At 43.3% G+C, this 72,089-nt stretch overlaps 1 protein-coding gene across 3 annotated transcripts; it reads right to left on the bottom strand.

The window, feature by feature from the left end:
- Positions 1–22,311: 22,311 nt before the first annotated feature.
- Positions 22,312–67,335, bottom strand: TMEM154 (transmembrane protein 154). 3 transcript variants are annotated; one of them, XM_082605542.1, is made up of 7 exons: positions 66,994–67,334; positions 44,721–44,978; positions 44,592–44,630; positions 38,805–38,832; positions 37,553–37,638; positions 35,651–35,711; positions 22,312–24,701 (listed from the first exon to the last, which is right to left on the bottom strand). In XM_082605542.1, the coding sequence occupies exons 1-7, from the start codon at positions 67,079–67,081 to the stop codon at positions 24,686–24,688; spliced, it is 576 nt and encodes a 191-aa protein (XP_082461668.1). In that variant the 5' UTR covers positions 67,082–67,334; the 3' UTR covers positions 22,312–24,685. The 3 variants fall into 3 exon arrangements, with proteins under 3 accessions (XP_082461668.1, XP_082461669.1, XP_082461670.1); XM_082605543.1 differs by lacking the exon at positions 35,651–35,711 and having other exon boundaries at positions 66,994–67,335; XM_082605544.1 differs by lacking the exons at positions 22,312–24,701; positions 35,651–35,711 and adding an exon at positions 35,741–36,083 and having other exon boundaries at positions 66,994–67,335.
- Positions 67,336–72,089: the final 4,754 nt, after the last annotated feature.

The raw sequence follows: 72,089 nt of genomic DNA, 5'->3' as shown, positions 1-72,089 counted from the left end.
TACAGTCCTGGCCACAGCCTTAGGAGACTTATTGCCATATTTTACAACAGACGTAAATTCTGTGTTTCCAAATAAAACTCAAATCCAGTATATGCCCAATGAAAATAAATTAATTTTAGTGAGGATCTCACAGTGTTTATGGATTCTGCATGTGTCATTTGGGAGTTTTATGCTATTTTACCTTGAGTGTTGATATTGAATTGATGAAGTGTTTTTTTTTAAGATAGGAAAGAAAAGACCATAAATATAACTATATTTCCCAGCCTTTTATATTCGACAAGAATTACTAATGCTAACACAAAACTATGTAAAGTAGCAAAGAGTAGATCATGAGAGTTGGGAAATGTCAGGGATAAAGGGGGAAGGTGGGGAAAACATAGCTACAATACAGGTGTCTGTATCTTACCTCCAAGTCATGATGCTTTAGAGACTCGTGCATTTGTCATCATATTGGAAGTAATTCAAGGCCAGAGTCTGTGACTGTTGTCTTCTTTATACTGTCCTGCAACACTAAGCTCAACCTCGTGGAAACACTCAAAATATGTTGCCCGATGAATGCAAGAGGGAGTTGAGGTGAAGGTGAAATAGTGGGAGAGGAGATATGTGAAGGTGAGAAAGGAAAACGAAATCAAGGTGTGGAGGAAGGCTTTATAGGATTGGTGTGTTTGGAAGGGGATCGGTGCCACAGAGGAGAGTGGCATGGTGTGGCAGGCAGGCCACAATGAGTCCAAGGAAGCAGAGATGCTAGTAGGACAGATGCGGAGAACTGGAGTGATGGAATTAAAGCTGGGGCACATGAGAAGCTACCTACCCAGCTTTGCATTGAAAGCATCTCAGGTGGCTGGCTGGCTGGCTGGCTGTTCTCATTTCATTCATTCATGTTTTATTTATTCACCAATTCATTCAATGATTCCAAAAAAGATTTGTTGCTTTCTAATAATACCGATAATAGTGACTACCAGTTATGGACTGCCTACTGTGCGCCATTCCCCCTTCACACAGCAGAGGAGCTGGGGCTCAGAGAAGCTGGGTGACTAGCCCGAGGTCACACAGCTGGGATTCAAATCCAAGCCTGCTCCCTGCCAGCTCTCCTCTGCGTCACTATAAAGTTGTTTAAAGTGAGCCCTTATTCAGGCAGGTTCAGGTGCAGCTGCTACGACCTCTTCCCGCTGACCCTTCCCTCACTTCCTCCAGGGGCTCTGGCTCTGCCCAGGTCTGCCTCCTACTTGCTGTGTGATGTTGGCCAAGTCCCTTCGTCTCTAGGGGCCGTCTCTTCATCAGCAAAATGCGGGGACTGACTAGGTGATTCCCCAACTTCCTTGTTGCTCTAGCATTCCACGCGTCTGTTACTGGACACTCATGCCTCTCAGCTGGGCGAACATTTATGAAACCTCACATTCCTCTCATGACCTCCACGGGCTCCTCTAGGCTGTTGCTTTGTGTGGCAGAATCAGCCCTCACCCACCTGATACACATTATTCTTAGTAGAAGCATCCTTGACTTTCTTCAACGTAGCAGTGTGAGCATCTCAAAGGCTACATTCCCAGCTTTACTTAAAGCAAGAGGCACCTCTTGCCTGAGCTTTGGCCGATGAGATGGCAGTGGATCGGGCTTTCAGGGGAGTCCATTTCACCTCCGTCTTCTTCCTCCCTGCTGCCAGAAAGACAGCTTTGATGACTGGAGCCCCAGCAGCCACCTGGGGACAAAGGCAACTCTGAGGATTGAATGGTGGCACAGAAAAGAGAGGGAGAGTGTGGGCTCAGGGGACCATGACCCACCAGACCAGCCCTGGACTTCCTACCTCCAGACTTCTTTTAGGGGAGAGAAAAATAAGCCTTTACAAATTTAAGTCTCCGTCTTTAGATTTTTTTTGCTATATGCAGGCAAACTAACTCACAGATATACCTACAGACTCTTCATTCTTTCTCTCTTTCCCTCTAGCTGTAATATTACCCTTAAGTTGTAGTGTTAAATTTGCTACATCCTGCCGGACAAATTCATGACCTGCTGGCCCCTCCAAATCAACATGTACAATGCCGGATTCATAATCATCCCTGGAAACTTTTTCTCCTGTTCCCTTTTGCGGTAAATGGCAGGGCCACTTCTTCTGTCACTAGTGTTCAAAAGCCTCCATGCCTCTTAGTCAGTTATCAAATCCTGTAGTTTCTCCACTCATTGATCTAATGTTTTGAGGGCATATTATCTCAAGAGATGCTTGGCACTGGGGTACGGTGGTAAGCCAGACAGATATTAATCTATTCTCGTCAAATCAAGGGCAAACATTTATCTGTTCTCATGACACTTATAATCAAGGCAGGCATTAGTTGGAAAAAAAACACACAAACAAGCAAGTGTTACACACACAAGAAAAGGTGCTGAGGACACACAGTGAGGGTCAGGGAAGGCTTCGACTGAGCTGAAACCCAGAGGATGAGTGGGACCTTGGGTATGGGGGCCCAAGGAAGAAAGGGCAGAGGACAGTCCACGAGCTGAAAGAAGGCTGTTTGGCTGAAGCACTAGGAGCCTTGAGGGATCCAAGAGGCAAAGGCAGGCTGCAGGCACATCAAGGCCTTTGAGCTTCATGCTAAGATCAGCAGGAAGCCATTTGCAGGGTTTTAAGTGGCAAAGAGACGGTGGGCAGTGACCTGACCATATCTGCGGTGTCACTCCTAGTTCTTTCCTCCTCTTTTCTTAATTCCATCCGCTGTCACTCTCGTTCCCTACTGCCTGCTTCTCTTCCTGAAGCTCACCCTCCACGGACTGAGCATCATTATCCCAAATCCCAGGGCTGATTATTTTGCCCCCATTCTCAAAAGTCTTCACGAGCTCCTCGTTTCCTGCCAAGTGAAATCCAACTTGAACTGTGCAGCCTTTGTCGCCGGCCGGTCTCCCTCCCACCCCTGTGTGCTCCAGCCCCACCGCACCTCGCTGTGCCCCCGTCTCCCCGCCCTTCCCCCTGCTCTTCCCTGGGAACTGCAATGTCATTTTCTTTCTTTCTTTTGTTTTGTTTTTTGTGGTACGCGGGCCTCTCACTGTTGTGGCCTCTCCCGTTGTGGAGCACAGGCTCCGGACGCGCAGGCTCAGCGGCCATGGCTCACGGGCCCAGCCGCTCCGCGGCATGTGGGATCTTCCCGGACCGGGGCACGAACCCGTGCCCCCTGCATCGGCAGGCGGACTCTCAACCACTGTGCCACCAGGGAAGCCCCTCTTTCTATTTTTTTTTTGAACTTCTTTTATTAATTGATTCTGCCAGCATTTATTAAACACCCATTGTGTCTAAGTTGTTACATATTCCAAAGGCTACCTGTATGATAATGTATGAGATGTATAATAATACACTGAAGATGCAAAAAGTACTTTTAAACAAAAATGAAAAATAATTTGATAAATAGAAATGAGGACTTTACTAGGACATTTTAAAAATTATGGAATTAGCATAGATATTATTGCCTGATAGGTAAAATTGTGTGATGTTAATTTAGCAAGTTAGTAGTCATAAATTCGAAGTCATAGTTTGCTATATGTTGATTAAAATGTTAGAGTATAGACATAATCTTGGCACTGCCCTGTAATAAATAAATGTATCCTGTGGAGATTCAATATCTCGTGTGTAAATATTATTCGATCTATATTTAATGTATCCAAAACTTACGATAGATTTTCATATTCACTGCTATTACTTTTTTAATAAACTTTTTTTTTTTAGTTTGGACTAAACTTCAATTTCCAGAAAAGTTGCAAAGATGGTACAAAGAGCTTCCACATGTACTTCATGTAGTGGTATTACCATAACCATGATGCATTTGTCAAACCAAGAAATTATCATCGACTGCAATGGCATTTTCTTGAATGACCATCTGTAGAAACCTTCTGTCCTTCAAGACTCTGCCCCAAGTCAACTCTTTCCCTGAGGTGTTGCCAGCTTTCCCATCCCAAAGCCATCTTTGCTCCTGTGTCTCTGAGCTCTGTACCAGCTCCTCACCAGGAACTTGTCACTCTCTGCCTTTGGGCACAAGCCTTATCGTCCAAAACACCTTGATGGGAGGATCCTAACTTCCATTCTGCACCCAACAGGTCTCACTGTGCCCCACTGAGAGCAAGGGGCTCAGCAAATGGCAACTGAAGGAACAGATGAATGAAACTCAAATAAGCATGCAAACAGCATCCAGGGTCACACTTTGCAAACTTTCTCTGAAGTCAATAAAAATGGCACATCTTCACGGTGACCCTGGTGAGATGCAGGCTGATTTCAGAAACAGATGATCTGGGTTCAAATCCCAGCTCTACCACATACTACCTGTATGACCATGAGCAAGTTACCTCACCTCTCCGTGCCTCAGTTGCCTCATCTGTAAAATGGGGGTAATAATATACCTATCTGGTGAGGTAAGTGAGTTAACTCACATGGACACTTAGGAAAGTGCCTATTACAGAGGAATTACTCAATAAAATCTTCATCATCGCCCTGTCATGCTGACCTAGAAGGACTTTCCCTTTGTGAGAAATGCCTTCTGTGACCCAGTGACCTACAAATGGCACCTGGGGCCAGAGCCCTGGGCAGCACGCCTCCCCACAAGCTGTTCATTGGGGGAGCCTCCCAGCAACTCTATAACTTGACGAAATGAACCTGGCAGGTCTTTCATCTTGTTTCATAGATTTCTGGTTTGTGCTGTTTCAGCCTGTGGACTGAACCCTGAAAGGCAGAGACCATAAGAGCACCAGCCAGTACTATACAATCGTTAACACACACCAGGCACTCACTGTTCAGAGCATCCACCAAAAAAAATCTCATGAGGCAACTAGGACACAGAGAGGTCAGGTGACCTGTCCAGGGGCACACAGCCAGCGTTTCAACCCAGGCCATCTGGCTCCAGGGGCTCTGGGCTTTACCAGGCTCCTCCACCTCCCCTCTGCGTCTCTAACACCTGGAGCATAATAGGCACGCAATACATGTTTGCTGAATGAAGGAATCCCAGTGGAAGGGAAGCCTTCCAGTATTTTCTCTATACAGGATTTCTGACTGGCTTCCTCTCTCACTGACCCTTTTTTTAAACTCTCCAATAGCAGCTGGAGAGTGAGCCTGCCCTTTTCAGGAAACCCTGCTCCGTTGCTCGAGGGAGTCACCCGCGATCGCCCCACCAAGGTCCACCCCCAGCCCTCCTCTCACTTCCTCTTTCTTAGAAAGAGGATTTTAACTGGAATTTATTTTCAATAACTTTTTACTCTATCAAAATTGTGTGTATTCATTGTGGAAACTTTGGCTGCTGCAAAAGTGCATGAGAAAGAGAGTTTTAAATGGAGAATATTTTTGCTCTTTATTCAAAATCTTCTTCAATGTTAAATGATCCTTAGGGCAAGAAAATGAAAAGAACCCTAGTGATTAGATATTATGCATTATGGGGAGGGAACATCTTTCCTGGTCTGCCTTAGTCTTGTTTAGCTTCTCAGGGTCCTGACGATCGCCTTAGCCTCCCCTGCTCCTGTCCTGAACAGTGACTTCATCCACAGGGTCTATACAGAGTTCCAGAAACTGCCTTGCTTCTCCTATAGTCTCCAAGGAGAAAGAGGCAAACTGCCTGGCTTACAGGGGAGCATGTAGAAAAATCTATATATTCTGCCTTATGAGGCAAGTTTTTGAAGGCCTCTTACCGTTTTCTTTTTTTCAGTATCCTTTTTCCTACCTACAAAAAATGGTCCTGGTCATGTACACCTAAACCTAGTCAGCTTTGCAACTAAGTTTCAAAAGACATTTATGCTGCAAGAATATCAGACCTAAAATTAGGATTTTTCTATGTTTTGGTTCCTAATAGTTCTGCCTTGGTTAATGAAAACTTACCCATTCTGTTCTTTTTTTAAAAACGTATACTACAAAGGTAATAGATATTTACTGCAGAACATTTAGAAAATACTTCAAATGCACAAAGAAGGATGTGAAACGCAGCGGTAACTCCACCATCCTGAGGACCTGGATGGTTCTGGGGCTCTGACTCTCTGCATGGGTAAATGAGTGGAATGGGAAAGAGAAGCATACCTAGTAGTGAATAACTGTGCACTTGGCTGGGCCCGAGTGCCCTTCATCTGGTTGCCAGGCTCTGATTCCCCTTGGAAACTGCTTCCCCCACATCCTCTTCTCCTCCACCAACCAACTAACCAACCAACCAACTAGTCAACCACCCACCTACCCACCCACTCATCCAACCAAGCAACCAGTGCATGCACACACATGCACAGACTTCAGCCTGTGGCAAGAGGAAGAAATGTCCATCGCAGTCAGTCCCAATCCCCATTTTCACGGGGTTAGACATAAAACCCAGATGGTCTAATCTACTTCCTTCTGGGGGACTTTTCTTAATTTGATGCAAGGAAAGAGGTTCCCTTCTACTCTGATGGACAAGATGGAAAGATGAGCTCCCTGGAGCTTCTAGCTGCAATCGTTAGAGCCCTGTGGAGAAAGCTGGTCTCAGAATGAAGGATAGAGAGAAAACTGGAAGCCTCGTTGTGTTGCAGTCCCCGGGCGGGCATCCCTCGTTACAGACACTCCTGGTACTGGCTCTCTTCCTGCCTTTCCCCAGTTTGGGTCCAGGAGTCCCTAAGTTTCTTGGTCTGGGCCAGTTTGAGTGGGACATTTTCTTACTGGAAACAAGAGTCTTGTTTAAACAAACACACCAACATCTAAGAAAAAAGAATTAGGAGAAGTATGTTTATTAAGGGTAATTTTTTTGTTTATTCAAAGGAAAGCATTGGGCCTTGCCCTCTCCACACCTCATGTCACCGCTCTGGATCTGGCCAGAGACGTAGGTGGCCTGCCCTCTCCCTCAGGTGGCCCTGTGAGCTCTGACAGGAGTCGGGTATGTGCCCTGTGCTGTGGGGACACTAGTCCTAGCCCAGGGCCTGCTGTCCATGCTGTCTCCCTGGAGCTGGGGTTCCTCACCTGACAGGGACGGTGTGCAACTCTGGCGAAGAGAGAGCATTGGCTCTTCGGTGTCTTTCCCGCCCTCCCACCATTAGGCCAGGCTGACCACCACTCCCTGTGCGTCCAGGGGCCAACAGAGGCAGGCTGTGGACATCTCGGCTCCACTGTGGAATCACCCAGAGCCCCTCATCCCACTCCCATCCCTTTCTAGCCCGCTTCTAACTCCTGCCTCTAATCTGTGTCCCAGGCTTTGACTCCTCTCCTGCCCTTTTTTTTTTTTTCCGCCCCCGGTACGCCGGCCTCTCACTGTTGTGGCCTCTCCCGTTGCGGAGCACAGGCTCCGGACGCGCAGGCTCGGCGGCCATGGCTCACGGGCCCAGGCGCTCCGCGGCATGTGGGATCTTCCCGGACCGGGGCACGAACCCGTGTCCCCTGCATCGGCAGGCGGACTCTCAACCACTGCGCCACAAGAGAAGCCCTCTCCTGCCCTTTTTTGATCTTCACAACTAATCCTGGTTTCTCCTGTTTAACCAGAGAACTCCCTGAGAATTTTTTCTCACATTCTCCCCCAACCCCCAGCCCACTAAGTTCTCCTTGCTCACTTCCCAGCCCCACTGAGAACACAAATCCTGACATTCATCCATGTGGCTGCTTCCTCAGGTATATCTATCCCAGCTCCCTGAAGATGGAAGTTGGGTAGTATAAGCACAGATGAAGGATGGAGGTCCATCTGGAATGAACAGGGGCGGGGATACATTCACACCAGGTAAAAAGTCATCAGTCACCACTTGGAACGAGATGGAGACATTTCTGTCCAGATTCATGGAAGTGTGAAATGAATGGGTCTCCTAGTTTACTCTCTCGCCCCGCCAGCTGGCTCGGCTGCCTTCACCGACATCCGGCGCTGGCTAGAGAACATCTCGGCAAGAATGTATAGCACCTCTTATCTAGTTAACCTGTCTTCCTGCCCAGAGAAGAAATAACCCATATCTTGTGCTTGTATCATCACCTTAAATAGATTATTTACTCTTTGATTAATAAAACCTGTATTTCTTTTCTCCGTGGACCCTCCAGAGGGCAAAGAAGAGAAGCCCAGAGCTGAGGCGGAGAGAATTGTGGGGAGGATCTTAATGATCTGCTGGGCTCCTTCCCCAGGGTTCCTTCCGCCTCCAAATAGGGCCCACTTTATCTCCTCCAGCTCCACTTGCTTGTTAGTTCAATTATGATTGTTCTCTGCCTCCTTCCAGAATAGATTTAAGGTAGCTAAAAATAAAACACACATACAGTAGGACAATTTCAAATAAAGATAAAAAGTGATATCAGAATCCACTAGATGGAAGGTGAGAAAAAAACACAAACTGGGAAACTTGGAGAGAAAATAGTGATGGAAATTGAGTAATTCTTTGGGTTCTGCTCTCTCTGCTGATAAAGACTGACTAGGTACCAGAGTAAGGGCAGTACAGTGAGTCTTAGCTCAGTAAGTGATTGGATTTTCCATGATTATTGAGCATCTACTAGTGCGAAACACTGTTTGGGATACACTTGCCTGAGACTTTTCAACTCCTATCCTCAAGGTGTTCACAACAAATCCGGTCCCGTCATAACCTTATGTACTGAGAATAGTCATAAATTTCTATGTGTCTGACCCACCCACAATCTGTTCTGTGCCACAGCTCATGCCTCATGAAGTGGGTGAAACCAGTTCTACCACCTACCAAAAATTATTGGACCAGGGATGTATGTCTAAGCCAAAGACAGCCATAGGCGCACTGGCTTCAAGAGACGTCATATGTTCCCGAGGACACCTGATGTGAGACTACCTAACATATTTCCTCTGTAATGCTTAGGGCTACACCAATTTGGGCAGATCGTATTTTCCAAAGATGCCTACAGCATATCTCTTAGCTCACTTGTCTTCTCACAATGTGGCCTTGACAACCCTCCCACTGAGGGGTAGAGTGTATGTCCTCTCCCCCTTGAACTCTTTATTGTCTCAAATAACAGAGTATGGCAGAAGTGATGGGATGTGACTTCTGAGTCCAGCTTATAAAAATGCCATGTACTTCCACTTTGGTCTCTAGGGAGACTAGCTCTTGGACTAGCTCAGCTACCATGCTGTGTGGAAGCCCAAGAAATCCATGGAGAGGCCCCTACCATGGGAACCAAGGCCCCTGGCCCACAGACCTGGCTGAGCTCCAATACAACAGCTGGCACCAATTTGCCAGCCATGTGACTGAGCCATCCGAGAGTGGATACCCCAGCCCCAGCTGATGCCATGCGGAACAGAGATGAGCCATTCCTACTGAGCATCACCCAAGTTGCAGACGCATTAGCGAAATTAATGAATGTTGTTATTTTAAGCTACTAAGTTTTGAGCTGGTTTGCTCAGCAGCAACAGATCGCCAAAGCACCAATCCAATCAAATTTTCTCTCTTGGGCAGTATGAATGAATTCAGAGGTGGGCCCCTTGAACTCAGGCTGAATCCCAAACAGTGCTGCTTTTCCTCTTCTACACAAGTCTTATGTATACCTTAGGCTTGGTTATTCTTCTTTTTTATTTATTTATTTATTTATTTATTTATTTACTTATTTACTTATTTGGTTGCGCCGGGTCTTAGTTGCGGCAGGTAGGCTCCTTAGTTGCAGCTCATGGTTCCATAGTTGCAGCACGTGGGCTCCTTAGTTGCGGCATTGGAATTCTTAGTTGTGGCATGCATGTGGGATCTACTTCCCTGAACAGGGCTCGAGCACAGGCCCCCTGCATTGGGAGTGTGGAGTCTTAACCACTGCGCCACCAGGGAAGTCCCGATGCTTGGCTATTCTGAAAGCCAGGATGACTGTGACTGTGAAAGAGGTGATATTTCAGGCTATTTTAAATTCTTTCAAATTCTAACATCAACACCCATTCTTAAATTTATTTCATTTGTTAATTTTTGGCTGCACTGGGTCTTCTTTGCTGCGCACGGGCTTTCTCTAGTTGCGGCGAGTAGGGGCTACTTTTTGTTGCAGTGCGCGGGCTTCTCATTGTGGTGGCTTCTGTTGTTGTGGAGCACGGGCTATAGGCGTGCGGGCTTCAGTAGTTGTGGCACATGGGCTCAGAAGTTGTGGATCACGGGCTTAGTTGCTCTGCGAAATGTGGGATCTTCCTGGACTAGGGCTTGAACCTGTGTCCCGGGCATTGGCAGGCAGATTCTTAACCACTCCGCCACCAGGGAAGCCCCCAACATCCGTTCTTGAGATTATCTGGGCATGCCTCTCCATTGCAACCTTCAAGACTATACCTGCTATCCTGCTGATCTCAGCTTCAGCAAGTGAGAACTTTATTTTTTTTCCCAGGTGACCAAACCCTTACCAGTACCTGGGTCCAGAAACTAGGCTTTTTCCTTTTCACCCCTATTCTAAGACCTGGCCCTTTTTTCTCAGCATGATACACCATTTCTACTGTCTCCAGGGTCCCACCTTTACTGCCATGCTGCAGCTTCTGTTATTTATCTCAGGCAGTGCCCACCTTCAGGCCTCCTTGACAATGATTAACACCTTCTGAAACATTTTCCTATTGCTTATAATGGGGGGAGGCGGTGTCAAACAGTGGTCTAAAGAATGTGCTTTGCAGTTGGGGAGGCCTGAAAAGTATACTGTGAGCATTAAAATGAGATGACATATTAAGTGTTTATCACCTATGGCCAGGATTGCTACTCCATCAAATGCCCAATATTCTGTCACTGCTTTGTGAAACAGATCCCTCACTGTTGGGTGTGATAGGTTCCAACCATAGAGACTACAGTTCCCTGCTACCTTCCAGATGGGTTGGCCAACGAGATGCAGGCCGAGTTGTTTCATTGGGCTGGTGGGGGAAAGTGGCTGACCTAGTTTGGAGCCTCACCCTCGCCCTGGTTCCCTCACTCCCTTTCTTGTGAATATCATGCTGGAGCTGGGGCAACCATCTTCGATCACATGGTGACCCCGTGGATGGAAGCTCAGCACTGATGGACATGGGGGAGAGTCAGCAGAAGCCCAGGTCCCAGATGACCACGGAGTTACCATACCAGCTTACCTCTTTACTCCTTCATGTGTGAGACAAAAACCACCTTGTCAAAAACAATTTTATTAGAGGCTGAACTTAATCCATATCTGATACACATAATAAATGCTAGTCGAAATTATTGTTCTCTCTAAGCATCATTTCCCTAACTCTGTGAAACTGTGGAAACTGTGTGCTCTTTGGGGCCAAGATATCTCCAGGCAGATCGGTCCCATCACTTCAGTTGCTCGGTCATTCCAGTTAAAATAAGAAGGAAATCCACACTGCAGCAGACTCTAGAGGCCTATCGATGCCATAACTGACCAGGTTTACTTTATTTATTTATTTATTTAAACAGTTGGTACTGTTAAAAAAAAAAATATATATATATATATATATATTTTTTTTTTTTTTTTAATTTGGCTGCACCGGGTCTTAGTTGCAGCATGCAGGATCTTTGTTGCCACATGCGGGATCTTTAGTTGCGGCATGTGAACACTTAGTTGTGGCATGCGGGATCTAGTTCCTTGACCAGGGATCGAACCCGGGCCCTGTGCATTGGGAGTGTTGCGTCTTAGCCACTGGACCACCAGAGAAGTCCCTGACTACTTTTACTTTAATTGGGACCATGAGGAGGAATCTTTCTGCTCATCATTTGTCAAGGTACTGACTAGTTTTTGTGACCTGCAAGAATGCATCCCCATTCAAAGAAGTCTTCGTGTTTTCTACGTCATGAACCTGCCAGTCGGCCTTGCTGTAACTGTTACAATGTCAAGGTGTGGAAAATGAGATTAGAATTAAAGGCATGAAGAAAAGTGAGTAATCAGGAATAAGAGAAGGTTTTATCTCTAAGATTTTTCCATTTTTACTAAAAATATTTTTTAAAATTACATTCCCATAGACAATGAAAATTTTAGGGCTTCCCTGGTGGCGCAGTGGTTAAGAGTCCGCCTTCCGATGCAGGGGACATGGGTTCGTGCCCCGGTCCGGGAAGATCCCACATGCCGCGGAGCGGCTGGGCCCATGGGCCATGGCAGCTGAGCCTGCGTGTCCGGAGCCTGTGCTCCGCAACGGGAGAGGCCACAGCAGTGAGAGACCCGTGTACCACAAAAAACAATAAAAAAAATTTTATTCCTCAACTTAAAAACACTTTGTAAGAAAGAAAAAGACAAGAATGGGTAATAATACCTTTTCGATATGCAGATAATCCAATTAATTTTTTGTCTCGACAATTTTGCATAAAGCAGGTTCAATTCTATGAGAATTTTTTGCATTGATGTTGCTTCATTTATTTTAAAGATGTATATGGATCAAAAGAGTACAACTATGAAGGTAACAATCCTTTTAAATAGTCATGGAAGTTAAGTTAAAAGGATTTTCCTTTAGAAAGATGCATAATTCACCTCTTTATACTAAGTCATCAACATTTTAGTAAACAAATATCTTATTTTCAAATAAACATTTATTCTAAATATTGCTATACCTTAATTACCTACATATTAATTACCTACATATTAACATAGAAGGTATTCTTTCCTCCTATCTTGTAGAGCTTTTTCAATTAAATTTAGAAATGCTTTTCAGTCTATCACTGCTGAATGAGCAATTTGGCATATAAACATATACCAAAAACCATGCAGCTGAGAATAGAATAATCTATACATATATATATATATATATTTATACATGTATACCTGACATTTATGAAGCCATAAGTCATAAAGAAAAATATTATTATATATATCATTCTCAGCATGCAAGGTAGGAGAAAAAAACCTGAAACCTTCAATCACTCTTAAAATTTTGATAGTTTTGCATATCAGTTGCAATCAGCAGCAATGGGACCATTTCTTGTATGAGGCTTACAAGGTAGAATTTATACGTTGGTGGGACAAAAGCCAAGTGATAAATATGACATCTGATGATCTTACTGACCTCCTGAGGAAATACTTTACATTGCTTGTTAAATGAGAGCATCTAACACAGTATTTTTTTACATTAATCTCACTTTTAACTTTAAAAGCAAGATATACACATACTAAATTATTGCTGATCTATCAGATTGTTGTTTTTTTTTTTTTCCCAGTACAAGGGCCTCTCACTGTTGTGGCCTCTCCCACTGTGGAGCACAGGCTCAGTGGCCATGGCTCACAGGCCCAGCCGCTCTGCAGCATGTGGAATCTTCCTGGACCGGGGCACGAACCTGTGTCCCCTGCATCGGCAGGCGGACTCTCAACCACTGCACCACCAGGGAAGCCCAGATTGTTTTTTAATTGGTTGAATCACTACAATTCTTGTTCTTTCTGAAAGCTGACATTTATTAAACATGCAGTTTCCCCATGTTCCTTATGTTATTTATAATTTCACGGGTTTCACCTAAGTCAGACTAATACAGTGATTAATCTCAACTGATCTTTTTTTTTTTTAACATCTTTGTTGGAGTATAATTGCTTTACAATGTTGTGTTAGTTTCTGCTGTATAAAAAAGTGAATCAGCTATACGTATACATATATCACCATATCTCCTCCCTCTTGCGTCTCCATCCCACCCTCCCTCTCCCACCCCTTTAGGTAGTCACAAAGCAGCAAGCTGATCTCCCTGTGCTATGCGGCTGCTTCCCCCTAGCTCTCTATTTTATATTTGGTAGTATATATAAGTCCATGCCACTCTCTCACTTCGTCACACCTTATGCTTCCCCCTCCCCGTGTCCTCAAGCCCATTCTCCACATCTGCATCTTTATTCCTGTCCTGCCCCTATGTTCTTCAGAACCACTGGTTTTTTTTTTTTTTTTGGTTCCATATACATGTGTTAGCGTACAGCATTTATTTTTCTCTTTCTGACTTAATTCATTCTGTATGACAGTCTCTAGGTCCATCCACCTCACTACAAATAACTCAGTTTTGTTACTTTTTATGGCTGTAATATATTATATATATATATATATTATATATATATATATATACAATGCTCCATTTATATATGTGCCACATCTTCTTTATCCATTCATCTGTCAATGGATACTTAGGTTGTTTCCATGTCCTGGCTATTGTAAATAGAGCTGCAATGAACATTGTGGTACATGACTCTTTGAATTATGGTTTTCTCAGGGTATATGCCCAGTAGTGGGATTGCTGGGTCATATGGTAGTTCTACTTTTAGTTTTTTCAGGAACCTCCATATTTTTCTCCATAGTGGCTGTATCAATTTACATTCCCACCAACAGTGCAAGAGGGTTCCCTTTTCTCCACACCCTCTCCAGCATTTATTGTTTGTAGATTTTTTGATGATGGCCATTCTGACTGGTGTGAGGTGATACCTCACTGTAGTTTTGATTTGCATTTCTCTAATGATTAGTGATGTTGAGCATCCTTTCAAGCGTTTGTTGGCAATCTGTATACCTTCTTTGGAGAAATGTCTATTTAGGTCTTCTGCCCATTTTTGGATTGGGTTGTTTTTTTGATATTGAGTTGCATGAGTTGCTTGTATGTTTTGAGATTAATCCTTTGTCAGTTGCTTCATTTGTAAATGTTTTCTCCCATTCTGAGGGTTGTCTTTTCTCTTGTTTATGGTTTCCTTTGCTGTGTAAAAGCTTTGAAGCTTCATTAGGTCCCATTTCTTTATTTTTGTTTTTACTTCCATTTCTCTACGAGGTGGGTCAAAAAGGATCTTGCTGTGATTTATGTCATAGAGTATTCTGCCTATGTTTTCCTCTAAGATGTTACAGTGTCTGGTCTTACATTTAGGTCTTTAATCCATTTTGAGTTTATTTTTGTGTTTGGTGTTAGGGAGTGTTCTAATTTCATTCTTTTACATGTAGCTGTCCAGTTTTCCTAGCACCACTTATTGAAGAGGCTGTCCTTTCTCCACTGTACATTCCTGCCTCCTTTATCAAAAATAAGGTGACCATATTTGCGTGGGTATATCTCTGGGCTTTCTATCCTGTTCCATTGATCTATATTTCTGTTTTTGTGCCAGTACCATACTGTCTTGATTACTGTAGCTTTGTAGTATAGTCTAAAGTCAGGGATCGTGATTCCTCCAGCTCTGTTTTTCTTTCTCAAGATTGCTTTGGCTCTTTGGGGTCTTCTGTGTTTCCATACAAAATGTGAAATTTTTTGTTCTACTTATGTGAAAAATGCCATTGGTAGTTTGATAGGGATGGCATTGAATCTGTAGATTACTTTGGGTAGCATAGTCATTTTCACAATGTTGATTCCTCCAATCCAAGAACATGGTATATCTCTCCATCTGTTGGTATCATCTTTAATTTCTTTCATCAGTGTCTTATAATTTTCTGCATACAGGTCTTTTGTCTCCTTAGGTAGGTTTATTCCTAGGTATTTTATTCTTTTTGTTGCAATGGTAAATGGGGGTGTTTCCTTAAATTCTCTTTCAGATTTTTCATCATTAGTGTATAAGAATGCAAGAGATTTCTGTGCATTAATTTTGTACCCTGCTACTTTACCAAATTCATTGATTAGCTCTAGTAGTTTTCTGGTTACATCTTTAGGATTCTCTATGTATAGTATCATGTCATCTGCAAATTGTGACAGCTTTATTTCTTCTTTTCTGATTTGTATTCCTTTTATTTATTTTTCTTCTCTTATTGTTGTGTGTAAAATTTCCAAAACTGTGTTGAATAATAGTGGTGAGAGTGGACAACCTTGTCTTGTTCCTGATCTTAGTGGAAATGGTTTCAGTTTTTCACCATTGAGGACGATGTTGGCCGTGGGTTTGTCATATATGTCCTTTATTATGTTGAGGAAAGTTCCCTCTTTGCCTACTTTCTGGTGGGTTTTTTTTAATCATAAGTGGGTGTTGAATTTTGTCAAAAGCTTTTCCTGCATCTATGGAGATGGTCATATGTTTTTACTCCTTCAATCTGTTAATATAGTTTATCACATTGATTGATTTGCATATATTAAAGAATCCTTGCATTCCTGGGATAAACCCCACTTGATCATGGTGTATGACCCTTTAAATGTGCTTTTGGATTTTGTTTGCTAGTATTTTGTTGAGGATTTTTGCATCAATGTTCATCAGTGATATTGGCCTGTAGTTTTCTTTCTTTGTGACATCTTTGTCTAGTTTTGGTATCCGGGTGATGGTGGCCTCATAGAATGAATTTCGGAGTGTTCCACCCTCTGCTTCATTTTGGAAGAGTTTGAGAAGGATAGATGTTAGCTCTTCTCTAAATTTTTGATAGAATTCTCCTGTGAAGCCATCTCGTCCTGGGCTTTTGTTTGTTGGAAGATTTTTAATCACAGTCTCAATTTCAGTGCTTGTGATTGGTCTATTCATATTTTCTATTTCTTCCTGGTTCAGTCTCTGAAGGTTGTACTTTTCTAAGAATGTGTCCATTTCTTCCAGGTTGTCCATTTTTTTTGCATACAGTTGCTTGTAGTAATCTCTCATGATCCTTTGTATTTCTGCAGTATCAGTTGTTATTTCTTTTTCCATTCTAATTCTATTGATTTGAGTCTTCTCACTTTTTTTCTTGATGAGTCTGGCTAATGGTTTATCAATTTTGTTTATCTTCTCAAAGAACCAGCTTTTAGTTTTATTGATCTTTGCTATTGTTTCCTTCATTTCTCTTTCATTTATTTCTGATGTGATCTTCATGATTTCTTTCCTTCTGCTAACTTTGGGGGTTTTTTTTGTTCTTTCTCTAATTGCTTTAGGTGTAAGGTTAGGTTGTTTATTTGAGATGTTTCTTGTTTCTTGAGGTAGGATTGTGTTGCTATAAACTTCCCTCTTAGAACTGCTTTTCCTGCATCCCATAGGTCTTGGGTCATCGTGTTTTCATTGTCATTTGTTTCTAGGTATTTTTTTGATTTCTTCTTTGATTTCTTCACTGATCTCTTGGTTATTAAGTAGTGTATTGTTTAGACTCCATGTATTTGTGTTTTTTACAGATTTTTTTCCTGTAACTGATATCTAGTCTCATAGCATTGTGGTTGGAAAAGATACTTGATACAATTTCAATTTTCTTAAATTTACCAAGGCTTGATTTATGATCCAAGAGATAATCTATTGTGGAGAATGTTCCATGAGCACTTGAGAAGAAAGTTTATTCTGTTGTTTTTGGATGGAATGTCCTATAAATATCAATTAAGTCCATCTTGTTTCATGTATCATTTAAAGCTTGTGTTTCCTTATTTATTTTCATTTTGGATGATCTGTCCATTGGTGAAAGTGGGGTGTTAAACTCCCCTACTATGATTGTGTTACTGTCGATTTCCCCTTTTATGGCTGTTAGCATTTGCCTTATGTATTGAGGTGCTCCTACGTTGGGTGCATAAATATTTACAATTGTTACATCTTCTTCCTGGATTGATCCCTTGATCATTATGTAGTGTCCTTCTTTGTCTCTTTTTTTTTTTTTTTTTTTTTTTTGCTGTATGCGGGCCTCTCACTGCTGTGGCCTCTCCCGTTGTGGAGCACAGGCTCCAGACGCGCAGTCTCAGTGGCCATGGCTCATGGGCCCAGCCTCTCCGCGGCATGTGGGATCTTCCCAGACTGGGGCACGAACCCGTGTCCTCTGCATCGGCAGGCGGACTCTCAACCACTGCGCCACCAGGGAAGCCCTGTCTCTTTTAATAGTCTTTATTTTAAAGTCTATTTTGTCTGATATGAGAATTGCTACTCCAGCTTTCTTTTGATTTCCATTTGCATGGAATATCTTTCTCCATCCCCTCACTTTCAGTCTGTATGTGTCCCTAGGTCTGAAGTGGGTCTCTTGTAGACAGCATCTATATGGGTCTTGTTTTTGTATCCACTCAGCCAGTCTATGTCTTTTGGTTGGAGCATTTAATCCATCTACGTTTAAGGTAGTTATCAATATGTATGTTCCTATTACCATTTTCTTGATTGTTTTGGGTTTGTAATTGTAGGTCTTTTCCTTCTCTTCTGTTTCCTGCCTAGAGAAATTCCTTTAGCATTTGTTATAAAGCTGGTTTGTGGTGCTCAATTCTCTCAGCTTTTGCTTGCCTGTAAAGTTTTTAATTTCTCTGTCAGATCTGAATGAGATCCTTGCTGGGTAGAGTAATCTTGGTTGTAGGTTTTTCCCTTTCATCACTTTAAATATGTCCTGCCACACCCTTCTGGATTTCACAGTTTCTGCTGAAAGATCAGCTATTAATCTTATGGGGATTCCCTTGTATGTTATTTTTCCCTTGCTGCTTTTAATATTTTTTCTTTGTATTTAAGTTTTGATAGTTTGATTAGTATGTGTCTTGGCATGTTTCTCCTTGGATTTATCCTGTATGGGACTCTCTATGCTTCCTGGACTTGACATTTCTTTCCCCATATTAGGAAAGTTTTCAACTATAATCTTGTGAAATATTTTCTCAGTCCCTTTCTTTTTCTCTTCTTCTTCTGGGACCCCTATAATTCGAATGTTGGGGCATTTAATGCTGTCCTAGAGGTCTCTAAGACTGTCCTCAATTCTTTTCATTCTTTTTTCTTTATTCTGCTCTGCAGTAGTTATTTCCACTATTTTATCTTCCAGGTCACTTATCTGTTCTTCTGCCTCAGTTATTCTGCTATTGATTTCTTCTAGAGAATTTTTAATTTCAGTTATTGTGTTGTTCATGATTGCTTGTTTGCTCTTTAGTTCTTCTAGGTCTTTGTTAAACGTTTCTTGTATACTCTCCATTCTATTTCCAAGATTTTGTATCATCTTTACTATCATTACTCTGAATTCTTTTTCAGGTAGACTGCCTATTTCCTCTTCATTTTTGGGTCTGGTGGGTTTTACCTTGCTTCTTCATCTGCTGTGTGTTTCTCTGTCTTCTCATTTTGCTTAACTTACTGTGTTTGGGATCTCCTTTTCGCAGCCTGCAGGTTCCCATTGTTTATGGTGTCTGCTCTCAGTGGCTAATGTTGGTTCAGTGGGTTGTGTAGGCTTCCTGGTGGAGGGGGCTGGTGCCTGTGTTCTGGTGGATGAGGCTGGATCTTGTCTTTCTGGTGGGGAGGACCACGTCTGGTGGTGTGTTTTGGGGTGTCTGTGAACTTATTATGTTTTTAGGTAGCCTCTCTGCTAATGGGTGTGGTTGTGTTCCTGTCTTGCTAGTTGTTTGGCATAAGGTGTCCAGCACCGTAGCTTCCTGGTTGTTGAGTGGAGCTGGGTATTAACGTTGAGACGGAGATCTCTGGGAGAGCTTTTGCCATTTGATATTACATGGAGCTGGGAGGTCTCTTGTGGACCAACATCCAGTACTCAGCTCTCCCACCTCAGAGGAACAGGCCTTACACCCGGCCGGAGCACCAAAACCCTGTCAGCCACACGGCTCAGAAGAAAAGGGAGAAAAAAAGAAAGAAAGGGCTTCTCTGGTGGCGCAGTGGTTGAGAGTCCGCCTGCCAATGTGGCGGACATGGGTTTCTGCCCTGGTCCGGGAGGATCCCACATGCCGCAGAGCGGCTGGGCCCGTGAGCCATGGCCGCTAGGCCTGCGCGTCTGGAGCCTGTGCTCCGCGGTGGGTGGGGCCACAGCAGTGAGAGGCCCACATACCGCAAGAAAAAGAAAAAATAAATAAATAAATAAGAAAGAAAGAAAGAAAGAATAAAATAAAAAGAAATAAAATTTTAAAATTAAAAAATTTTTAATTATTAAAAATTAAAAAAAATTTAAGTAATTTTTAAAAAAGAAAAAAAAAAAGAAGAGAGCAACCAGACCGAAAAGCAAATCCACCACCGATGATACCAAGCACTAAAAACTATACTAAAAAAAAAATAAATAAATAAATGGACAGACAGAACCCTAGGACAAATAGTAAAAGCAAAGCTATACAGACAAAATCACACAAAGAAGCATATATATACACACTCACAAAAAGAGAAAAAGTTAAAATATATATATCTATGTATTTAAAAAAATGAAGAGAGCAACCAAATCAGTAAACAAATCTACCAATGATAATAAATTCTAAATACTAAACTAAGATAAACATACACCCAGAAACCAGTCAGTCACATACAGCAAACCCCAAGTCTACAGTTGCTCCCAAAGTCCACCTCCTCAATTTGGGATGATTCGTTGTCTATTCAGGTATTCCACAGAAGCAGGGTACATCAAGTTGATTGTGGAGATTTAATCCGCTGCTCCTGAGGCTGCTGGGAGAGATTCCCCTTTCTCTTCTTTATTCTCACAGCTCCCGGGGCTCAGCTTTGGATTTGGCCCCACCTCTGCGTGTAGGTCGCCGGAAGGTGTCTGTTCTTCGCTCAGACAGGACGGGGTTAAAGGAGCCGCTGATTCGGGGGCTCTGGCACACTCAGGCCGGGGGGAGGGAGGGGTACGAATGCGGGGCGAGCCTGCGGCAGCAGAGGCCAGCATGACGTTGCACCAGCCTGAGGCGCGCCGTGCGTTCTCCCGGGGATGTTGTCTGTGGAGCCCGGGACCCTGGCAGTAACGGGCTGCACAGGCTCCAGGGAGGGGAGGTGTGGAGAGTGACCTGCGCTCGCACACAGGCTTCTTGGTGGCGGCAGCCGCAGACTTAGCGTTTCATGCCCATCTCTGGGGTCCGCGCTGTTAGCCGCGGCTCACGCCCGTCTCTGGAGCTCCTTTAAGCAGCGCTCTGAATCCCCTCTCTTCGCGCACCAGGAAACAAAGAGGGAAGGAAAAGTCTCTTGCCTCTTCGGCAGCTCCAGACTCTTTCCCGGACTCCCTCCCGGCCAGCCGTGGTGCACTAACCCCTGCAGGCTGTGTTCACGCCGCCAACCCCAGTCCTCTCCCTGGGATCCGACTGAAGCCCAAGCCTCAGCTCCCAGCCCCGCCCGCCCCGGCGGGTGAGCAGACAAGCCTCTCGGGCTGGTGAGTGCCGGTCGGCACCGATCCTCTGTGCGGGAATCTCTCCGCTTTGCCCTCCGTACCCCTGTGGCTGCGCTCTCCTCCACGGCTCTGAAGCTTCCCCCTCCGCCACCCGCAGTCTCCGCCCGTGAAGGGACTTCCTATTGTGGAAACCTTTCCTCCTTCACGGCGCCCTCCTACTGGTGCAGGTCCCGTCCCTACCCTTTTGTCTCTGTTTATTCTTTTTTCTTTTGCCCTATCCAGGTACGTGGGGAGTTTCTTGCCTTTTGGGGGGTCTGAGGTCTTCTGTCAGCATTCAGTAGGTGTTCTGTAGGAGTTGTTCCACGTGTAGATGTATTTCTGATGTATTTGTGGGGAGGAAGGTGATCTCCACGTCTTACTCGTCCGCCATCTTGAAGGTTCAGTCAACTGATCTTTACACTGGAAAAGATGGTACCTACTGTTTGTAGTATCTAGAGATCATTAACTTATTCCTTTCCATGCAGACCAAAGAAGTGAAAAATGTGAAGAATAGACTTTCTGTAAAAGTCTAGTTATTTATTTATAACCTACCAAAGGCCCGTGACAATAATATGATGGCAACGAAGGAGGATGATGAACTGAGCGTCTGCACCTGGAGACCAGTTGGCACGGGACCCCATCCACCTTTGGTTGTCTTAAGCAGTTCAACATATATTTCTAACCTTGTACAGCAATGCGATTAAAGTCCTTATGTTACTGTAAGTACTTTGGTTTAAGAATTTAGCTTCTTAAAATATCATTTCAGAAAGGGCTTAGAGTATCCATAGAGGTGATTTTAAAAGTTTTATTTTATATAATTGTATGGATTGCTGTCCCATGAGCATGACGTATTATTTAGAAAAGATAAGAGGGCAAGAAACAATACAACCCCCACCAGATATCTACAAAAGGACTAAGAGGAAAAAGAAATTTGGCTATCAGACAAGACCGTATCAAGGCAATGTGAAAGAGCTGTTTAAAAAAAATAAATAATTCAGGCAATTGGGTGTTTGGGTTTAGCAATTATTCATAACCAATTTGACTACTTCCACACCATACTAATATACGGTGATCTTCTGGTTATTGTAAGAGCAAAGAAATGTAATCTGTGAATGAAGCTACTCTGGACCACCTATTGTAGATATTAAATAGGCCAGAATTCATCCTGAGTGTGAAAAAGCAGCATGTGTAAATTTAATTCAGTAGAAAATGTCAATGTTTTCGTCACAGTGAGAATTTTGGCCATGTCTTCCCAGTGTGAGCCATGTCTTATTGCTCTACTATATTCAGAATATGTACTAATTCTGACAGAAGTTGAAACTAATGTGTACACTTTATGTTTACTCAGCATAAGGGCCTTCTTACAGAGATGGTGAAAACTGATAGTTTAAACAACCAAAGCAAATGAATAGACAAAAGTATTTTTTAAAGCACCCGTTTACATTGCTAGAGCTACAAGGGTGATCAGAAGCATCTGTCACCCCATGGATGTCAAGACTGATGCATGCTGTGTGTTCGCTGTTTGGATGACAATGACCTTCCGAGAGAGAGGAGTCACATCACTGAGTTAAGACTGAGATTTTCACATATTTATTACAACAAGTTTCCTGAGGAGTTCAACACGGCAATGTTGCTAACTTAGCTTACTTAATATGTACAAAAATACGATAAAATTTACACATTTGAAAATATTCTAATGTCAGATTTTGCTCTGATTGGCTACCCAATTAGGGCAAATTATTAAGATTTTTACTAACAATAATCTGAAACATAAAAATTGAGTTTAGGTTTAAAAACAATTCTTGGAATGACCATAATCTATGATGCCTCTTGACCGGACAGTAATAAAAAGATATAGAGTGCTAGAATTGAACTTTGGCTGTTTTGACTCATACTAATATCATATATCTTGCCAGAATAAACTCTTTTTTTAAAGTGCTTTGCACATTATGCAACTATAGAGGTTAGTACATTTTTCAGATATAAAGGCAATGATATATTGCTGAAGTTTGTTTCTTCTGGAATTTGAAGTCATTTCAAATACTGAATGAGAATATCTTTACCATATCATAAAATATCACTTCATCAAAGTGAGACTCCAAGACCTCCTATCCTTCTCTGAACCGCTAAAGTCCATTATTTGATAGGGTTGGATGACGCTTACAGGCCTAAAAGTTCAGCAAAAATCTTAGCTACCTAGAGAAAGAAGAGACTCTTTACAGAGTCAAAATGTGGATGAGAAACAAAGTAACAAAACAGCCAGAAATGATGATTTGGAAAGTAGCAATTTTGGCATAAATATCTTTTTGAGAGTCACTATGGACCACAAGTTGAATATGAACATGCAAAACAGCAATGAAAACAAAAATGCCATATTAGGATGTGCTAAAGAGAATACAACAGACAGATCTGTTGTGGTTCTGTACCATGAAAACTGTCTTTTGCCACAGCTCTTTGCAATCCCGGGATGGCATAAGAGCAGTGGTTAAACACAGCCAGATAGTTCTATCTTTCACTGCAGTGGAAAGACCTCCCTGGCTTGGAACTCTGCCTTTAAAATTGTGGGCATAGTTTGGAAGGCAAGTGCTGGTTAAAGGGATTCTGGAAAAAAAAGGACTGTTTTTGTTATGCATTAAGGCAGGCTTTCAAACACAAGACCCCAAATAACAGCAGCAAATATTTGGTGAACTTCAACCCCTCCTCAGTTTATATGCGGGGAGTAAGGTACAGTTTTCATTCTTTGTTTCTTTCCTGGAATAAAACATCTGGTGCCATGGAAGAGCTGAGGGCTCCTAATTTGCTAGATTGCTTTAAAGGTCAGAATTGGAAAATTAAGGATTAAATGGCGATTGATTTGACGTGAGTGGGAGTGATAACTCGGCCCTTCTGCATTTTGCACCATTGCTTCTAGCAGGAGGATGTCAACAAATGTCACGTAGAATGTCATCTCTGATGACCGGCGGTGGCCTCCTGGGAGCTGCGTTGAGGACACGAGCCCTGGTCAGGCTGGCAGGAAAGACCCTGAGTATGAGGAAGGGGACCTGCCTCGGCCACAGGCAGAGCCTATTGCTGTTCTGTTTGTTCCAAACAACCTTAAAGATCTCAGAGACACAGAAGGTGGCAGAGGAGGCCCAGCTGCACTCATCTATCCATACATCACACGCAAGGGAGTTGTGGGGAGGGCAGGGATGAGCCGTGGGGAAATGTGAACAAGCAGCTGACTTTCTCCGAGAAGGAAAACAGTTGCTCTTTCACTGAGAATTCCATTCCTCCCTCACCTGGCCAACTCAGGGTCGACACGTCCCCAAACAGCATCCCTTCAGGACTGTGGGCTCTCACACTGTGTCTCATGGCAGGTGGAAATGAGCTTACCCACCCCCTGGGATGGTGTCCACATTGAAACACTTGCTTTGTTTACTGTCTATTCCATGACATAACTCACCTTGAGCAAAGTTCCCACTGAATGTAATTGACCTACCAGAGAACTTAACTGATGAGAGGAAATTATCCAAAGCTAGCTAGGCCGCAAGGTGACCCAGAAGGAAACCATAGACAGCTTCCTGATTTGTACCCTGAGGAATGAAGCAGGAAGGTAACAAGGACTTGAGAGTGTGGCCAGGGTGATGGTACAGTCACCTAGAGGTTGGCTGAGCTGAGGGAACACCCACTGATAAGCGCTGACTGCATCTTATGGCTCCTCCACCCTCAGGGGTGGATGGCAGCCACGCCTTTGCCTAGCACTTCTCCATCGAGCATTCTTCCAAGTACAGGTGATGCACTGGGCGTTGGAAGAGTGGGCGCTGGAAGCAACAGCAAAAGGTTCTTGTGTTTACATTGATTTGAAATTAATTAAATTCGGATCCTCTTCATCCTCTGCTGGCAGGCCCAGCAGGCTCCCTCCGGGGCTGCTTTCTCTTGGAAAACATTAGCATCATTCAGTTTCAGGATTCATTGTCACTGCAAAAAACAGAACAATAGTATATTTCCAAGAAGCTACTGAGAGCTGGTCACTCGGCTATGGAGGTGACTCAGGAGAACATAAGCAGTCAGGGAGCCGACGGTGTCCAGATTACAATTTCTGAAACAAAGGTCAGTTCAGTTTGGATTTTATATCTGAACCCTGAGGAGGAAATCTAGGAAAGCCAAGAAAAAATCCCTAGCTCTAGTTGTAATATCCTTCCCCAGGGCTGATGTGGAGAGAACCAGATGGAGCCGGGGTTCCCCCTTTAAAGAAATCGAATCCCATTCTCTATTAATAGATGCCAAACTGCCTTTTCTTTTTCCTTAAAATAAAATTTCGATATGTTATTTTCTCTCAAGGGTTTGTGGTCCTGGCATGTTTTCAAAAGTCCCCCTTTTTTCCCCCAGGCACAGAGGATCTGGAAGTGCTTTCTCAGTGTCATTTAGAATTCAGTCATCAGGCATCTTGAGGTGTGAGTAGACATAAATTATGGACATGGGGTGTGGACATAACCATGCTAGCAGGCTAATTTCTGCCTTTGTTTCTCACTTGGCTCTCTTGGCCACAGATCTGGCTCTATAGCTCTTTCCCAGTGAGACCATGTCTCCACCCAAGTCTCCTGGAAAGCAGACTACTGGACCTCCCCCACCTCCACCCACTTTTTTAAAATTTTGTGTCCTTTCACCCAAATTCTATCATGTCTCCACTTGAAGTGACCTGTGTTTCCAAGGAAGTGCCTGAATGACGACCATCAACAGGACCTGGTGTCTCCTTAGCTCAGAGGCTCGTAGAGGCTGCAATAGACCATGTTTCCCTGACTCCTACTTCAGTTCTCGCCTGCTCAGTGGCACACTAGGTGTTTCCAAAAGGTCTCTGAAACAACTTGATAGATGATAGAGAGCCAGCTAGCTAGCTAGATGACAGAGAGCCAGCTAGCTAGCTAGCTAGCTAGATGATAGAGAGCCAGCTAGCTAGCTAGATGATAAGGAGCCAGCTAGCTAGATGATGGAGAGCCAGCTAGCTAGCTAGATGATAGAGAGCCAGCTAGCTAGATGATAGAGAGCCAGCTAGCTAGATGATAGAGAGCCAGCTAGCTAGCTAGCTAGATGATAGAGAGCCAGCTAGCTAGCTAGATGATAAGAGCCAGCTAGCTAGATGATAGAGAGCCAGCTAGCTAGCTAGATGATAGAGAGCCAGCTAGCTAGCTAGATGATAGAGAGCCAGCTAGCTAGCTAGATGATAAAGAGCCAGCTAGCTAGGTGATAGAGAGCCAGCTAGCTAGCTAGATGATAGAGAGCCAGCTAGCTAGCTAGATGATAGAGAGCCAGCTAGCTAGATGATAGAGAGCCAGCTAGCTAGCTAGATGATAGAGAGCCAGCTAGCTAGCTAGCTAGATGATAGAGAGCCAGCTACCTAGCTAGATGATACAGAGCTAGCTAGCTAGCTAGATCTATCCAAGAAAGAGGAGAGGAGACATTATGTATGTGTTTGTGTGTCTGTGTCTGTGTTGTGAAGACAGGGGGAAGAAGCTGTGACCAGGAAGGCTGACCAACGGGAAAGAAAGGGAAAGCAGACATGGACAAAAGGACAATTTCTGTAGGAAAACTTATTTAATGGAAACCTGACTGCAAATGAAGACATTCTTTATCTGAAGAACAAACGTAACAACCCGTTTCATAAGTCACACTGAACAGCTCTTAAACTGGGCAAGGAGGCTTCCTTTCTTGGAAATTGGGTGGTAGCAAGATAATATTTCTGAGATCCAGGAGTTCATCTCTATGGAGCATAAGTCTCTGAAGTGCATGTTTTCCTTTTGTGGCCTTATCTTGACATTTCAGCTACTCTAAGCAGACCAAAATACAAGGCTGTACAGCAATGGGCACAATCCCTCTTTTGTCCACAACGCTAATCTGTGTCCAGCAGTTAAAATAGAAGTGATTTTTAAAGTTAATTATTGTAAGACCAATCCACATTCATTGTTGAAAAAATACAAAATACAAATAAGCCAAATAAAAATACTAACAACCTCACTACAGTTAACATTTTGGTATTTATTCTTCCAAACTTTTTTCTGTGATAATGATATATATTCTTTTTGTACAAAAATGGAATTATGTTATGCATAGTGTTCTGTAATCTGCTTTTCTCACTCTCATTCATATATAGACCTCTTTTCTGGCTAATAAATATACCATATCTTTTTAATTGGCTATAAAGCACACCATTGTCTCACTATACTAAGAACATTATTAGACATATCCTTATTGTTCAACATTTAAGCTATTTCCAATTTATAATTTTTATTTATTATAAAAATTGCTACATTTTTGCATGCTTCCAGTTGTTACCTTTGCATAAATATCTAGAAGAGGAATTGCTAGGTTAAAATGTATGGAATTTTAAAGCTTGACCAGCCCATTGTCCAATTACCCCCCTTCCCTAGAAATTTACCTTCTCTTGACACTTTTCTTTAGGGAAATATCCTCTCCCCAACATTCTAATACTGGATATTATTATTTTTAGCTTTTGTAAATTCAATAGGTGAAAATAATCTAATATTTACCTTAACGTATTCTTGGGTTACTTTTTTTTGTTACTAGGAAGACTAAAGTTTTTTTCAAATCTCTGTTGGTAATTTTAATTTCTTCTTTTGCCAAACTGCTTATTAATATTCTTTGCCCATGTGGGACATTATCTTTTTATGGATTTATGTATTAAGAATAATAATTCTTTGTTCATCATACATATCGCACATACTTTCCCCCAATTTGTCATTTTCCTCCTAATTTTATATTGTTTTTGGAAGTATAAAAAATTTCAGTTTTTAATGTAGTTAAGTCTATCCTTTTCTGATATGGCTTCTGACTGTGTGTCATGTTTTCAACCAGACCTCACCTTACAGTTATAATATTTATCTTTAATTTTTCTGGATTTTTTTCTTTCTTTTTCACATATAAACTTATCCGGAGTCTATTTTAATCTAAAGTGTGAGGTCGAGTTCTAAATTTTCCCTTCAAATGTTAGTCAGTTTTTTGTTTTTTGTTTTTTTCGGTACGCGGGCCTCTCACTGTTGTGGCCTTTCCCGTTGTGGAGCACAGGCTCCGGACGCGCAGGCTCAGCGGCCATGGCTCACTGGCCCAGCCGCTCCGTGGCATGTGGGATCTTCCCGGACCGGGGCACGAACCTGTGTCCCCTGCATCGGCAGGCAGACTCTCAACCACTGCGCCACCAGGGAAGCCTGTTAGTCAGTTGTTTTAAGACTATTTACTGAATAATCCACTTGCTATGAATTGCTACTTTTATAATATATTTAATGTTTACATATGCTTGAGGCTGTTTTGAATATTCTATTCTATGCCAGTAATACTTATTTGGTTCTGGGTGTAGACAGTTTTAATTATTGGAGCATGTTCCCTGCAAATCCACCTCCCCACACACAATTGTTCTTTTTCCTTCTTTTAGAATTACCCTGACTATCTGCGCACAATTATTCTTCCAGATGAAATGCTCATTGGGATCTTTAAAAGACTAAGTTGAATTTAAAAGGATAATTTTCACACTGTTGAGTCTTTCATTCAGAAACACAGTACGTCTCTCTCCATTTGTTTATATCTTTGATGTCCCTCCATAAAAATTTGAACAATTTCTTTTTATATTATCCATACATTTTTTGATTAAGTTTTTGCCTAGGTATTTCTCTTCTTGGGCTGCTTCTGTGGTTGAGCCAATGCTGGCGTGTGCTCATGGTGGCTTTTTTGAGCACAGGGTCAGGTGGGCAGAGCTTAAATCAGGGCTCAGCCACTTTCTTGCTGTGTGACCTTGAGCAAGTTAACATTTCTTAGCCCATCTCATCTGCAAAACATGCATAATAATACCATGTGCCTTAGAAGGCTGTTGGAAAAAATCAATGAGAAAATGTAGGCGAAGCTCTATGCCACAGGCCTGACCTCCAGACACATGAACGGGAATTCTGATTTTGCTAGATTCTCTGCTAGCAAATGTTCAGTTCAACACAAGCTTGAACATGGCTTCAAATATCCAGAGCCTTTAAGAAACGATCTTCCAAAACAAACTTTCAGTTTCTGAGGACAGTGTAACCTAAATGCGGTTTGTTTAGAACACTCTACAAACATTATGAAGGCTTAGAGTGTGACACTGTCCACCAGCCAGAACCCATTCATTTAAAGCATCAAAGAGCACAGGACCTCACTCATGATACGTGTGGAACTTATGTGCTTATAGATCTGGCCACTGACAACGTGCCAGGCCCGCCACACCAGAGACAGTCCCAGTGTGGGTACAAGTTGCTTCAGCAGTGGGTCAGCAGGTTATTCCTAGTGTCGCAACTCTCACACGCAATTTTCACCGGTGGTGTGATGGCCAACGTGCCTGTTAGCAAGTCAGCAACCCGGAACCTGGCTCCCCACCCATGCCCGAGCCTGGAGGCATTATTCTCCCTCACGCTCATTCCTTTACTGAGTGAGATGTGTTCCCTGCTATCTTTGTGGCTATTTATCATCTCTGTGAAATGATCGAATCAGCCCTGACGTTTCCAGCTCTGGCAAATCCTAGAGTTCCCTGTTAAAAATATCTTGGCAAACTGCCACAGAATTGCAATAAATAAAATCAGTGATCCCGCTTCAAACCTCTATTGCTTGCCTTGATGATAATTCGTACGGTTTTGGTCACTTATCTGTGACAGCGACATGAGTGAGTGATCTTTCTCAGAGGGTTATATGTAGATATTTTAAGAATGTGGGGTAGCTTTCCCAAAAGCTGTATAGTAACAAGCCTCCAAACTGTAAAAAACCAATTGAATTGATTAAAAAGCATCATCTGATGATTTTTAAGAAAGCACTTAAGTGGAACGCCACCAGTTAAATGAGGAGGTGCGATTGTAACACCTCGTTTCATAACTGCCCCTTGGTTGCAGTCAGGATCAGATAAGCCATCTTTGTCCTTCTGACCAGTTTACCTTGTAACAATCCCTCCTTCTGACCACAGCTAATGTTGCCTGTCTCCCAAGATGTAATAAACCTATGCTAAACCTTTCTCTAATTATGACGCTCTCTAACTTGGTTTGGGGAGGGGTGCAAAGTTCAGTTTAGCACAAAGTCACGGAACAGTTAGATCACTCTCTCTTCCTCTTCATCAACAGAACGTCCCTTCTCCTTCCCGTAAGAGGCCTGCCCAGGTGGAATTATAGAGACGAGAATCTGGCTGCCATCAGAGGTAGGCCCAGAATTGGTCCAAGACACATAGATCATGCCCACGGTGTAGACACAATCTGGGCTAGTATTCAGACAAGGCTGTGGTGTATTGAATTTAGTGCATCTTCTCTCAACCACCACACACAGGCGTAGACACACACACATACACACACCCCTGCGTGTTAACCATGTCATTTGAGGTTAGCATCCTGCAGGATTATAAACTGTTACTTTGTATCCCTCATGATACTTAGCTTGGATTTGAGGGAAATCAGTTGGTGCTTAATATACTTAATATTTAATACTTGTTGACTTTTAAGTGACTTGAGGGACTGGAGAGAAAAAGAGGAAGGAAACTCATAAAGTAATTGGAAGCGGCCACAGAGATTTACTGGAGTGGAGAGGCCAAAACGGTTCACACAAAACTGCTGTTTTCTTGCAATTCATGGTTCAGTCTTGTCAATGTCTGCACTGCATCAGCCACCGAAGACTTTCATAGTTGGCCTCATGGTGGATGGCTTTCTTGCTACTAAGGGTTCTTTTTAAAAGTTTCTAATTTGTCTTTTCATTTATGGAATAGCTCTTTTATTTTAACTAATTAGTAATAGAAAATGAAAATCCAATTTTAAATTCTTCTCTAGATTGAGCTTCATCAAAAACTTGCTGTGCAAACTTGGACAAATCACTTAACCTCTCTGAGTTCTAGGTTTACTCAGATGGATTGTTTCATTTTTAACTGGTTGTCTTGGCATGATGTGGACAATGCCAGGCACATATTAGGCACTCAATAAATATATTTGAAAAATTACACTGACGATCATACTTTCTCCAAAAAAAGACAAAGAGAAGGGAAGAAACAGGAAGAAATTCAAAAATTCTCTATTAAGCTAACCTGCATTTTCCTGAGAAATACTAAAGTGATACATTTTTGTAATATTATTGAGCTCAGACATGAATCATAAAATGAACAATGGAGGGCTTCCCTGGTGGCGCAGTGGTTGAGAGTCCGCCTGCTAATGCAGGGGACATGGGTTCGAGCCCTGGTCTGGGAGGATCCCACATGCCACGGAGCAACTAGGCCTGTGAGCCACAACTACTGAGCCTCCGCATCTGGAGCCTGTGCTCCGCAACAAGAGAGCCCGCGATAGTGAGAGGCCCGCGCACCGCGATGAAGAGCAGCCCCCGCTTGCCACAACTAGAGAAAGCCCTTGCACAGAAACGAAGACCAAACACAGCAAAAATTAATAAAGATACATTGGTGTCTGAGTCTCACACCCAAAATTCTTAAAAAAAAAAAAAAAGGACAATGGAATTATTACAAAAGCAGAACAGGTATATTGTTACTTACTTCCTCTGACTCGGTTAATTTCCTAGGTAGTAGTAGCTAGGTATCTGGCATCTAGAATAAGTGTCTTATTATTGTTGATATTACTGTACTTTCAAAGTTATAAATTGACTTGGATGAAATCTAATTCTCCCCCAATCTTTCCCAATGCTGTTACTCAACATAAAATCATCACTGTGGCCAACAGGCATAAAGGGAAAGAAGACGTGCGCTTGGCTAATGTTTGCAATCCCTTTTCTGTGGTTATTCACCTAAGCTTGCAGAGGCAGAAACACCACGCTTTCAGGAAATTGTCTAGTTATAAAGGCCTCAGGAAGAAGGAAGAGACTGCCCAGACTGTAAGCACCAAGATGAAAGGAATTCCATCTTGTTTTTGCCACTGTCGAGTGGCATTCGAGAAGGTATTGTAAGGATGGGGGTAGACAATAAGGGAGTGAATTCTTTCAAGACAATTTAAACAACAATAGAACCAACTCAATGGATCTGTTTTTTGTTATCAACACACGCTGGCAAGGCTGAACAACGTCAGTGATGAAATTCTCTTCAACTCTAGGGCAGACCTCGGCTCCACCCTGCCCACCCCTTGGACACTGTTCCACTGACACTGTTCCCAGTACCCCATACGTTGCCTGGCACGTAACATGTACGAATTATAGGGGAAAATGCTAAGGTGGGGAATAAGGATATAGAATTCCCCTTCCCCCACCATCCTTTGCTGTCTTTTCCCACTGATTTTTTTGAAAACATGAAAACCATACTTTAAACTTCCCATGGTACTTTGTACATCCCTGGCCCTTATTAAAATCCTGTGCTAAGTTTCAGATTCCACAGTTCAAGGAAAATGTCCACTCAGTGAGGACAAGGCAAAGTAATGAGGAACTGCTGGCTAATGGGATGTGTGGGAAAAGTCCGGAAAGACCTGAGATTATGGACCTGAACAAGAGAAGGTGAAGGGTTGCAGTCTGCACACAATGTAGTGCATTAAGTGGAGGATGGTGACCAGATCACCTCGTTTTTCCCAGGATCAGAGTGGACTTTATGGATAACAGAGGCTCTATGTCACAGTGTCTTTCTAGCATCAAGAAGTAAATGGATTCCAGAAGTCTTAGTTCCCCATCCTCCTGCTAATCCAAGCAGGATGGGGAAGTGTGTTTTCCACTAAGTTCAATCTGCAGTGACTATTATATACTTTCTGAAGCATTAGAGTCACCCGTATACTGCTTAGACGGTAGAGGAAGGATGATTCACAGAGGTCAAAACCACTGGGGAACTTTGGACGTAATGATGTGTCAAAATAGGTTAACCGATTGTAACGAAGGTCCCGCTCTAGTGGGGAGTGTCAACAGCGGGGAGGGCTGTGCATGTGGGAGCCAGGGGTACGGCTCGATTTTGCTGTGAATCTAAAACTGCTCTAAAATAGAAAATCTTTAAAAAAGAAAAAAAGTCAGTTGGAGAGGATGGGGAGAATTATTGCCAGAGCATAAAAGAATTCATTTCATTTGTGTGGTGCTTTAAAACTTACAAAGTTTTTTTCTCTCTTGGGATCCTGTGAAACTAGAAGGACAGGTGGCATTATATCCATTTTACAAGATGAGGAAACTGAAGCTTACAGAGTTAAAGTGACTTGTCTTAGTACAAAGAACAAATGATCATCCAAGTCGGGTCTTGAAACCAGTCTTCTGATTCTAAGCCCAGTGACCATTGCACCCATCACCTGTATCTCTAATGATTCACAAGCTTTCAGAAAAAAAATCTTCTATCTGTCCTGGTTTTGAGATTCAGAGTAAATGTTTCATCAATTATCAATGTAATTAAGACAATAAGAGAAAGAAATGTAAATAAAATCATGACAGAAAAGATTATCCAAACTATAAGGTAATCCAAACTATGTACCCTTTCAAAAATTCCAGACGGCTAAGAGGACTATTCTGAAATCACCAGCATATTACCTATGCTGGTAATGGATGGGGAACCTAAAGGCTCCAGATCATTACTAGGGGATGAAACAAATTCATGATTTCTCAGGATGGGTAAGCTCCAAAAAGAAGTCCCCAGGGAAACCAGGAGCAAAAATAATGTCCCACATACTAGATGTTCCTGGACCTTAGGACACAGGCTCATTAACCCAAAAGGCAATAAGTTTATGTATATCAATTCTAACTTTTTATAATAATTAAAAATAACTAATATTTATTGAGAGTTTATTTTGTACCAGGATTTGTTCTAAGTGCTTTGTACTTTTCTGAGTTTTTAGTGAATAAAAATTAAATTTGCTGTGCAATATCATGACACCCTTTGAAGTAATCAGACAGTGTCATCAGCACCAAAGACTGGGGACTTGCCACTCTTGGTTCTATAACCCTGGTCCTGGCTTCATCAAGATGGAATGAGGTGACAGCCTGACAGTTGTCCTGTGAATTAAAACCAGATCAACAGAGGAATGTAGACCTTCCCTTTAAAATCAATAATTTAGCATAAAGCAGCTCTCCGAATAGGTTAAGCCTTTTTGCCTTAGAGGCAGAAATGTGGTAGAGCTTATTTCAGAGACCAGCCTCTCGGTATTTCAAAAACATGATTTCTAAGAAGCTTTTATCACCATACAATTCTCTAACGTTAAGCTTCTTCTGTGTTGCCAATAATTTCAAGGAACAAGAAGCAGGTATGACATCTCATAAAAAAACCAATGACATCTCACATCTTTTGAGGGTGCACATCAGAGATGCAGTACTAAGATATTTATAAGGTTTTGGGGGGTGATCTGAGCCCTAAACTGGACACACATAGATGTTCATTTTTAGGTAAAAATGCAAAGGAAATAATTCCTTCGTAATGTCCTCTGTGATACTCCCACTAGCGTTCTTTTTTCCTTTCATCTTCTTGTTAATGTCTGATATCTCCTTTAAATAGGATAGACTCTTTTCTGAACCAGTGATGAATTCTAACATGCAAGTACCTGCAGAGGTAACAATGACTGACATCTACAAGAAGATGCACATTCTGCATCGGAGCGGAGGTTCACCTCAGTCAGATTATGGTGGCACGACTTCTCAGGTAAGGCTTAGGGGAGGAAGCAGAACAAGGGTCCGGAAGACAGACATCTGACTGCCCCAACCCCTGTCTAATGATCAGTCTTTCCTTGCGTTGCCCTGGCTTCAGGAACTGCATATGACAAGTGACTGCACCCTGGAAACATTTAAGGTGACTGGTGCAGGACCTCTGGCTCACTTGGAGGGAGAGACGGTGGGTGGTCTTTATCCTGCTTTGAAAGTTTATTCTGTTTATTCCGACAGAAGTGTAATGTCTCAGTTACAGGCTCAGTCAAGTTCCCTACTCGTTGGTCATCTCGGAGTCACCCCATCAGCAATTCTGTGCCCCCCAAATCACAGCAGTGCTCTGTGGAGCAAGTCCCTGACTTACTGAATCATCAGTCCTATTTCCTGCGAGCATGTCCCAGGTCCTGACCAAAGGATTCTCTGATCAAAAACACCCAGACACGGTAATTTCTACCCTCACAAAAGATAATATAATTTAAACAACACTGTGGAAGGCTAAAGGACGCACAGGCCCCAGTGCACTAAAATTTTCTATTAAGCAGAGCCACCTAGTGGTAGAATGGAATATGGGTTTTTAAAAATCTCATTTAATTTCTCTCATATAACAATCCAATCCAGGCGGGGTTTTCTTTTGTTTTGTTTATGTTCATTTTACTCACTCTTGTTTACAGTTACCCCTTTGAGATTGTCACCTCCATCTGTTCTCCTTACCAAATATCTACTCATCCAAGGTCAACAAACCTACAGTTTGTCATAATCAGAAAGTTTTAGGACTAAAACAGAAGCCGACTCAACAGTGTCTCTTTAGAAGGGCAAAAAAAATGTCACTACTAATTTATTTCTAAAGATAAAGCGTCACTAGGATATTTACTTTGTACCTTTCTATTTTCCATAACTCACACTTCCGTTTCTCCATACACCCATGAACATTGTCACATAAAATTTATAGGCACAGGGACTTCCCTGGTGGTCCACTGGTAAAGAATCCACCTTCCAACGCAGGGGACGTGGGTTCCATCCCTGGTCGGGGAACTAAGATCCCACCTGCCGCGGGGCAGCTAAGCCCACACGCCACAACTACTGAGCTGGCGCCCTGAGCTATAGAAGAGAAAACCCACACACCACAACTAGAGAGAAGCCCGCGTACCACAACAAAGAGCCCGTGTGCCAGCAACTAAGACCCGACGCGGCCCAAAATAATCAAATAAATAAATGAATAATAAAGAAATCTTTAAAAAAATTTTATAGGCACAGAGAAGGTGAGCAAAAGTCCTCAACTGCGGTCTCCAGTCTCCCCCTCCCGACCATATATAATCTGTGGTAGAAAGTAGAAGTACCTTGGGTTGCTGTGGTTTGGTTCCTTTTCTTCCTCTAAAGTAGGTAAACACTCATAGTTGGCTATAGGACAGAATAAAAGCAAGCTCATTGTTAGTCACTAAAATTCTGGTTTTATCTACAAAACTCGTGCACCTGAGCATCACATTTCTCGGATCTGTATGGTTAGTTGTGCAGAAATGGCCTCACCAGGGAGTGTCAGAGGTTAAAAGATTAATGACGGCAAGGCTCTTGAAATGGAAAAAGCGCTAACAGCACAGATCCAATGGGGCCTCTGGCCCCATTGGAAAGGGCACAGTTCATCACTGCTTGGCTATTCAGTCCCTGAAGAACACCACTGGGGCTCCAAAGGCTAGAATCTGCATGGATCAGAGTAGACACTGGAATAAAACGGCTTCACCCAAGGTCCTGATGTGTCTGCAGAACGATTTCAGTCTGGAGGCACAACAGGAAAGAAGCAGGTAAAGTGGGGAACAGCCGACCTTGTTAAAGTCATCAGAATTCTCTCCTATTACACGACTGCTGTTTTCAAGGGGGAGAAAAATCCACTGGATCTATCACCTAAGTGTCAAAGCCACTCTCTGCTTTAGTTGTCAAATGGAAATGCATTTTTCCAGATTTCTGGTTTTAGTGAGTGTAACAGGATCATGATTTTATATTACAATTACCTCAGTCACAAAAGGAAATACACCAAAATATTAAGAGAGATTGGTTCTGGGTGGTGGAACACTTTTTTTCTTCTTCTTCTTTTTTTTTTTTTTTTTTTGCATTTTCCAAATTCTACTGTGTACGTACATTATTTTTATAAACTAAAAACAACAAAATGAAACTACCTTAAGGACTATCTCAATGACCCACCCCATCCTCAAATGCTTTACAGAACCATTCTTCCCTCAATATTGGACTATGAAAAACTGTTCAAAATTGTACAATTTAGTTAAATGGTTCTCATCTTTTGGAAAGCTCATCTTGATGAGCCTCTGGTACAAAAATTCTAACACCAGGCCTCTGGATTTGAGAACTCCATTGTAGACTGTTGAATCTGACAGCTCCCAGGGTATTTTCTCTAAAATAAATGTTAAAAATACAAGTGATATGATAATATAAATAGTAGATTGTATTAATCTAGCATGAGCATTAAAATAATTTATTGATTTTTTAAAGGACTCAAAAATAGAAAAAACAGCTGTCATCATTTTTAAATCTAAATGTTGATTTAATGAAAAGGGACATATACTACAATTACTGCCAGATATCAATTGGAAATTAAGTTATAATTGGATATTTATATTACTATCTCAGTGCTGTCCAGTAGAACTTTCTACAGTGAAGGGAGTGTTCTAGATTTGCACTGTCTGATATAATAGCTGTTACCCACAGGTGGCTACTGAGCCCTCAAACTGTGGCTGGAAGGAGTAAGGAGCAAAGTTTTTAATTTCATTTAATTTTTTCAATTTTAAGTTAAATAGACATATATGGCTCGTACCTACTAGACAGACAGATCTATGTAAACCATATTTGATAAAGTTTTATATTTATATACAGATTAACATCACAGATCTCTAGATTCTATAATATATCAGATAATGCCAGATGGTAACTTTTTCCAGATAGTTTGGTTTCAAGAGATTTCCTTGCCCGAAAATAAGATCGTTTTCAAGAAGAAAAAGCCCATTTGAAAAACTTGTGCAAAAATACGAAAGAGTGGCAACAATTGATGCAATAATTAAACTGCATATTTAAGGATGGTCAGGCCCCCCGCTTACTTCGTGCAAGTGCCAGATGTAATGTGGCTGGGCTCACAGGGTCCCTCCAGGACTCATGGCATAGTTACAAAGTGGGCGCAGCCTTCTCTTACCAGAGAGCACAGAAAAAACCACCTTAGGTTATTCCACACCACATACCATTTCTATTCATGCTGTTCATCCACTTATCAAGCTCTTCCATTTCTATTTCCATCACAGAGGGTGTGTCTTCCTCAAAAATAGGGCTGGAGAGAGAAAATAAAGAGCTTGTTGGAAAAAACAAAACAAAAAACAAACCCAACATGTGAGATGTGCTAAATTTCGTTTGAGGAACGCCTAGCATGTTGACCGTTGGCTGTGAGGAAGACGAACCTGATTCAGTGTCTTACACTGCAGGGTAGGCTGGGGGTTTGCCCTATTCAAGAGGACCAAACGAAAATAGGAAAAAAAGGCAAAAACGAAAATAAACAGTCATCCATTACTGATGATGGGCTGAAAGGCAGCCCGGGAGACTCTGCTTCTCCGGAAGGTACCCAGCCCGAGACTCCTCCGGGGAGTGGCCACATTTAGCATTTTAGCCTTGCTCAATTTCACTTCCCTTTCTTTGGGGGTTTTTGATCAATGCTCCAGGTCCAGAGGCCACGGTCAACAGGCTACTTTCAACACCTCGCCTTTCCATTCCCAGGCTTTCCTGCCTTGAAGAAATGGAGCCCTCGTGCTCAAAAATCCACCGTCCTCCCTGGCCGGGGCTTGCAGTTCACGGGAGAAGCCCAGGTTAATGTAGGTGGGGTTGGGGAAGGGGACCACCTGCTCTGACCGCTGTGCTGCGTAGGCGCCACCCTGCAGAGGAAGCCAGCCTAGTGTCCAAATAACCGGGGCGGGGGGGGGGGGAGGACAGAGGTGGTGGTGACATCGCCCCAGGCCACTCCTCCGGGTGGCATCCTCTCTTCCTCTCTCTCCTCCACCCCCTCCCGCCACCTCCATTCCTCTTCTCGCCCCCTCTCCCCACCACGCACTGCTTCTCAACATACAAACCTCAGGCTTCTACCAGGGCTCCCCTCCCTTAATAACCAGCTAAAGTCTCTTCCCTGGAGATAAAATTTTTAATTAGAATAAACGAACGGATGTCCTTGAAATACACCCAGCGTCAGCATACTCAACCAACAATGCATTTGGAATCAGTAGCAGTCAGAAAAAAAGTTCTTTTCTGAACAAAGGACCTTGCCCTCCTCTCAGATCTCCCCTGGGGTGAGGTGTGGGCACTCGGGCACATCCTCCTGGGGCTGGGGAAGCCAAAGGTCCCCGGAAGGGGTGTCAAACCCAAAACTCTTGAAAAGCCGGCTCTCTAATCTGTTCATCCCCTGACATCCTGGCCCATCCCAAGCTGGACTGGATGCAGTGGGGAACTTACAGTTTCATGTTTTCACTTCCCAGGTCATCTAAAAGAGAGTAAATATAAAAGTCATGTTAACGTTCAGTGTGTGTAACAACTTTTTATTTCCAACAGCTGAAACCTCCTCTACAAAGAGAGGAAATTACTTCAAGTAGATAACGTTTTGAAAGGAGCAGTAGTTAACCTCTATGTCAAACAAGGTCAGACTGCCATATTGAAATGAGGTCCCATCCACGTGAAAGCTGTTCTTTTAGATCTGGTGGTCCTCTGAGAGCGCTCCCTTCACAGCGGATGTCCATCCCTCTTGACTATTTTTACCCATAGGAAGAGGAAAACAGTGGTAAGATGGAGAAAGGAGGAGTTGAATAGAGGGCTTGTTCCTGGGCCCCCAGATGTGCCGGTTCAAACCACTGCTATCTCCTTGCAACACAAAAAACCAAACGTGACACTGTCCCTTTGTCCCGGAGTAGGACGTGGGTTATCAATCACCGGCTCCCCCGGGAACGCTCCTCTCGCCCTGCTCTTTGTGTGGGTGGATCTCTCACAACCTTCTGGTCTCAGTGAAACCAAGTCCCCCCTAAAACCGAAGGTCCCCTACCAAGTTTATGATTAATCTCTCTATCCAAATCTTCATTCTCCTTCTTGTTCCCTCTGACCTCAGTCCTGTGCTAACTGAGCACTAATCAACCAGAGTCAGATGACTGAAACTGCTGTTATCGATAACATCGTTAATGTACTAAAATTGCTGTCGCAGATCTCATCATTAAAGCACAAACTCAGGTTGTTTCTCCAGGGCAAGTGGTGCTCACAGACCCCCAGCCATGGACCACCTCGTCAGAGAATCGTCAACCAGAAACGTCCTGACTCCTAGAATCACGATTAAGAAATGTCACAGAAATGTCACAAGACGATGATTAATCGCAGCTTCTTTGTTCTTCTTTAAAAACACCCTTAACTCAGTGATCAAGTTGGACTGGATCTGAGGCTTGTCTCCCACCCCCTTGCTTGGCGCCCTGCAATAAATCCTTCCTTTGCTGCAAACTCTGGCTTCCTTTGCTGTTTCAGAGCCTGGCTTCCTGAACCGGGGGCACTCGAGCCCTTTTCCCAGTTACATCAGCTTATACTCTTTCCTTAGAGAGGCCTCCCCGACCTCCTCTGTCTGAAGTAAGGCCCATCTTTCCTACTGCTTCCCAGCTCAGATCCTCATGTGCTCCTTCATCGTGTCTGCCACAATTTGTCATTGATCAGTTTCTCTGTTTAACTCTTTTTTGTCTGTCACTCCCACTAGACCCTAGCTGCCAAAGGGCGGGGATCATGTCTGCCTTGTTCATGGTGGCATCCCCCAGCCCTACCCCATCCAGCTTGCACGGTACCTGACAAACACCCCATAAATATTTATTGAATAAATGAATAGGTCTTAATCTGGAGTGTCCAGCCCTGGGGTTAAATTCGTGCCCAATGTTTTGGTTTTAGCATCCTCATAATAGTGAAACTTCCAACAGGCCTGCTTTTTGTTGCTGTTAGTTGAGGTAAGTCAGGTAACAGTTTGCAAAATGGCTTGAATGCTGACCAGACTCCAGATGAACACGGGCAAGAATCAGAGCCCAGTGGCCAGACTCTGTTTCGTTTGGCAGGGGAACCAATGCACCCAGAGAAACGAGGCAGTGATGGCCAGCGAGTGGACAGCACCGCCCCACTGCACCTTTTATGATGTGAAAACCACTGAGAAGCAAACCACTTTGTAGAGGTCCACCGAATAGTCAAATGGTCTCCATCCTTAGCCATCAGAGGCCTCCTTTGTCTGGCAGGCAGAGGTGCAGGTCCTCAGCAAGGGAACCCAACCAGCAGGCACCTGGAACTGAGCTCCTGGCAGCCGGGAGCTGCTGTAATTTCCTGTGGGTTGGCAAGCTGTAATGGCACCGCTAACCCAGGAAAGTTGGGCACAGATGTCAGTTTCATGCCATCACTGCTTCCCTGCGAGGGGCTGTAGGTTGTGTCTTCCTGCCTCTCGGTAGGAATCTGAAGCTTCCTGCAGGTGCCTGACTCCTCAGACACTTAAATTGGGGAAAGGGGAGTATTTTCATCTCATTTTATATCCATGCATTTTTCATCTAAAATGTACAGGCTATTTCCTTAAGGGATTTTACTATAAATAAAGCCCCTATACAGCTGAACCTCCCTTACAGGTGACTCATAAAAATGCCCCTGTTTTGTCCCTCCCGCCTTCCCCTCCCTCTTTCCCTGCTTAATAACCCCTACAGCCCCACTGTCGAGGGGGTGGGGATTTATCTTTCTAATCTGGGTGCCCGCAGGCTTCGCGGTGAGCCAAAGCTAGCCCTGCATGCGGATGATAGAAAAGTTTAAAAACCCATTACAAAAGTGCTCCAGATGCACCAAACGCGAAGCTCCTGTAATCAGTATTCAAAGCGAGCAAAAAGCCTCCCGTGGCCTCGTCTCCCCTGCTCCACGGCCATTCCCCCTGCCCCGGTCGCCATGGCAACGGGAAAACATCTGGGAGAGCGCCCCGGGAGCCGAGCCTTAAACTGGGGGGCGGGGGGGGGGAGACCAATTACCCGTCCTCAGCGATCAGGCGCTGCCCGCTCCACTCCACCTGGCTTCTGTCTCCTTATTAATAGCCACCTACTCCTTCTGCACCGGGAGGCAGACGCAGGTCTCACACAACCCACGACCCGCACTTGATTCCATTTTCCCTCCCACAGCCCTGCCACTTCCTGTCGGCCTCCCCACTCCCTCCGCCTCCTTCAGTTCCCCCCTGACACCCACTTAGCCCCACTTAGCCCCCTGCTGGCTAGACTCCCGGGTGCAGTTGACGGTAGGATTGCAGGGCAGGGGTGGGCACGGGTGGGCACGGGGGACCCAGCAGGACACCGGCTCGCTTATCTGGTTTCTGTGCTAAACAGTGAGTGAGAGAGTGTCTTTCTGGAGCTTGAGCCCAGCCAGGTGTCCCGTAGTTAAAGCCTGTTTAAAGGGATGCTTTACTGCCAGCTGTTTCCCCTGCAGCTCTTTCCCAGAGATGCAGCACATCAGGACACCTAATAAATATTAAATGATAACAACTGCAAATCTAATGCCTGCAAGTCCAGGGAGAAGGACAATAGCACATTAAGTCACTACACAGTCTTCCCTTTCCTGGACAAGGAACCGACAGGCCCAAAGAAAAAAGGTAATTTCCAAACAGGTGAAGTGTGCTTTCTACAAATATTGGCCAAGTGCTCCCCGGTTGTCAAATTTAAAGACATTTCTTGGTGTGGAAGAATACAGCAGGCTCTATTCACCTGAGGACAGAAACAATGTGTCTATTCCTAACCGGAGACATCACCCATGCCCTCCCACAAAACATTCCTTTGGGAACTTTCCAAGCAAAATGCTGGTCTGACCCAGTACGACAGATTTATTTTTCCTGGAAAAATAAATTAAAAATATATTTAAATCAAATTCTGTTCATTTAAATATATTCTCCTTTTATTGACTTGCATTATAATGCTAAATATGAATGGGGGGACTTCAGTGGGCAGTGGTTGTGAACCTTTTCTCTGTCAGTCTGTTTGAAGAGAGATTCATCAGTTAACCATCTGAATCTATATTAAAGGAGTATTATTATATTTAATAATCTATGTTAAAGTAAAAGAAAATATTCCAATAAAGCACTCCTTACCAAAAACTTTGGTGATAAGCACTTGCTTTGAAATTCTAAGTTTTCCATTTGTGTTTTCTTAAAGTGAGGCATATTTAAAGTAAAAACGATATGCCAATTTGTATTAAGAATAATGTGCAAGTTTACTTTTACCTCTGAGAATAAGTGTTCTCTAAAAAAAAGTTCTCACATTCTTTCATCAGCTCATTCCTGCAACACATTTATTGAGCACCTAATATATGTGTTGGGCTAGGCATTCTGTTAGATGAAAGGGATCATAATTAGCTGACACAATATGCTGGGTACTGTTTTTTCTAAGTGCTTTAAAGAGAGGAATCCACTTAATTCACACAACAACTCTATGAGGTAGGTGCTGAGTTTGCCCATTTGACAGATGAGGAAACTGAAGCGGAGGTCATAGAGCTAGGAAAGGCAAAACCCAACTAGGCAGAGTATTCCAAAGTCTGTCCTCGCCACACTATTGAACAAGTTCTTAGCTCTCTTGGACCTTAAAGAGAACATAACCTAGTAAGAAAGAGAGACCAAAAAAAGGCAAGTCACCAACTTATGCCAGTGTAAATACTGTGCACAATAAGTGTGAACAGTCAAGAGGTGGTGATTAATGTTGCCTGGGGTGTGATTACTCAACTCTTCATAAAAACTTTAGAACTGGGCATTGAAGAAGGAGGTGGCAGTTTGCCAAGCAACCAAGAAGGAAATTCCAGACAGAAGACATAGCATCAATCAGGCATGGAGGCATCAGGAAAGGGAACAGCAAATACTGCCTGGACCGTGTCTGAGGTCAGTTCTCACTTGTGAATGGCTTTTGAATTTTGAGATTCTCCAAATAAAATTCAGTGAAAAGTCCCTTTCTGGATTTAGAGCCTCAGAGCATGACCATTTGACTAGTCAACCCCGACCTCTCCCTGACTCTATGACTCCATTAGGTAAGATCAGCTATAGGCTAGGGTTTGGGCAGGAAATTCTTACTTTCCCTACTTAAAAAAAAAAAAACGGGTCCAGGCAGCTCTGTTTGCTTTTTCTCTTTCTCTAGCTTACAAAGGAGCTCCCACGTGATGACTGTTATTCGGTCACCCTGAAATTGCAAGCAGTGGAGAAACATATGTATCTTCTACTTTCTTGGAATCTATTACCCTGCCATGAAAGGTAATGCTCTTCTCTGCTTCCTTCCCAGCTCGCATTTGCCCTACCTGCCAGCATAATGGAAAATGACCATTTACAGCTGCACAAGAGCTTAAAGCCTCTCCTGGTACAAGGATGGTGAGGGGGCCTGCAGGCCAAGGGCATGATCTCAAAGCCAGAGGTGCCCTGTTAGTGGATGTGAGGTACACAGAGTGAGTTTTGTATGCACATATAAATATGTATCTTATCACCCTCGAGTGATTCTTGGAATCCCTAAAGGCTTCAACTTGAAAATCTAATTGGAGTCACTTTCACCAGCACAAGCCAAAAGAAACCAAGTCTGCTTCGGACTCAGAACTATCCCGACACCTAGTATTTGATAGTCCTGGCATTGGAAGTGAATCCTCTCAGAGTGTATCTCTGACCCCAGGAATGTTCTATCAGATTAGTTTTCCATTGATGATAGTCATCTTTAGCCGATCAGGGGTTTCATTCTAAAAGTTAGCATAGCTTTAATAGGAATAAGAACCATACTTCACTCAGGCCTTTTCAAGATTAAGTGAGGATGGGGCATGGGGGAGAAAACACTATCTGTGACAAAGCACAGATGGAAGAATCCTCTTCTTGTGGCAATGAGCCCAAGGACTCCAGCCTTCCCACCCTGCCCTCAATCTGACCCACAGCTTCACCAGCCTAACTGTTTCCTCCAATGGTCAGGAAATGTTACGTTGACCTATTGGCCAAAATTACACAGGGCCCTCATCTAGATTAGATACAGAGATGGCAGCTGTGTATTTTAATTTTCAATTTAGGCTGAAAGCATTCTCTCTCTCTCTCTCTTTTTTTTTTTTAAATAGGAAGGAATATGGCATTTCTAAACTCTGGAAAACTTCATTGAAACAAGTCATTCATCACGTATTATTTTATGTAGCTGCTTCACTTAAAAACCTCTCGGTTTCTTTTCCCACACCATCCCAACTCCAGGCAGGTGTTAGGATAATACTTACTTGTCTGTAAAGCACTATGAGATCCTTGGCTAGAGGGCTCTGTGTGGAAGCAAAAAGTATTGTGTTTTATCAGTTATTCATTAACATATGAAGCAGTTTTCTGGAAATGGGAACAGGCAAAATATTTACCTTGTTTATTCCTTTTTCTTTTACGGTATACTACAAAGAGTATAACAGATAAAAGTAGGACGGCCAATAAAATCGATGGGATCAACCCCATTAATATAAACTGTAATTGGCCTGCATCTTCATCAATAAGGGTATAACTCATACTGACAGTGAATATTTCTGTGGTCACCGCATCATATACGTTTGGAGTCGTAACCTCTTCATCCGAGCTTCCCATGTCTGTGGGCATTTCTGCTGACAGCTCTGTTTCCTCCAGTTCTGTGGGAACACACACAAAATTGAGATTGTCACGGAGACAAAGTTAGTATGGTATGTTTTCAATGATTTGAAATTTATCCTACATGCATCCAGTGATAAACTTGATCCACTGGCTTTGGTCTTCCAGTTCAGTGTGACACAGAATACTATTGATGGAACATAAATGGGGCTCAACCTGGGAGGATATTGAACACGGATCAGAGCCCAGAGATAAACCTCCCACAAAGGCAGGCAGTTTAGACGCACTTAAGCCAAGGGCGTTGAGAAGCTTTGTTGTGTCAAGGGCGATATTCCAGGATATCCTATAGGGTATTTTAATAACATTGCTGAACAAATCTAAATTCCCTTTTACTGAGAGTTAAGCACTTGCCACGTAACAATTTTAGGTAGAAGGATTGCACTGTGTCCTAATTTTTTTTTTTAAATAAAAGTTTACCTACCAATGGAAAAGAATACTTTGAAATCAGGGTGACTGATCAGATGTCAGTGTAGGCCTCAGTTCTGCAGAGAACTAAGTCGCCTCTGAAGTGATCCTACAGAAATCCTCCTGGACTCTAAATAAAAATATAATGTGTATCTCATTTGTAAAGTGAAATTCTCAAGGGGAAGTTCCCTTAGAAACTAAGGAAACTGCACCAATATTTAAATTTATTGAATAACATGCATCTTTAGAACTTTCCCTATTAATAAGCTATACGCTGGTTTATTCTGTTGGGACTTCAGATTGTGTTCGAAAACATCCGTGGTTCATCACAGGATAGGAAAAGACTAGTAGCTAGATGATTATTTGAAATATCTTTCCTCACCTGGCTCTGTAGTGACCATGGTCAGGAGAGCCCAGGTGTTCTTCCCATCGTGGTACAGTGTTGCCTATCATTCAGGTGGGGTCCAATGAGAAAACCAGCATATGAGCTGAGGCTACAGACAACTTATCCAATGGGATAATTTATGTGAAAGTTCTTTCTAAGGTGAAAGTTACTCTGCAAAGGAAGATGTCCACTTCCTGAAGCCATGTTCAGGCATGTTAGGCCACCACCCAGAGGGTGACTGACTGGGCATGGCAGGGTCAATTAGTCCTCAGCTCTCCACATGACTGCATGACAATGATTTATAAAAGTATTCCTTTGATCACAGTCTAACTTTTCAGTTATATAAACACTTCAATTTCTCCAAAGACCAGGGGATCCACTTGGTAATCATATCTGTTAGTGCCACCCCGAACCCTCAGAATCAATTACAAACTGCAGAGTCTAAGTAACTGGTGTTCTTCTCGTGTATATACTGAAAGCAGGATTAAAAAATATCTATCACTTATTGACCTCTGCCTTCAGGGTTAAGTGACTTTGCCCTATATTTATGTCTTTGAAATAAGGTAAGTCAATGACGTATTCACACATTTGTTAAAAGCTTTGATATATCATGTATCACCCTGGACCAGGAAAAGATATTTGTCCATCAGGACAATCTCCTCCTTAAAATCACCCTGCTTGCAGATCTACTGGGACCAAACAGCATTCTTCACTGGTAACCCAGGCCAGCAAAGACTGGATGCATTTGGGGGGGACGGGTGGGCAATGGGAGGAGCAGTGGCACACACACAAATGCAGTTGGTGACAATGGCCCTATTCCTTGAAGTCAGTGCTGATGGACCTTCCTCCAATAACCAGACCTCCTTTTTATTTCTTCTGTTTATTTACTTCTGCTACGGCTATAGCTGCTGCTCTGATTTCAAGTTACCTTTTCAGATAACTTACTAAGACCCAAGCCCTGTGCTCTGCCTTGTACCCAGATTATCTCATTTTGTCCCCACCATTTTTTCAGATAGAAACTGGGCAGGGAGCTTATACAACTAGCACACAACCACAAAACTATCACAGGGGAGTGAAGATTTAAACCCAGGAGGGGTGATTGCAGAACCTGAGCTTGGAACCTCACACAACATTTTCCTTCCCATCAGGCAGGAATGGAATGATTACAAATCATGAAGTGGTAACCAAGAGAGGGAAACTTGTGTTCTCGCCCCTCAGCCTACAGGAAGGTGGATTTCTGGCACAAAGGCAATGAGGGGCTCTCACTGGACTCTTGCTAAGCTCCTCAGCCCAGGCAGCTGTGAGCAGAGCTGCCCAGAACAACAGGACCTTTCCAGCCTCTCCACGGAAGGCGAACAATTTCCCAGTAGAACACTCAGAGCTCTGAGTCACACTTGACCTGTTGCCCCAGAAGAGGAGAAAATGGGAAAGGAAATAAGCTAGCAAAAATAATGAGGGTGTTTGGACAATCAGGCATGAAAGAGAAATGGAGAGAAGCACACAGATGGTCCTGGGTTGTGCACATTTATTTCTCAGCACAAGGGACAATGCTGGGCACAGGTGGCTCTTAGTGGCATTTTGGAGTGAAAAGGACTGGAAATTTTCTCCACAATGTCCCTCTTACACACACCCTAACATATGTTTTCCATGTTAACCATCATTTACTCTCTCTGATTCTCTAGTGACTATTTAAATAAATGACAGTCAAGGGTTCTCTGTGTGTGTTTTATTTTTCTTTATTCTGCAAGCCTTCATCTCCAGACACTCCTGTGACATCCTTCCTCACATCCCTCCCTTCCCAAACAAGACCATAATAGCTCCAAATAACAAATAACGGTCATTTATCAGATGCTGATAGTATATGCTAGGTACTAGGATAAACATGCACCATCTAACTATCTTCACAAGTTCATTGTTCACAGTACAAATAAAGAAACGGAGTCTCAAATGTCTCGCCCTGTGGTACAACCCTGATATTTACACTGTCAGCTGTACTGATAGAGTTCTTTTTAAATTTTATTGAAGTGCAGTTGACTTGCAATGTTGTTCATTTCTGCTGTACAGCAAAGTGACTCAGATATATATATATATATATATATATATTATATGTGTGTGTGTATATATATATACACACACACACACATATAATATATATATATATTCTTTTCATATTCTTTTCCATTATGGTTTATCACAGGATATTCAGTATAGTTCCTTGTGCTATACAGTGACCTGGGAAGAGCCTCTCTCGCCTCCAACCCTCCCTTTCCTTTTGTTGTTTATCCATCCTATATATAATAGTTTGCATCTGCTAATCCCAAGATCCCAATACTTCCCTCCTCCACTCTCCTCCCCCTTGGCAACCACAAGTCTGTTCTCCATGTCTGTGAGTCTGTTTCTGTTTTGTAGATAAGTCCATTTGTGCCATATTTTAGATTCCACATATAAGTGACATCATGTGATATTTGTCTTTTTCTGACTTATTTCGCTTAATATGATCATCTCTATATCCATCTATGTTGCTGCGAATGGCATTTCATTCTTTTTTATGGCAGAGTAGTATTCCATTGTATATATATATATGCCACATCGTCTTCATCTATTCATCTGTTGATGGACATTGAGGTTGCTTCCATATCTTGGCTATTGTGAATAGTGCTGCTGTGAACATAGGGGTGCATGTGATATGTAGGGCTTTGAAGCTGTGTTCCCTTGAGCATAGGTGCCAGTGACGGTGAGGGTTCTAGTCACTTAGTGGTTATGGAAATTTGGGCTCAATGTTCTAATCTGTACAACTAAGGAATGAGACCCAAGATCCCATTTATTTCCACAGCTCTATGTTGATTCTAAAGCATTTATCTTGTTTTTAATTAGACTTTTTGAACAGGCACTACACACATGGCACTAAGCTCAGAGAAGACATTTCACTACACCCTTTCCCCAGCCACTCAGTTTCCCTCCCCAGAGGTAACCACTGTTTCTGCCAGAAAACTCTCTGTATATACAAGTGTAAGTATCATTTCCTGTTTCCTTTTTTGACACAAATGGTAGCAAAATTTAGATACTGTGCTGCCCCTTGCTTTTTTCACTTAAAATTAGATCTGGAAGATGATTCCTTGTCTGTATACAGAGAGCTGCCTTTTCCTTCCATTAGTTGTATATATCACAACCTATTCCTATTGGTGGGGACTTCGGTTATTTCTTCTGTATTTGTGTTTGTAGGTTATTTCTTTTGTGTTTCCCATGACGTTGCCACAATCGCCCCTGCACACCTGTCAGCTTGCACATCTGCAGTGTAGCTCCAGACCGGGGAGGGGAGGTTGGGTGCAGCACCAAACTGCTCTTGGGGGGGTCTGCCCTCACAACTGCTCCAAGACAACTCCAGCCAGTCCCTGCGCGATGAGAATTGGCAGAAACTGAGTTGGAGAAGGGCTGGGTATGCAGGGGGTCTGTGATGGAAAAGTTGAAAATGTTGGGCATCAGCCCAAGAGTTTGTGCCAAGAGCATCAAATGTCATCAAAGCGAGAGCCGGAAAACCAGGGCGGGCCAGGCATCTCTAACCAGGAGCGAGTCGCCAGGGGGACAGGAATCCCAGCTGTGAAAACGCTGTGTGTCCCACAAAGGCCCACGCTCAGGCCTGGCGTTGGTAGTTTGCTATTTCCTCCGTCCTCTGCCCACTCTGTTTCCCCATCTCTAGACTGATCTATTCTCTGTTGCGCAGGAGACTAATCTGTCCGGTATAACTTCTTCGTTTTGTCTTCTTATCTAAATGTAGACATATTTCATGGAAAAAGGGGTGCAGCCAGGGGTTGGGGGGTGGTAAAACTGAAGAAGCTGCAGAAATAGGGAGAGGACCAAGCGTGAGAGTGGAGAGAGGCGCGGCAGCCAGCCAAGTGCACAAGAGGAGAAGCAGAAGAAAGGAGGAGGACCATGGCTGAAAGCAGAGGGGCCGTGTCAAGGGCAGTGGGCGTGGCTTTGAGCCCCGCCTGCACTGCTGTAGGGGCTCGAGGGCGGGTCTGCCGGCACCCCTCTTCCCTCCAGGGGCCTTAATCACGCTCTCTCCAGTGACCCCAGTGCAAACCTCCCGGGATTCTCCCTTCCACTCTCTCTCTCTCTCTCTCTCTCTCTCTCTGCTCAGATAATGGAGCATTAATAGGAGATAATGGGAGTGGTCATGTGAGCGATGAAATTAAGCTGCAATACTTCCCTTTACTTTTAATCCTAAAATCCTAAAATGGCCAGATAATTAACTGCACAGTGTAGAGAGTCACTTAGAAACGACTATTGACAATATCCATGCAAACACAGCTGGGATGCGTATTTCACACATCTGGCGGGGACCCTGGGAGGGATCCTCATAAGTGGGAAAAGAGGGAAAATGCTTGAGGTGAGCCTGGCAGCCCAGCAACCAGGTGGACACCTCGCCCCTTTGTCACCGCTCCGAGCATCGTCCCCCAGTGGAAGTGACTCTGTTTCTCGGTGAAGCAAACTAGCTGACTTCTCTTTTTGAAAATGGAACAAATGTGCGACCAAGCTCTAGTTCTTAAAGTTAAAATAAAAGTCCTATATATCAACTGCAAGGTTGCCACACTGATATTACAATGTAAAATAAAACAATGAGGAGGGAATGTTATTAAACTCAGAATATCGGGAAGCATGTTGGACCTCAATCAGACGCTCCATTCTTTCACTTGTTATGTCGATTCCATACACAGATTGTTGAAACCATCTTATAACTCAGGTAGTGAAATGAAGAAAACACGGCAGGCGTCAGGTATTCAAATGCTGTCCTGCTCGGTGGAGAAACTGGATTTAATAAGGATTTCAAGATGCTCAAGAAACCAAACCCAAGAAGCCTGCCCACTTTCCATTCCCCCGTACCTCTGTCTACAGCAAAGAGTCAGATTCATGTTAGAAGGAAGAGATCAAACCAAACCAAGAAGTCCTCCAGTGCTTCTCAGCCTTGGCCGTACATTAGAGTCACCTGGGGCCTCCCAATGCCCAGGGCACATACCCAAACCATTACATCCGAATACCTGGGGGTGAACCCAGGCCTCAGTATCTTTTACAGAGTCCAGTGTGCAGCCAAGGTTGAGAACCAGGGCTCCAGACCCTGCCCACTCCTGGCCCTGCCCTGTCTACCCCTCTTTCTCTCTGTTCCTTCTTGGTGAACTGGAGGAGAACTGGGCCAGGGTTTTGGATCCCAGCTCCCAGCAGATGCCCACTCTATCACAAGAACACAATCATTTAAAAATCATCACTGAAGCCGTGGACCCCTGACAGCCTCTGGCTGGGATATATTGAGAGAGAGCTGTGACAATTGTACCTTATTATTCGAATAAGTTTGAATAAGAGACTTATTAATAAGAGAGATTGTGCTGGAACTTAAAAACCACGTCTCCAGCAAAGGTCACTGCTGGCAGAGCGGCTTGGAGGTCTGAACCAGCAGTCCACCCACATTAGTGCGTTCCAGAATCATCGGGAGGGCTCCTCCCACACACATGGCTGGGCGCCACCCCCAGAGCTTCTGATTTAGCAAGTCTGGGATGAGGCCAAGAACTTTCACTTCTAGCAAAATGCTGATGCTGCTGGTCTGGGGGCCATACCTGGAGAACCATGGGTTTGAGTGGCCCAGACAATCTCACGGAGTTGTGTGTAATTATCAGTCATACCTATCGCTGTTCACGGCACGTACTGTGCACCAGCATTATCTGGTCTTTTAAGCTCCACCCAAATCAGTTACTTGAGGACATCTGCGGTTGTGGCCCTGAGCAACGGAATGTTTTTAAAGCTCCCCAGATGAGTCCATTAAGTATTTATGCTGGGTTGAAAATTACTGAGTTAAATCACAATTCAGTTGACTTTAATTTTCTGTTACTCATGAAGATAGTCCTATTAGCTTTAAAGATGACTGGAGAATCCTACACAGAAAGAAGCCTTTGGGAGCAAAATTAATAAGGTGTATTTTGGCATTGAAATTGGAAGGAAAGCGTAAAACTGTCACTATTTGCAGATCACATGATACTTTATATAGAAAACCCTAAAGTCCCCACCCCCAGACTATTAGAACTAATAAATGAATTCAGCAAAGTTGCAGGATACAAGATTAATATACAGAAATTTGTTACATTTCTCTACATTAATAATGAACTATCAGAAAGAGAAAGTTTTTTAAATGCTGTTTAAAATTGCATCAGAAAGAAGAAGATACCTCAGAATAAACTTAACCAAGGAGGTGAAAGACCTATACTCTGAAAACTATAAAACATTGATGAAGGAAATTGATGATACAAAGAAATGGAAAGATATCCCATGCTCTTGGATTGGAAGAATCAATACTGCCTAAAGCAATCTACAGGTTTAATGCAATCCCTCTCAAAATACCCATGACATTTTTCACAGAACTAGAACAACTAGTCCTACAATTCATATGGAACCATAAAAGACCCAGAATTGCCAAAGCAATCCTGAAGAAAATGAACAAAGCTGGAAGCATAACCCTCCCGGACTTCAGACTATTCTACAAAGCCAGAATAATAGAAACATGGTATTGGAACAAAAACAGACACATAGATCAGTGGAAGAAAATAGAGAGCCTAGAAATAAACCCAAGCACCTATGGTCAATTAATCTATGAGGAGACAAGAATATACAATGGAGAAAAGACAGTCTCTTCAATAAATGGTGCTGGGAAAACTGGACAGCTGCATGTAAAATGATGAAATTAAAACGTTCCCTCACATCATATACAAAAATAAAGTCAAAATGATTTAAAGACCTAAATGTAAGACCTGAAACCATAAAAGTCCTAGGAGAGAACATAGGCAGAATACTGTTTGACATAAATTGTAGCAATATATTTTTCGACCTGTCTCCTAATACAAAAGAAATAAAAGCAAAAATAAACAAATGGGACCTAATTACAGAAAGCTTTTGCACAGCAAAGGAAACCACCTACAAAATGAAAACAGAATCTACGGAATGGGAGAAAATATTTGAAAACGATATGGATGACAAGTGGTTAATACCCAAAATACATAAACAGCTCATACAACTCAATATCAAAAAACAAGTAACCCAGTCCAAAAATGGGCAAAGGACCTGAACAGACATTTTTCCAAAGAAGACATAGACATGGCCAACAGGCCCATGAAAAGATGCTCAATATCACTAATTATTAGAGAAATGCAAATCAAAATCACAATGAGATATCACCTCATACCTGTCAGATGGCCATCATCAAAAAGTCTACAAATAACAAATGTTGAAGAGGGTGTAGAGAAAAGGGAACCCTCCTGCACTATTGGTGAGCATGTAAATTGGTGCAGCCACTGTGGAAAACAGTCTGGAGGTTCCTCAAAAAACTAAAAATAGAACTACCACATGATCCAGCAATGCCACTCCTGGGTATGTATCCAGAAAAAATGAAAATCCTAATTCAAAAAGATACATGTACCCCAATCTTCACAGCAGCACTATTTACAATAGACAAGATATGGAAGCAACCCAAGTGTCCATCAACAGATGAATGGATAAAGAAGATGTGGTATATATTGGGGGGGCCAAAAGGTTCATTCAGTTTTTTCCTCAAGATGGCTCTAGTAGCACTTGGTTGTCTTTAACTTCATTCGAAACAATTTTGTTAGATTGTATAGTGACAGCTGTCATATCAGCGTGCATTTAAAAAAAGACTTATCAAAATTGGTGAATTTTTGTGTAGCCATTTTAATATTGAAGATGGAAGGGAAAAAGCGACATTTTCGGCATATTATGTTTTATTATTTCAAGAAAGGTAAAAATGCAAAAGCACAAAAAGATTTGTGCAGTGTATGCAGAAAGTGCTGTGACTGATCAAACGTGTCAAAAGTGGTTTGCAAAGTTTCATGCCAGAGATTTGTTGCTGGACGATGCTCCACAGTTGGGTAGACCAGCTGAAGTTGATAGTGATCAAATCAAAACAATGATTAACAACAATCAACGTTATACCACGCAGGAGATAGCTGATATACTCAAAATATCCAAATCAAGCATTGAAAATCATTTGCACCAGCTTGGTTATGTGAATTCCTTTGATGTTTGGGTTCCACATAAGTTAAGCGAAGAAAACCTTCTTGACCATATTTCCACATGCGATTCTCTACTGAAAAGTAATGAAAACGTTCTGTTTTTAAAACAAATTGTGATGGGCGATGAAAAGTGGATGCTGAACAATAACGTGGAATGGAAGAGATCGTGGGGCAAGCGAAATGAACCATCACCAACCACAGCAAAGGCCAATCTTCATCCGAAGAAGGTGATGTTGTGTGTATAGAGGGACTGGAAGGGAGTCCTCTATTATGAACTCCTTCTGGAAAACCAAATGATTAATTCCAGTAAGTGCTACTCCCAATTAGACCAACTGAAAGCAGCACTCGATGAAAAGTGTCCAGAATTAGTCAACAGAAAACGCAAAATCTTCCATCAGGATAATGCAAGACTGCATGTTTGTTTGATGACCAGGTGAAAACTGTTACAGTTTCGCTGGGAAGTTCTGATTCATCCACCTATTCATCAGACATTGCACCTTCGGATTTCCATTTATTTCAGTCTTTACAAAATTCTTTGAATGGAAAAAATTTCAATTCCCTGGAAGACTGTAAAAGGCACCAGGAACAGTTCTTTGCTCAAAAAGATAAAAAGTTTTGGGAAGATGGAATTATGAAGTTGCCTGAAAAATAGCAGAAGGTAGTGGAACAAAAGGGTGAATACATTGTTTAATAAAGTTCTTGGTGAAAATGAAAAATGTGTCTTTTGTTTTTCCTTAAAGAACTGAAGGCAGTTTTTGGCCCACCCAATATATACAATGGAATACTACTCAGCCATAAAAAAGAATGAAATTCTGCCATTTGCAGCAACATGGAATTACCTAGACAATATTATGTTTAGTGAAATAAGTCAGACAGAGAAAGAAAAATACTGTATGAGATCACTTATATGTGGAATCTAAAAAATAATACAAATAAATCTATATGAAAAACAGAAACAGACTCACAGATACAGAAAACAAACTAGTGGTTACCAGTGAGGAGAAGGAAGCGGGGAGGGGCAAATTAGGGATATGGGATTAAGAGATGAAAAACACTATGTATAAAATAGATAAGCAGCAAAGATATATTGTACAACATGGGGAATTATAGCCATTACCTTGTAATAACTTGTAATGGAGTATAATCTATAAAAATACTGAATCATTATGCTGTACACCTGAAATTAATATAATAATGTAAATCAACTATACTTTAACAACAACAAAAAAAATTGGTGCATGTGCCTGTCAAGCAGTCTATCTCTTCAACTCTGACTTCTTTTTAAAAAAATCAGTTGTTCAGTATCTGTGACATCTGTGATGTGGCCAGGGGTAAAACGGGAATACAAGAGGAACAAATGACATTACCAGACTCCCCAGGCCCAAGCTGGGCTGCAGGAGGATGACTGTGCTGATGCAGGGGGTACTAATGCCGAGTGGAAGGACCACCTCCTCGGTGTTGGGGTGCTGGAGTGGACCAGATGGTGCCACTGGGACACCATCCTGCATAAGGCACAGGGGAAGCTCTGAAGGGTTCTGCCCTTTCTCTAGTTTACTCGGTTTTGAAACAGTACTATGAGCTGTTAGTTACCTGAGATGATTTCCTCCCTGTACCTATTTGCTTATTGTCTGTGTCCTCCTCTGTTCTGCTCTGTATCCATCTCCAGCCCCGGGAACCGTGTCTGCTCTATGGTTGCTGTTCACTGAACAGCTATTTAGGAAAAAGGCCAGATGAGTCAGAGGTAAAGTGCTAGACGGGCCTCTCGCCTTTTTATCAAGAGACTGATATCTTCCTCCCTCAATCAACCTAACCCCCTTCCAGGAACACACACAGTGTGTTCTTAGTCACAGAGAGAATAGGGATCTACGGTGGTTTACTCAAAAACTTATCTGAATTTTAAAGAAAACACTGGGAAATGAGAGGAATTGTTTAGTGAAAAGCTAAGAATCTCTAATGATGAAATTTCACGTTTCTAGCTTTTGGGGTTTTCTTTTTGTTTGCTGGTTTTGGTTTTGGTTTTGGAATCAGGTGTGTCACAGGGTTCCCCATGTGTATAGTCCAGGCACCTGAACTCTCTCTGGGGAGCAGGACTAGCGGGGGCGGAGGGACTGTTATTTCCTCTGTAAGCTCTGTTGTATATGTAAATGCATCTGACCATTTTTATAAAGTGAATATGTTCACTTAGTATGTTTTTTCTGACATTATACTTGAAGACAAATAAATAGTTGGGTGAACAGGCTCAGTGCAAAATCAGCGAAGGTTAATGGCAGATTGTAAGCACCGAAAGGCAGTTTAGGTAAAGTGGTGCCTGTGTTTCATACACCCTTTTTCTTCAGCCATCAGATGACTAAAGGTGACAATGCATTATGTAGAAAGATCATTAAGAAATGTCTCTTTTGCTTATTTTGAGCAGGGTCATCTGATAAAAGGCTTTCATACAATAGTCTGCTCTGGAAAGCACCTGTGAAGCACCATTGTGTTTTACCCCATTGCCTTGAGAAGCACCCTGCAATTGCAATTTACTATCAGATTACAACATGGCTCTCATATGATATCACTCATATGTGGAATCTAATTTTTAAAAATGATACAAATGAACTTATTTACACAACAGAAACAGACGTACAGATATTGAAAACAAACTTATGGTTACCAAAGGGGAAACGTGGTGGGGAGGGAGAAATCAGGAGATTGGGGTTAACATACACACACTACTATATACAAAATAGATAACTAACAAGGACCTACTGTGTAGCACAGGGAACTCTACTCAATACTCTGTAATAACATATATGGGGAAAGAATCTTAAAGAGACTGGATATATGTTTATGTATAACTGAATCACTTTGCTGTACACCTGAAATTGACACAACATTTTAAATCAACTATACTCCAATAACATTAAAAAAAAAGAAAAGAAAGGAAAACATGTCCCACCATGGAGGCCCACATGCTCAGATGCATTTTTCATTTTATACTTTTTATTTGGTGTCTTTTTCAGAGAAAGCTTGCTTGTTTCTAAGCAGACTTGCCCAGACCCTAAGGCTGTCTCTGGTTTGAAGTTACTCACCTGGAGAAGCTGCATTTTTGACCATCTGAGTACCTTTTCAAACACTGGAATCCTATCCTGGCCTGTCAGTACCTGGCAGTTTTAAGAAATGTATATATTTTTATGACACAGAATACACTTTTAACATTTAAAATTTCTTCCTACCATCAGTGGGATGATAGATACAAAAGTACTTTATTTTTTTAATTTTTATTTTATATTGGAGTCTAGTTGATTTACAGTGTTATCTTCAGGTGTACAGCAAAGTGATTCAGTTATACATACACATACATCTATTCTTTTTCAGATTCTTTCCCATATAGGTTATTACAGAGTATTAAGTAGAGTTCCCTGTGCTCTACAGTAGGCCCTTGTTGATAATTTCATATATAGTAGTGTGAAAAATAGTTTAAATTGAAAAAAGAAATATTATTAAGTGATAGAAAAGTATTCAGGTTAGTAATGATAATTACTACTTTTATTATATTTCTGCCTCTCTTTTGAAGCCAATTTCAAAATCACAATGTAAAAGAGTAACGTGAAAACAAATGTTCCTCGACCTGCCCTGCCCTCCCTGGCTGCTGTGTCAGCCTCCCTCTGGGTGGATAAATGAGGGGAACTCTGGTGCAGGTCACACAGGTCTCTGTGCTGGCCTGGCCTCCTTGCTCAGGTCAGCACAAGCTCAGTGTTACCAGAAGCCACTGCAGGAGAGACAAACCAAAACCTAAATGGTAGATGTATGCTTGTGGTCATCAGAGAAGACGAAGGCAGGGGAAGGAGATGTGGGCGCCCAGCTCAGTGGCTGATGTGCCTTCACCAGGAGCTGCAGGAGGGAAGGGGGGAGGGTATAACCAAAAGTTCTCCGTGCCAGCCCTTGGGGCAGCAGAGGGCCAGAGTATGTTTGCTGTTGGAAGTTTTCTTACAGGAGGCTCAAGAAGGAAGCAAGTTCGTGAGGTCTTCCAAGTGGCATCTGAGCAGTGAAAATGGTGGATGGAATTTTCTAGGGTCAGCAAAGACACTTAGAAGGTCTCTAAGGCTGGCCTGGCTTGTGATCCTATTTCACCTCCAAAGAGAATCAATCCTGCCCTTCCATCCAAGATCCTTGCACATCCATCCAAGTCCTCAGAATTTCAGTATCGCAGCTTGAGCTTCTGGGCTATTCTCACTCTCTTTTGTCAACCTCTTTTCTGCGTTTATTAATACAATCCCATGACTTTTTCCCATTTAGTTTTTTTTAAATTAATTAATTAATTTATTTATTTTATTTTTGGCTGTGTTGGGTCTTGGTTGCTGCGCATGGGCTTTCTCTAGTTGCGGTGAGCTAAGCGGGAGCTACTCTTGGTTGCGGTGTGTGGGCTTCTCACTGAGGTGGTGTCCCTTGTTGCGGAGCACGGGCTCTAGGTGCATGGACTTCAGTAGTTGTGGCGCACAGGCTCAGCTGCTCTGTGGCACATGGGATCTTCCCGGACCAGGGATCGAATCCATGTCCCCTGCATTGGCAGGCAGATTCTTAACCACTGCACCACCAGGGAAGTCCCTCTCATTTAGTTTTTGATGTGACAAATTACATGAATAGATTCTCTAAAGTTGATCCACTCTTGGATTCCTAGTTTTAGTCTACTTAATCACCAGGGGTTTGTTTGTTTGTTTATTTTTTAGTGATAATTCCTTGTTATCTGAATGACTGATCTAGGACTCAACTTAAATATTCTAATATTTGTTAACTGGCTACATAGCCAAAATGTCTCTGGTCTCAGTGATGCACCAATACAGCGACGGTCTTTGCCTGGCAAAAGATCATCATAATCATAAATAGAGTTACTAGATAAAATACATGACACCTGTTAAATTTGAATATCAGGTAAACAACAAATAATGTTTTAGTATAAATGTGTCCCATGCAATATTTTATGTATACTTACATTAAATTGCATGGGATGTACTTTAGTTATACTAAAAAATTTTTGTTTATTGGAAATTTACATTTATCTGAGTGTTTTATATTATTTGCTAAATCTGGCCATCTGAATCACAGACAAATAAATAAGCATAATTTTAGAAAAGAATAAATATATTTTAAAATTAATAAACAGTGTTGTCAGGGAAAAAAAATGTCAACAAACCCTCCTAACGAGTAGGCTCCTGTTTCTGAATGCCACAATGGGGTTTTAATTCATATAAAATAAAGAAACATAGAAAAAAAATCAGATTGCAAAAAAAAACTAGATTTACTGGTTTTGTTTTAAGGAAGCAAATGCAAAACACCACCACCCATCAGATCCTGCTGTGGTGGATAGCTTTCCTTTCCAAGCACCTCCTCTAATTTCTCAGGAAATGCTTCTATGCTGTCTTTAGCACCAGAGGCAGACTTTTCTATTCTTTTTATATTACATAACTTTTCAAGTTTTCAAATCAGCTCTTACTGGCTTGAAATTTCATGTCTGTGAAACTAATATTCCCCTTTGTTTTTCAAAAATACTTCTCCAGGGACTTCCCTGGTGGTTCAGTGGTAAGGACTCTGTGCTTCCATTGCAGGGGGCACGTGTTCGATCCCTGGTCGGGGAACTGCCCGGGGAACTAAGATCCGGCATGCCGTGGGGCACGGCCAAATAAATAAATACATAAATAGTTATGCAAAAAAAAAAAAGTACTTCCCCCAAATGTCTGTAACTACCTGGCTTTTCTGCAAATTGTCATGCTGCTCAATGCCTATCTTCTGAGTCTGAACTTCCCTCTATATTCTGAGAGGGAGATGGACAGAAGGCTCTCTCGGAACTACTCATAGGTGCAGCCACGTAGCTTTCTCTACAGGAGAGGGAGCTATAGCTGTTCCCTGTTTGGTCTGAGGAGCCAGAACTGAACTATTCACACACAAAATGATTTGGGAGACTTTTAACATTTCAGAACAAAATAAAACTGGATTAACGAAAAGTCATATTTATCCAGGTATCACCACAGTTTCATTGCATTATTGAAATGATTATAATTTTGTCACAAACACAAGTAAGTCTTGGGCTATAGAATAAATTTCATGTCATTCATTCCTTTAGTCAGTGAGTTGTGTGCCTGTCATGTACCAGGAACTATTCTAGAGACGTAAGGGTGAATGAGACCCGGCCCCACCCTCCCTGGGACATGACTGGTAAGTAGGGACAGTGGCATACAAATCAGTAATTCCATTACAGCTTCATAAAAGCCATAATATGTTTGGGCACAGAGCGTCATGAGGACAGGGGAGGGGCATTCATTGCATCCGGGGTGGAGGATTCAGGAGAGCTTCCCAGAGGAGGTGACCACTGAATTGAATCTCAGGAGTTCGTCAAGCCACGATGGCAAGGAAGGCACTGCAGCTGAAGCACGGCTATAGAAAGCTCCGTGGCCCGACAGAGGTTGGCACATTCAAGTACTTATATCATAGGATGCACGGTGGGAAGTGTCTAGTAGGAAAGGAACACAGCGCAAGCTTACAAGGGGCCTCGTAATGAGGCCGAGGGGGCTGGAATCTATCCGAAGGAAATGAAAAACCACTGAAGGGGTGAAAACAAGAGAAAAATAATCACAGTTTTGTTAGAGAATCATCACTCTGGAGGTTATGTGAAATTGGGTTGGGGAGGAGACTAAAGGCAAAGAGACGAGTTAAGAAGTTAATGAAGTAACCTAGGTGAGAGCTAAGAAGGGCCTAAACCAGTAGGGAGCAGAGAAAGAGTTCCGTTTCGGCCAAGCTGAGCCCAGGGCCCCTGGGACGTCTCCAAGGAGGACAGACGATGAATATGTAGCGCTAGAGCTAGGCAGACATCCCTGGTTGGAGTGATTTGGGGAACCATCAGCCTAGGAGGGAGATAAAGACGATGAAAGTGTGTCACGACCCTGAGATGATGTAAGGAGTGAGAAAAGAAAAGATAAATACAAAAGGAACAGGTGGAAGAGAAAGACTCACAACTCCAAACGGGAAAGGAACAATCAGAGTCACAGGAGACCAAGAAGAAAATGGCCTCATAAGACCCAAGGAAGAGGTGGGTTTCAATAACTGATTATGTTAAGTGCTACAGAGAAAAACAGAAGATAAAGACGGAAATGGGTCCTTCGGGTTCGGCTATTAGAAGGCACTGGTGACCCAGACAGAGCAATTTGAGCGCGGTGCTTGACATGGCAGCCAGATCGCAGGGCGTTGAGAAGTGAACGGAGAGTGAAAATGAAGATGTGTTGGCTGTCTTTCAAAGAGACTGGGAGTTATAGAAAGGAAAGTGGGAGGAGAGCTCGCGAGGACTCAGGAGAGCTGGAAAAGAGCTCACAGGCTCCCTCACTTTTCACTATGAACGTATACCTACCAAAGGGAATAGAGATGAATGTAACAAATAACAGGGGACCCACCCTAATTATCTTCTATTTCCCCATAATGACTAGAGCAGGGGTTGGCAAACTTCTTCTTAACAGGCCAGAGAGTAACTGTTTTAGAGCTTGTGGGCCAAGAGGCAAAATACAGGCTATTGTCTGTTTTTATATAACCATTAAAAATATAAAAACCATTCTTAGCTCAAGCGTTGGAAAAAAGCAGGAAGCTGGCTGAGTTTTGCCCATGATTCTTGGTTTGCTGACCCTGGACCCCCGTGTATTTTTCTTAAAGAAACACAACATTGTAAACACAGCTGAAGCCCTCCTTCCCCCAATCTCTTTCAAGTTAAGGGCTCTCCTCAGTTAGCACGTATCAGTCCCACACTTTCCAAATATGCCCGTGTCCCTAAGCAATAGAAGCAGAACTTGGAGTGTTTTAAAAACTTTAAATAAATGTAATTATTCTGTGCATAATAATCTTCCACTGGTTTTTTGGTCAACGTTACATCTGAGACTGATTTATCTTAATACATTTGGCTGTAGTTCATTAAGTTTACCGGCTCTATGATATCTCATTCTGTGACTATACCAAGTTTCATGTATTTTTCTTTTGTTAATAGATATTTAGTTTGTTTCTATTTTTCCCATTTTTACAAACAATGCTACAATCCACATCCTTGGCCATGACTCTTTGCCGTTGTACATTTGTGAGTGATCTGACAGTGAATTGTTGTAGTTGTAGAGTATGAACATCTCCAGTTGACTAAATATTTCCAGATTGTTCTCCAGAATGGTTGTATCGAAAACAATTCCTTTTCCAATAACCTCATATAGTTAGTAACCTGAAAAATTTGCCCAGTAACGGCACCTAGAAATACTGGATGAAATAGAAGAAACAACTTCTTAAATGTATAAAGAAATCACAAAAAAGCAAGGAAATCCCCAGGGCCCAGAAAATATGGAGAAAGAAAAAAAAAACTTGTAGAGGAAATTTACATTCAGAGCCATACCTATCCACCTATGGGGACTTGCCCGAATCCCACAGGATATGAGAAGCTACATAGTACTTTCAGGCGTTCCTGTCCACCTACTGGGTCAAAAGTGAAAGCTAAAACACCAGTTCATGGCTTTAAAAAAGAAAGAAAGAAAAAAGAAAGGCAGCTGCAATGATTCTGGCAAAGTTCAAAGTCAGCTGCACTTCCCCCAGGCTGACCTCACCATCATCCTGACACTGTGGACCCCTGACCCATGGCCTCGTTTTGAATTTGGTTTTGTCTACTTCTTTCTCCTTGGCAGTCACTTTGGTCTCTTTGGTCACCTGCTTCTGGTTACCGGCTTGCCTCTGCTGGCCTGCACCTCTAATGAGGTTTTGGTACCTCACGCAGCTCTTGGAGGCTGATCCCTGAGGTCTCCCTCTCCCCATCCCGAGGCTGGGGTTTAAGCCTGAGGTCCAAGCACCCGCTCTCCTCAAGCCCACAGCACACGCCTATCTGAGTTTCTTCCAAACCCTATTTTGTGGTGACAAGACGGAGGCTGCCCTGGGAAAGTATTTACAGTAGCTTGGTGACAGGATCAGAAAATTTGGGGTTCTGTTAAATAGGGTGGGCCAAGCTCTGTGTGCTGGGTTTTGCCCAAATTCCCCCAAGATTTTCATCATGATGGGAGGTGACAGATACCAGAAGCGACAAGATTCGATCTACATAAACTTCAGATAAAAATGATCAAATAGTGAATAGTATGTTTAAAGACATAAAAGAAGGAATAAATAAGGAAAAATAAAACTAAGACTCTCTCTCTATATTGTACAATATTCTAGGATTGTCTAGAAATGAAAAATATGGTAACTTAAATTCAAAGCCCAGTGCATGGATTCAGCAGCAGGAGACACTAGAGGACTGTACTGATCTGCCCTCCCATGGGCGGTGCCTGGTTCCTGTTTCTCCACATTTTTGCCAACAGTTGAGGGTGGTGCAAACTATACACAGGTAGGCAACTTGCAGGTTGCACTGTTTCTTTACAGAACTGAGCCTATCCCAGCCAAAGTCCTGCCCTCTTCTGGTTTCCTGGGTCAGCCTTTTAGACACAGAAGAACTTTAAGCCCTAATAAAACCCTCTCTGCTTGTTTTTTTTTTTTCTTTTCTTTTTGCCCCTGAGGGCTGTTTGGTCCTTGGGGTCAGTTCTCAGCAGGGCTCTCCCACGGCAGTGATTCTGCCTGACAGAAGGCTGGGCTTTCTCTCTCCCTGGTTCCCACACCCCGAAGCCTCTTACCCAGTGACTTCAACATTCTGTTTTTCCTGCTTCTGGTCTTAACTATGCTAATCCCCAGATTCTCTGTTGCTCACTCTGTACCTTTCAGCCTCTCCCTTCCCCTCCACAGGCCAAAGTTTAACCCAACTCCACTATCCCTTTTCCTGTCAGCCAGTCTCTGACCCAATCAAACAAATACAGCTCCTTTATGAACATGTGATAAACTTACAGCCCAGCCAAGAGTTTGTGTGATACACCTACACAGTCAGGAAGGCACCAGAGACATACTTTTCCAAACCTAAAACTAGACACATAGCCTGGCAGAGCCTGAAAACCCAGAGGTAATACAGTGTATTGTTAGAGCGTGGACTCCTGAGGCTGAATCTTACTTAGATCCACTACTTAGCTGTGTGACCTTGGGCAAGTCAGTTAACCCCTCTGTGCCTGTTTTCTCATCTGTAAAATAGGAATAATAGTAGCCACTGTATAAGGTTTGTTATGAGAATTAAATGAGTTGGTCCTGTGTTCAGAACAGGCATACACTGAGCACTATCTATGTTGGCCATTATTATTTTTACTACTTGAAATTGGGACCGTCCCAGGAAATAGCAGGTGGCAGTCACATTCATTGAAATAAGAACAGTATCAGAAAGTGCAGTTTCATCTTTGCAACCAGTGTTTTCTTCTCTTCTTCCTCTCCTTCTGAAGGTTCGTCCAATAATTATATGATCCTTACTGTTCTGAAACAGCCCAGAAAAATCTCCTAGTCCTCTCCGTCAAATTCCATGTTTAGCTCTGGTCACCAAAACAGTTACAGAGGCCTTATTTCTGCCTTGTGACTTTTTGCTCTTCTTTCTACAGACCGTTCTGCTTTTAGCAGCTAATACATCCCGTGCTTTTGGTATCTGGAAGCTGCTTTTAGCTTTCTGATAGTGTTAAGGTGACACTGAGAGGGCAGAGGGTAAGGAATGAGGTGGCCCTTCATTCAACGGGCAGAATGTTGCCTTGAGTCTGAACTTTCTTAGCATCCTACCCTGGCCAAGATACCTAGGCCCAGAGCTTTTCTTTAATTATTCTCATCTGTTTTGTCAAAATCCCAGAAAAGTTATTTTCTCATTTCTCTCCCTTCTAAGTGGATTATTTCACTCGTGATAGTAATCAGCTCTGCACCAGACTCTATCTACACAAAGCAACAAAGATGCTGACTCACCCATAACGATGCTGGTCGCAGGTAACTGCAGTTATTAAATAAGGTTGCCTATTTGCGGTTAATAAAGGCTTGACTTGAGATAAACCTGGATTATGCTGGCAAAGGAGAATCAGGCTGTTCAGTAGATCGGATTCTTTTACCAAACATCTCCAAGGTATTTTTTGAAGAATTCAAGGAAATAGATACAACTGTGACACCTTTAGACGAACTCACATCCTAAAGTCTTAGGCACCATGAGCTCAAAAGGATATACCCTACTTAATTTTACAATATGTATTCAGTCCTTAACTTAGAACAGCCTTTCCCTCGGCTAATCTCAAAGTAATAAGCTTTGATTGTACAGCTGCTTGCAAGTGGGCATTTCTGCATTTTCAGGCACTGGGAATGGAGACAGGTGAGTGTATGGGATGACTCAGGTAATCCCTGTGCTCCCCTGAAATGCGGCTTTTCATCTTCCACTTCTCCTGACACCGTAACACCACCTGCTCTCAGGAGCTCATCAGTCTTTAGTGATCAGTCTCATATCCATTCTAGGACGATTTTAGTGTTTATCAAGAATAACTGAGTTCCTAATTTATGTTGACCCCTTAAAGATTTGGGGAAATCAAAGATGAACAAAAGGGGATTTTCTTTTCCCTGGAGGTGCTCACAGCCTGGTGGGAGGCATGGACATAGACACAGTTATGATTCCAGGTGGTTAGCTGGGTTTACAGAAGTTTAGGTCTCTGGGGGCATAACAGGCAGCGTGTCAGGGAAGGAGCAGTAAGAGAGACACCAAAGAAGAGGTAACGTTCAGTCTGAGCCTTTTAAGGTTACATAGGCATCCATTCAGTAGAAAAAAATGGAACTTGTCATCACTTGTGGCCAGAGCCCCAGAGGCCTGGAGCGCACTCTGTACCGTGACTGAGGGGCTGCAGCTGGGGAGCAGGAGGGAGACAGAAGGAGATACCGTGGAAAGGAGGTTGCAGTGAGAGGCCAGGGGCCATAAGTGAGGAGCCACCGGAGCTCTTTCAGGGGAAGAGTCACTGATCAGATACGGGTCTCAGAGGGACACCTTTCCCTGAGTCCAATGCATCTCCTGAATCGCAGACACTTTGAGTCGATCATTTTCAGATGCTCAAGAAACTACTCAGGCAGGTTAAATGTCATTCTCAGGAGCGTGTTTGAGGCAAGTGTGGTGGCTGTGAGAGTTAAAAGAGGTGAAGAGGGATGGCTGGGCCCTGCTCCCGTGGGTGCTGAGGGACGCCCCTCAGGGAAAGGAATATGGTCCAGAGGTCCGGGCAGGGGGTGTGGTCGATCCCCTGCGGGGAGAGGGGAGACCCTAGAGTCCAGATCAGGAGAGCTGGCTGTCGGTGGGTCTCACCTTCCTCCACCTCAGTTTCTTCATCTGCACCCCCAGAACAGCTGTACACTCAGTATAGCTGAACCCCCAGTACAGCTCTACACTAGCAGCAGGCGGTGTCCACTGACAGGAACCACAGGCACCTAGCTTACTTACCCAAGGGCAAATCCACACAACTGTAAGAGGCAATGGAGGGGGACTGTACTTGTTGTCAGGGTATAAGTCAATTGCTGCTCTTAGCTCATAATTATGAGATTTAATATTTTGTCTTTTCTGGTACCTTTGATTCACTACAGTCACATTACTTTTTTTTTTTGTCACATTATTTTTTAAAACAAAGCTTCATTAGTGGCAATCAATGCAAAGAAAATCTCTCCCAAAGTAACAAGTTCCAAGGAAAGCAGATGAAAGACTTAATAAGTTACAGTGGATGCCTGGTAATTCCTCAGATAATTTCCTGTTTACTTTTTTTTTTTTAATTACGGTGTTTCTTTAGTCTACTTTCCAGTAGGAAATTTCCATACCCCAGTTTTCCAGGAACTTTTGGAACCAGCAGACTTCTCAGCCCACATTATTAAAAGTAAATTCATAATTTCTCTGTTTCAGCTGATTGAAACGTTCTTTTACAGGAACTGCCACAGAGCTGATCATTTTCTTAATATGCCCGTTAAAGCCGGTAAATGACGGGGACCGGTAAATTACATCTTAGAAAACAAAGGCTGCGGGAAGGGGGTAAATTCAGTGAGTGAGCCGGAGCTGGATTAGCCGGCTGCAAACGCAGCCAAGTCCCTCCTCCCTCCTTCCCCCCAAAAAAGACAGTCCGACTTTTCTCCACTTTTTTCACAGGAAGGCTTAGGTTTTTCTGGGTGTTACCCTCCCCGGCAGAGCTCTGTAGCCTCGGCACGAGACAAGCCTTCATTATCCTCCTCGCCTGGAGGGGAAAGCCTAGGGGTGCTTACCCTGCGCCTGGCGGGCGGGGAGGAACGCGATGACCAGGGCGAAGACGAGGGCGGCGCGGGCAGCCTGGGGATCCGCGCGCCCCGGCATCGTGATGCTGCGCGCAGTTTCAGCCCCGCAGAAACGTGAACGTTTCCTGTTTCCTGCTTGTTTGGGTCGGTGCTGACTTGAAAGAGAGGTGTTTGCCTGTTTTTTAGGAAGTGATGTAATTCGGCAGGAGCCTGTCAGACCAGCAAGAATTGCCAAAGAGAAGTTGCTCTTCTCGCACTGATTTAGTTAACACGCCTCTCAAGCCTTTTTCCGTCCCGGCCCCGCGTGGGCCTCCATCTCTTGACCTTGTCCCCGTGGAAGCAGTGTCCGTTGCTCAGATGTCATTCAGAATCTGGGACTGGGGGTCGGTTCTCGATTTGTGATTGTATGGATCCTCAGTCCCCAGGTCAGCCTCCGGGGCTGCCTGGAGTCCAGAGCAGCGCTCTCCGCTAGAACTTTCTGACATGATGGAAATGTTCTGAATCGGAGAGGTCCAATACAGTAGCCATTAGCCACATAGGCTGCTGAGCACTCGAAATAGGGCTAGCGAGAAGTGAATTGTTAGTTTTTATTTGTTTTAATGTAAATTTAAGTAACTCCATGTGGCTGGTGGCTACCATATTGGACACCAGACAGTAGGGACACCTGTGCCGTCAGGAAGTGGCCATCCCACTTCTCTCTGGCCAGGCACATGCTCCTCCATGGGCCCTGAATGCCCTGCCCCCCACAGCTCATCAGAAGGAAAAGGACAACGCTACAGCCATGCCTGAAGGGTGGGCTCTTCTCCAGAGAGAAATCACCTGTTTAGGTTTGGTTGGTTGATTTTTTTTCATTATAAAGACTTTATTTTTTAGAGCAGTTTTAAGTTCACAGCAAAATTAAGAGGAAAGCACAGAGATTTTCCATGTACCCCCAGTCCCCAAACATGCACAGCCTCCCCCATTATCAGTACCCCCTGCAGAGTGGTACATTTGTTACCATTGATAAACTTACACGGATACATCATAACCACCCCAAGTCCATAGTTCACATTAGAATTCACTCTTGGCATTGTATATGCTATGGTTTGGACAAAGGTATAGTAATGATGTGTATCATCCTTATAGTATCATACTGAGTAGTTTCCCTGCCCTAAAACTCCTCTGTGCTCCACCCGTTCATGCCGCCCTCACCACCACCCCAACCGCTGACAACTACTGATCTTTTTACTGTCACCACAGTTTTGCCTTTTCCAAAATGACAGATAGTTAGCCTCATGAAGTACGTAGCCTTTTCGGACTGGCTTCTCTCACTTAGTGATATGCATTTAAGGTTCCTCCATGTCTCTTCCTGGCTTGAGAGCTCATTTCTTTTTAGTGCTGAATAATATTCCATTGTCTGGATGGACCACAGTTTATTTATCCATTCACCTACTGAAGGACATCGAGGTTGCTTCCATGTTTTGGCGATTAGGAACAAAGCTGCTAGAAGCATCCGTGTATGGCTATTTGTATGGACATATATTTTCAACTCCTTTGGGAAAATACCAAGGAGCTCGATTGCTGGATCTATGGTAAGAGATAAATGACCTTTTTAAGGGACCTATTTCCAAAGCAGAATATGTTCTCAGGGGGAAAAAAATTCTGTATTTTACCTTTCTTCCTTCTTGAGTGACTATTTTCTCAGAGGTTGTTAACAACAAACAAAATAGAACTGAGTTGGATTAGAATGGGGGTGGAAATCCTACCCAACTGAAACAATGCAGGAAGGAGATGATAGTTCATAGCAGTGTTTGGGGCGATTAGAGTAGGTTAGGTTTTCTGTGTTCTATTGAAGTCCTTTCCTTGGCTTAGGTCTAGGTCCTAAACACTGCAGAATGGAATTTCACATAAACGTTGAGTATTTATCCCACAAATATCGTAAGACTGTTTTGAGAAATAAAGTTTATAGAAAATCAACAAAAAAAGAATGGAATTTCATACTCATGTTTGTTATGGTGCCAAGAGAGACAGGCAGACAGAGAGAGGCATCAGACACCCATCTCATCTCTAACCCTTTGCTGGCAGCCTATCGTGAGTTACCAACTTCTGATCCATACCATCTTCACTGATCCAATTGCTGTGAGCCCACGAGGTGACTGGATTCTGCAGCCCCTGACGTAGCCATTAATGTTTTGTTTAGTGCATTGCTGCTCTTCACTGTCATTAGTCACTGCTTATCTCAGTTCTTATCCACAGAAATACGTTGATGATTCACGTACTAATCCGTGTTAATGGATTTACAGTCTGCATTTTGATATTTTAAACTGGCAGTTAAGTCAATTCCTGATAAAATATGCTTTTGCGCTCTAGGTGACAATACAGAACAAACAGCAGAAGAAAAGAGTTTAAAACTGGATGATCGATTTGAAAACAATGGAGAAAGACCTGTTAATCAGACTGTCGATGAGCAAATGAAAAGACCACTGGCTCCAAGACCCTCTAGTGCTAAGTTTGAGGGCAATCATTCCTGCACTGGCAGGCATTTCTCCCGCTGCAACGCATGTGTGCCAGAGAGAAGACCCAGGGCTTGGGAGATCTCTTCATTTTGCCATTTACGCTCTATTAAAACAATCTTGGATCCCAGGCTTGAGGCATGTGTTTGGCAACAGCAAGTTTGTGAGCCTTGGTTTCTTTGATTTTTCTTTGATTTTAAAATACGGCTTGCTGGAGGCTTTGCAGAGTCAGGTGTCTGCGGCTGGAGCACAGACCTCCGTGGAGCCCACACCCTGCCAGCCAGCGTCTCAGTCTCTCTAAGGGTGCCCAGTGTTGCTTCTGAGCAGGCAACACGACATCACTTAGAATGATGTGCAAAATAAGCCACAGAGGAAACCCTGCATCACCCTGTACTTTTCTCTTGACTTCTGTGCTAAGACCCTTCGAGTGATAAGCTGATCTCCAGGGGAAGAAAATTACCATCCTTGATCAGAAAATTGTGGCACCTCCGTGATCTCTTTGCTGCAGTTAAATCCCAGGGTGACTGTGCACTAGGTAAAGGGCTATTTACCTTTGTTTGTTCTAATTTTACCAACCATTCATGTTGGCAGTGGCCGCCTGGCCTCAGATTAAATCCTGATACGCTCGTGGCAGGAAGTCAGGGCCCCAGTCACAGCTGTGAGGCAGCGGGAGCCTCAGAGAGAATGGCAGGCACACGGGCCAGGGGTGAGGTCAGCGGTGCCTGCCTTGGGCTCTCAGCGCAGGTAGGAGGAGGGGAGGTAAGGAGGCAGGGTGCCTAGGAGGTGCCCTGAGGCCCCCTCCTGCTCAGGAGCGCAGGAAGAGAAGCCCGTTACTGGTTGGAGGTGCTCTTTATGACTTTCACACAGGAGTCTGGCTTTTGCAATCAACTCTCATCCAATCCCTCCTCCCGTCCCTTCTGCCCCTCCTCCTCAGCCCTAAAGGAAGAGGGACTCCAAGGGAACAGCCCAGAAGTGATAAGATCTTGCAGGGAGTGCACCCCCCCCATTTCCCCCCTCTAGCCGCCAACCTCGCCATGTCCCACACACAGGCACACCCCTACACGTGCTTACACACACTCACGGACGCTGTGGAAATACAGGAAGGCCAACCAGATGAGAACAAGCCAAATGGCAAAGGCCATTTATCAAGAGCTTTGCTACAGCAAGGGAGTCGGCCACCATCACTTGCATTACGCAGAAACTCAAAGTCTAGCAGAGGGGTGGGAAAGCTCTACAGTGGAAAAAAGGGGAGGCTTCAGCGCCCTGATGGGAGCCGTTGGCGTGGGGAACTAGAAGCCAGTTCTAGTGACTGGTTCCAGTGATTGGTTAGGGGGTACATATCTGGCTTCTCCTAAATTGGAAGCAGAGGAATAATTAGGGCCCACTCTTACAGGGATTGTGGCTCAGTTTCTTGGACCAGTTGCTAGAGGTAAGGTCTGAGTTCTGTTTTCACGGACATATATAGGCCCTGGCCGTGGTCTGTACACAGTCTCTCAACACCCGCCCACACGAACACTCACAGACTCATAAATGTACATGCACGCTCACATGCACACACACAGACTCACACTGACACGCTTGCACACACTTTCTGGGGCTCCTTTCTCTGTCGAAATGCTAGCTGGTAGTAGTTAAAGACCCTGCACTGTTCGCTTAACAAGGGCGTAGGCCCTCAGACAGTGTAATAGTAACATCAGGTGGGGCCTGTAGATCACTCTAAAGCCAGCTAGGAGGGTACAGGTTAAGGTCCCAGGGTCTAAAGGAGTGTCCAGAGAGATGAGTGGGCAGGGCAGGGGCTGGGGCAGAACTCCAGAGCGTTCAGGGAAGCCCAGCCAGGAGAGGGCCTGACAGCACTTCCACTGGGTCTTAGTCAGCTGGGCTGCCATGCAGAATACCACAGACTGGGCAGCTTAAACAGCAGACACATCTTCTCATAGTTCAGAGGCTGGAATTCCAAGATCAGGGGCCAGCACATCGAGTACTGGTGAGGACCCGCTTCCTGATGTGTAGACGGCTGCCTTCTTGCTGGGTCCTCACACAGCACTGAGGCGGAGTGAGCTCTCTGGCATATCTTCTCACAAGGACACTAACGTCATCGTAAGGGCCTCACCCTAACAACCCCATCTCATCCTAATCACCCCCCAAGGGCCCCGTCTCCAAACACCACCATATGGGAGGTTAGGGCTTCCAATCTGAATTTGGTGGGACATGAGCGTTCAGTCTTGAGCACGCTGCCTTTGAAGCTGGGAGGCCACACTGCCAGGTTCACCTTGACCGGCCCCTGTGACTCAGCAGAACCCTCAGTGGCTCTGCATCCTGGCTGCCGACCCTGGTCACTCACCCTTCAGCTGGTCACTCCGAGAAGCTGTTGCAGGATTTGGGGAATTCCAGCAGCTTCAGCCTGGACCTCCTCTGTGACTGAGTCTAAGCTTATACTGCTGGCTGCACGACAGGCCTATAATCGAGAGACAAGGTGTTGGGGCAGGGAATAATGACTTTATTTGGAAGCCAGCAGACCGAGAGATGGTGGACTCATACCCCAAGGAACCATCTTGCCTGAGTTAGAATTCAGCCTCCTTTTATACTAAAAGGGGA

This window comes from Mesoplodon mirus, assembly GCF_964341445.2.
Source record: "Mesoplodon mirus genome assembly, chromosome: 2".
NCBI lineage: Eukaryota > Metazoa > Chordata > Mammalia > Artiodactyla > Ziphiidae > Mesoplodon > Mesoplodon mirus.
This window is presented reverse-complemented; position numbering and strand designations above follow the sequence as displayed.

Bases quoted from the DNA above. Each gene is read 5' to 3' on its own strand.
- TMEM154 (XM_082605542.1), bottom strand. From the start codon at position 67,081: ATGCCGGGGCGCGCGGATCCCCAGGCTGCCCGCGCCGCCCTCGTCTTC. The intron at 44,979-66,993 runs GTAAGCACCCCT...GTGTTCCCACAG, and splicing joins CCCCGCCCGCCAGGCGCAGG to AACTGGAGGAAACAGAGCTG. The intron at 37,639-38,804 runs GTAAGTTCCCCA...TTCTCTCTCCAG, and splicing joins GGAAGTGAAAACATGAAACT to CCCTATTTTTGAGGAAGACA.